Raw genomic sequence first — 72089 nt, forward strand, 5'->3', positions numbered from 1 at the left:
GAGGAGAACAGTGAGGAATCGTAGCCTTTGTGAAAATTGTGATGAAGTATGTGTAAGTGCAAAACTTTCTATGATGATGACTGACATTCCAGGGGAACTATAGGGAAAACTAGGTGTGGATGTTGTTGGCCCGTTATGGAGTGGTTGAAATCAAATGTATGTGTGGTGGTGATAGATCTACTGACTATGTGGGCAGAGGTACTCATGACATCACAAGTAAACACAGGAAGAGTAATTGCGAATGTAGACGATGTGTGTAGTTGTGAGGGTTACCGTAACACGATTTTGACAGAGAATGGAACACAGTTAAAATCATGGCAGATGGAGACATATTTTAGGGACCATGCCATTGAGCATCATACGAGTGCCAATTATCATCCCCAGACAAATGGGGCTGTTGAACATTTCAACAGAGTCATTAAAGAAACAATAAGAATGGCATGGGAAAATGGGAACGATTGGAGAGGTGCAATTAAGGAGATGGGGGAGACACACAAGTTCACGCCACATCGCACTACAGGCATTTCACCCTTTCAATTCAGTAGGGTTAGCAAAGCGAATACCAAGGTATTTCCAGCATGGCTACGGAAGCGGGGCACAGTGGATGTTAGTGTGGATGGTGTGACAGAGATAATAGAAAGAAATAATTGGAGAATAAAGTGTTATATGTTAGGACTGGCGTGAAGGATAGGGCATGTCCCCACATAGAGGGATGGGTCAGGATGAAGTTGCCGTTAACACTCAGGAGAGGAGGAGGTAAGTAGTAGTGGTCAGTGTTGGTGAAAGTGAAGTGTGTATATAAAAGGGTTGTTAGGACAGCATATAGCAGAGTGTGGAACATGCAGAGGGCGATGGTAGTAAAAAGGTGAATAGGCAGTGATGATGAGGATGAAAATGGGAGGTCTCGGGTGGAAGGTATTTCCTTGCCTTGCAATACAGATGATGGTGTGTCGAGTCCGAGAAGTGGAAGGAGGTATAGGAGACCAAGATACCTTGAAGGATATGTACAATAGTCAGAGGAAGGAGTTTCAGCAAGAATGGGGTATATGTGTTGACGTAATGGAGTTCTAAAAGGCAAAGGGAGAACGTGGACGAGAAGAAGCTTTGGAGGAGAGAAAAGCGGTGCACCATGGAGCTCCAATTATCTATGTAGCCTTTTACATTCCCGATATACCTGAGTATCAATAAATATAAATACTCTTACCTCTATGTGATCACCGAGAAGTCAATAAATTATCCTTTTATTAAACTGTATTTGAATAGCTGGTCAAATGTATATGTTGTTCATGATTTATGTTGTCAGTCTGTGCTGTGCCCAGTCTACGTTCTTAATAATATCCACCTTGGTTATTATCTACCTAATTATAACTATTAATTCTTGTGAAGCAACCATCAGTGGATCTTTCTGTTTATAGTCCTGCTGTACATTGTTCCCAATCGCAGCGCTCTGCTTCCTGTTTCATTAATGCAATAAAATACAAAGAAATCTTATTTCAATCCAGCAGGCTGACAAAATATCAAATCATATGATTAAGGACCTGCCAAAATATGAGTCATTTTCATGGAAACATGTTAGTCAAAGCAAACATGATTCATTTTGAAAGGAGAAATGAGCCCAGAAAAAATGCTTATCTTCAAAGGGCAGTGCAGCAAAGTAGGTGGATGAAGAGATTGAAATGGCGCTGCCACAGTGCAATCTCAAAGGCAAGGAAGGAAACACTTTGTAAATGAATATTTGAGAACTTGCAAACGCGATGAAATAAACCATACTTACAGATATCAGTAGAGGTGATGAGTTGCTATATTTGACAAAAAAACTGTGAGAGCACTCATGCAAAAAGCCTGCTCTCAAGTTATGTGACTTCAGACGCCTGTAGGCAGTTTCAGCTTCACTCCACTGAAAAGGACCCAGAGTTTTATGACCAATGAGGTGTGAATGGCTAATGAGAAATAAATGGCTCACCATGTGGGCCTAACTGGGGCAGCAGGGGAGGCATCCCCTCCTGAAATGATCAGAAAATGAACGGAAGCCGGCAGGGAGCAATGTTGGGCGACTTCAGGGACCCCCGAGGATGCTGGCCGGGCATGTGGCTGACTCCCAGCTAGACCATGCAGTCATAAGGCTATAACATAACATTAACTGACATCATCATCATTCACTAATTTCATATAATCAAGTCGCATACATGTAAGTTGCATGTACTTCCAAAAATAGAAGCCTCAGACTATCCATGCGTGGCACAATCAGTAATGACTCACACAGAGGGATCTCTAAATAGCACATGGTTTCATTAACAACCTATGCGAGAATGCACAATTATTGACTGTATACTTCCTGCCTCCATAACACGTGCTATGAGAGGGCTGACAGCAACTCAGATGACCCTCAGCATCATGCATCAACCCGCACCCCCACCATCATTGCTGCTGCCATTGTCAGCACATGAGCTGCACCAACCTCTACTGCTGCCACCACCCATACTGCAGCCAACACCAATACTAGCACAACTACTCCCACCACGATTGCTGCCACCATCCAGCTGGACAGCTGTGAGTGGTTTGGCAGTAACTAAACTAGTGGGGGCTCCTCCATAATGGGTGATTGGTTGCCGACCCGCCATCCATTCTGGATGATCCAAGCCAGCCCAGAGTACACACTTAGTACTCACTCTTGCTGCCGCTGAGGGGGTCGCCCTTGGGCCAGCTTTAACTGTCAAAGAGAAACGTGGTTTCCCTTTCACAGTTCAAGTGCCCCAGCGTGCATGCCTAAAGAGCCTTTCAAGGCTGGGAGCGTTTTGCTTCCCCAGCCCTGCGTGACGCTCCGGAGAGGCAGGCTCAGGAGAGGCAGGCTCGGGAGCTGCATGTCTGAATGTACACCTGCACCTGTCCGCACATTTGTACTGTTAGGGGCATTGTGGACAGGGTTCTCTGGCTGAATGTAAGAAAATGATAAAAGTATGCATGTCTATGTCATGGGGAGACATAGGCCAGGAAATGAGCACAAAATCACACAGTGAGAAATGCGTATCAAACAACATGCACTTCGGAACCAAGAAACATGAATGCTAACACTGGATGTTCAAGTGTAACATGATACAAATATATGAAAGGGATTGTGAGGTAAGCACTTGGAAGCTCCTTATAATTACAAAGAAAGTCAGAAAGCTCCTCTCCCACAATTACTGTTACAGGTACTGTCTATGATAAGCCTACACGCAGGACAGGCAATGACAGGATCTGTGAGCTAGCATCCTTGATGGTATTGTATAAGGTAACTTAAAGACAATATTCGTGAGGACAAGAAACACCACGTGGAATTTCAGCGAAGTCCAAAAACCTTGCTGATCGAACAGGGCACAGTTTGTGGTGATGAAATGAAATTGGATAGTGAATGAAGACAGAATGAATGGAATGTGATTGAGTGAGTTGTGTTTTTATGAGGTATGGCCCAGTGCAACTAATAGAACGACACAAGACACTTTGATGGACAAGTATCTACACTAATATACTTACCTGTTGAAGGGCGCCAACACATAGAATAAGATAGATGTATTCTACACTGTGTTGGTAGAAGAAGGTTTATGCACTTTAGCCTTGTGAATTTTTTTAAAAGGTAAAAAAATCTTTTTTGTAAATGATAAATAAAGTATGTGTATTTTTCTATACAAGTGCTGTCATGCAATGTTTTTAGGAGGACCATAAATGAATGTGGTGGAGTAAGAGAATCCACCGCTATTAGGTTGCAACCTTAGATCACAAACTTTGTGTTTTGAATTATTAAGGGTTGACCCCTTCGGTTTAAGGGGATGCTTGTGGTCGAGACCCCTTAATCTCTTTTTGTTGGATTATGATCGAACAGGGACCCAGAAAGGCTATACTAACAAATGTAGCATAACTTAATATATAAGACTCCTGTCAAAGGACAAGTAGGAATAGTGCTTACAGAATAGTGAGGAGACCATAGGCATTCACACAGGTGCTGGATACAACAGCACACTACACCTAACAATCAATAGGGATCAAAGAGAGACATGCAAGAGAAAACCAGGAGCAGACTTCAAGAGAAAGTAAAGGAACAGGAGCAGGGAAAACGAAATGACACGTGCAAATCTCCCCCGTCCCCACCCATGGAAGGAAAGAAAAAGGGGTACAAAATAGGAAATCTCTCAATGAGGGGTGTTTAAAGGTTCAATGTTATATTGCAGAACAGGGCAAAGTCAAAGGAATAAAGAACAGAGAAAACGGGGCTGCACAGGAAAAGGAAAGCACTGGAAAGTGCTGACAGCAAAACAGAGGAAGACAGAAAGAGAATCCAGGAAGCAGAAAATACTAATAAGTACACTAAATTCGAAATCCAGGGATCAAGCAACAAGAAATAAGAAACTAGAAACTAGACACTAAGCATAAGAACCAGGAACAAGGCACCGGTTACAAACAAGAACACTGCAGCCCAGCGCTCGACTGAAGCAAACGGAGGCTTCTAAAGCTGGCTAATGAGCACACGCCTCAGGTTCTCCTTATCCTCCACCCAACCTTGAGCTGAAAGGGTGGTGATAAAGCAGTGGGCCAGGCATTCTGGGAAGCAAAGTCTTTTAAAACAGCACACCAGTTGCCAAAAACATGGAATTAATCCGGAAGGGAAGTGATTTGGAAAATATGGACGGAGAGCTCCCAAATCACCACAGCAGTGTCTTGTAAGGATCGCAAGCAAATCCCAATGGGGAATAAAGCCCCAATCAGTCCCCCAAGTGGCAGGAAAGAAAGAGACCAAATGATGACATTATACCCCCACCCACGCCTGTCTCCTGATGTCCGCCACCAGCAGGCCTCTTGTTTCCATGATAGAAGTTATTTTTCTTCTGAGGTGACACTGATGAAAATGGAGGCCTCTGGGCAAAAACAGATAGACTGGCCTGCTTATAATCAGGCCATAGTATGGAAGAATCAGAGGAAGGCCTGCGGTGAGGAAGATACTCATCAGATAAAGAAAGTCATGAAGGACTTGAAGGATTTGAAGCAGAGTTTGAAAGCACATGACACTCAGTCCCTGGGAAGGGACACTTGTAATTACTTAAGGGCGATGGCAGGAGAGTGTGAGATTCAGTAGACAATGGCAGAGTTTCGACTGAGAGTCGGCAAATGGGAGACGTAAAAACTGTAGACAGGCTGGTAAAAGTCTCATTATCTAATGCTGAATACCCTGGAGGCTCTAGTGCTGAAGTCAAGCAGTTGGGAGAGTAGTCTTGTGCAGAAGACTGGCATTCTGGTGGTCTCCTTTAAGCATAAGAAGGGCAGGCTGGAGGTTCTTCGGGAGTAGATGGTTAAGACTCAGGACGAATCTCTGCAAATGAAGGGCATGCAGCAAGTTCTGACACCTTAGACAGGTTTGCCTGTGTCATTTGCACCGAGGATAAGCATGGCACAGGTATCTCATGAGCTGAAAGCAGATATGGAGCATGCTCTGGGACTGAAGACATGCATTTAGGAATGTCTGCAGGGGGCTCTATGGCTGAAGAGAGATGTGCTGGAGGTGCTGCTATGGCGGAAGAGCATGGATATTTAACCTCCATGCACACCCCAATATTAAATGGTAAATATCTTTCAGCTCCATTGAATGCATTGTTACTCCCTGCAGCATAGTGAAATGTAAGGAGCACGACCCTTCACAGTCCTTTACGGCTCATGGAAATGCTTTAGCTGATGGTGCCGCTAGCTCAGCTACCATGAAAGGGCCACTGGCACCTAATTAATGTCTTGGTAGTGCTGCAATTCAACGGTCACATATCCCTTCGATTTTCTGTCTGGCGGTTCGCCAAGATCAAGCTCCATTGGCTAAGAATGTGACGTGTAGTCAACGTAGGTGTAGCCTGGGGTAGACTCTATGTGGCGTTCCCAGATGGCATCCTGTTGGCACCCCAGATACTCCTCCCATATCTGGGCCATTAAGTAAAAATGCCATGATTGCCTTATTGCATCGATATTGAATGGCTCCTGGTTAGCTTCTATAGCACAGAGCTATTGTGAATATTGTGTGACATGTTTAATGTATAACACCAGGAGCGCCGTGAATATGAAGCTGTCTGCACATCCTGTACCAGAAGGAGAAAGACTTCATACAGCCCCCCAAGTGGCCCCCCAAGTGTATGACTTATCTGTATTGCTTAGTCTTGGTAGATGTGTTGTCTGGGTGGGTGGAGGCATATGCCTGAAGAATAGCAGATGTGGTCACTGTGGTCAAAAAGCTGTTAGCTGAGTTTATACCTCAGTTTGGATTGCCCCTAAGTATAGATAGTGACCGAGGTACACATTAATACTGGTCAGGTTATTAGACATGTCTGCAAAGCTCTAGGAATAGCTCAACAGTTCCAATGTGCCTATCATCTACACTATATCGCACATGTAGATTGCCGGTATGGCAACCTCAAGTTGAGGCTGTCTAAAGTGGGTAGAGAGAAGGGGTTGAAGTGGCTGAGAGCCATGCCTCTGGTTTTGGTTGCCATGAGAAATAATCCACAGTTTAAGCACAGATTGCTCATGAAATCCTCGCTGGTCGCCCTATGATGATGTGGACTGCATCCTCAGCAGCTCCCCATATTCAAAGTTTATCTTTAGAGGATGACACCTTCATCAAGAACTGTAGCATGCTGATTAAAAATGTTCAATCTCTACATGCCCAGGTCTGTGAAGCCCTGCCTGAACCAACCACTGGTCCTTTCCACCCCTTGCAGTCAGGAAACTGAGTCCTGGTGAAGGTCCATGAGCACAAGTCTGCCTTTCAGCCAAGTTGCCGTGTACCATTTCAAGTTCTGCTTACTATAAATGCTGCTGTTAAATGTGACAGGATCCCAGCCTGGATCCAAATGTCACATTGTTGCAAAGTCACAGCCCCAGTCGATGACAACCCCACTGCATCCACCGATCTTCCCCAGGCTAGCTGCAGTTCCACTGGGACCGCCGATCCCACAACCACCCTCAATATTGCCACCGACTGTTTACCAATGTCAGACTCTTCCAGGATTTCTGGAGCAGAGCAAACTGCATCAGAGGGTGAGGGCACAACCCTGGATCAGTCAATACATTCATGTGTTGAAACAGAATCTGCAACTTCTCAGTCTTTTCAGCATAGTGAGGACCCGGCAGGAGCTAATGCTGAAACTACTTCATCAGGGGGTCGAAGTCCGAGAAGGGACAACCCCGATTCAGGCTCCTATGTTGGCATATCATCTTCAGTGTCTGACCGCTCTGGGTCTCACAATATAAACAGCCAGAGGTAAGCTCTGTGACCCCATGGAAGAGTACCAGAAAGTCAGTCGTTTTGAACAAATTGGCAACTGGTCAAGTTACTTGCCTTTGGATCAGACCTCTCATCGACAATAAATCCTCCTGAGGTGATGGTGCTGGAGCAAAGAATAGATGCCAATGCTGCTAATTCACAGGTTATGGTCACTGGTGTACTTCTGATTTGTTGGTCATGCTTTAAATCACCATGATCCTTCAATTCGTCTTGCTCTGGTACTTCAGATGAGTCTTGGCAGTACTTTGGAACATTGCTTCATATCTTGTTGCTTCTTCACAGTGGCTGGTAACTTTGAATTGAAGGTTTTATGTAGCAGACTCCTTTCACCTGTTCCCTGTATCCCACCAGCCTGGATGAGCTGAGGTGAATTTTGCCAGCAGGCCATGAACTGTGGTCCCGAAACTACCCCATGATACCAGGACTCGAATCTGCAAGGATTGGACCTGGTATGCACAGTGTTGGGCTATAACTCTGTTATTGTTGTGATTATTACATTATTTATGTATTTATTTATTTATTTATTTATTTATTGGGTATTTATAATGCACCTATATACAATGTGTTTACGGCTCAACAAGACAAGAGGGGGGAACAGGGATGACAAAAACAAAACGACCCTAAAAGGCCTTGTGACATTCAGATCATGCAAGTGTAGATATACTCTTGTTTCCCTGTGACAGACACTTTCCGCAACACTTGCCATGAGAGTGACGATCCCTCTGCGCACACCCCTGGGTTCACAGTTAAAATACTTATTTTCACCTCCCCTGGCAGAATGCCTTCATATTTAATCTGACCGACTGTTGGGTTTGAGCCCATATGCCACATGATATATCCTCCCTCCAGGTTTCCCATCACATCCATCCCCTTGCACTCGTGGATGTCTATTTGGATCTGAAGTTGCTGACCCAGTCTCTGGGCCCAGGACCTTGCAGGGATGCACATTGCCACTTGGGTTGTACTGTTCCTCTGAATTTCCCCTCCCCAGACCAAGTTCTCACTAAACCAGCCGCACTTCCCGTTCCCTCCCCAGCAGTTGGTCTTCTATGTTATACCAAGGACATGGGAACCAGCAAGTGTCAGTATTATCTGTGCCCCAATTGTAGTGCGCTCATTAATAATGTCACCTTCGTCTTTGAACAGAATTTCTCATTCTCACAGTCTGTGTACCCTACATATTCGTGAATTTACTTCATCTGTGGGGACAAGTCTTACCCCTGGTTGCCCATCGATTGGGGAGGGAGCTGTTACATGGGATATGTTCTGCATGCAGTGCATCACACTCTTCTGTTTCCCACTCAACCCCCCCCTAGGAGAAGTGCTAATTGTGAAACCTTTGCTGCGGGAGTGAAATATGTGATACCAGCCTTTGGGGGTTAAAATAAATGACTCGACTGTCACGGTTAGTGGAGGATTTTGCAAATGCTACTGCAGTCTCCTTGTCCTTGTTGTCTGGTAAACAAGTAGTCATCCCGACTATGTTTCTCCAGAACCATATGGCTCTACATATTGTGCTAGCTTTGCAAGGATGTGTCTGTGCAGTCGTTAAAAGATGTGCTGCACTTTTACACCAGATTATACAAGTAACACCACAGAAATCATCACCCACATTCATCATACTGTCAGTTTCCTGCACACTAGCACATAGGCTTCCTGGTCCTTTGCGTCTTGAATTGTAGGTTTATTGAGACCCTTAGCTGTGTCTACTAGTCAGATCTTTCTCGGAGCAGTAGTTATAAGTCTAAATCTGTTCTGTCTGTCAATGGTCTGTAAGGGTCTCTGTTATCGATTATGCAATACCTGTTATGAAGTTTCCCAAACTGCCCAATTGCTTTACTGTCATATTGCTGAAGGCACAATGTGTTACAACATGCCAGGATTTTATATTTGTTACCTTAGAGATGTTTGTAATGAGACTAGAGTGAAGGTCTCATAGGAGGGGATGGAGGAAAAGTTGTGGAACTTAAAATGTTATGTACTCCCCTTGCATATTACAACACTATAACGTTGACCACGCACTGAAAACTGGCATGTTTAAACCACTGCTTCTTGATTGTTTGAGGAGAGACGGTAGATTGCATTGCGCATGTCTTTGCCATGAAAGCTCTTTGTCTAGTGTATAGGGATGCTCGCATTCACAGTTCTAGTTTCTGACGTCTTTCGCTTTTGGCATATGCAACTGAATTTTTGGCTCTCACTTTCTTAGAAAAGTGGCAATAGTAAACAAAAGTCATATTGCAAGCTCTCTCACCTGCCTCAGAGCATTGGTGAATCATTACAGAGTTTATTCACCTTGGCCAAATATATCACGCTATGCAGTCCTCCCTGATAACACTAACTACCACGACAGAGTGCAGCTGGCATCAAAGGCTGGTATAATGAGGGTGTGTTCTCTGTCAGAAGTAATGTTACAAGGCCTATTAGAACCACCTCCTCCATTTAAATGGATGTGTTTCTTTGGGTGTAAGAGTGCGGTTCACAGAAGAGGGTTTCACTTGCACTGGAGTCTCATGCTATGGTCGGTTCTGTTTTGTTATTGCTTTTGCTAATACATTGTTCACCAATCCACCTGTAACATGAGTGGTCATTTCTCCCCAAAACTGCCCTTTTGAAACTTGTCACCCAAGGCACTGAACATGACTTTATGACCACTCATTCTCCATATCCTGTGGCAGAAATGCCTCTGAGCCCCCTCCTCTGCCAGTGGGATTTCCCAAAGGTTCTGTCCTTATCCCACTACGTTTTACCTGATAAACCTCCTCCTGTGGCATACTCATCTCCTCCTTTGGGTTCTCCCATCACCCATTTGCAGACAACACCTAAACATTATTTCTTTCTCACCTTTACCCTGATTTTGCCTCTCGTATCGATCTCTATTCGCCAACCGACTTCATTGTTTTATGCCAAACTCCTCCAAGCCATCTTCTTCCTGGAACCTCCCTCCTATCTCCTTTTCCTTTCCTCTGAACCTTCTTTCACCTTCACCCACGGCCTATATCCTGGACATTCTCCTTGACAGTGATCTCAAACCACATCAATGTATCACCTCCACTGCCACCTGTGCAAGGAGAAACCAACTTAAAATCTGAAAAGTCCACCACTCCACACCTACCTCTCCTCTACAATTCTCATCTCCTTAGACTCAGCTCACTTAACTACTACTCCAGCCTTCTCCTGAGCTCGCTTTCTCCTCTCTTGCCCCCTTAACAAAATTCACAACTTTGCAACATGCATGCTGCATGTCATTCCCACTCCTTCCCCACTTCCGGCAACTTCCACCATGCCACGTGACTCACTATTTATTACTGTTCCCTTTTTAAATTCATTTGACTCACCTGCAAATCAGTGCAAGGCCTTACACCCTTTTTTTGATAACCTTTTCTCCCTTCAATCCCACCTCGTACCCTACCCTCACAATCCCTGCTTTCAAATCTGCATTAAAACCTTAGACAGTCATCAACCCTTGCCCAGGGATCTGATTGTGTGGAATTTAGTTATTTCCAATGGCAATTAGGAGGTACAGATAAACATCCACTGGAAAAACAGGACCTTTTTGTTTGGGATGTACACTTCCTAAGGGCAGTCAAAGAGTTTAACTCGATCTCTTCTCCCTAGAAGGGTTCCCTGCCCAAACTCCGCTCAATGACAACCCCCATTTGTCACCTCTTCTTCTATGTTGTCTACACTGTGTATGTGTGGTGATGTGATGAAGTTCTAGAAAGAGAAGGGAGAACATGGATGACAAGACGTTTGGAGAAGAGAGAGATGAGCAGTGCACAGCGGAGCTCAAATTATCTACATAGCCTCTTACATTACCGATGTATCTGAGTATCAATAAACATAAATGCTCTTACCCCTCTTGGTCCCCTGAGCAGTCAATACATATTGGCGATGAGGAGGTCTCGGAGCCACACAGCAGGAGTTACGCTGAGAAGTGAGGATGCTAGACGTGCATCAGGCGTGGAGTGTGCTGTCCCCTTCATCTGAAGTTACATGCCATTTGGGAGTAGATGGCACCAAACAAAGGTCCCATGCCGGCCACCGTTAAATCTCTGGGCGGGTGAGCCTGTGTGCTTGCCCTAATGAGCGTGCAACACACAGCGCTTCCTGGGCTGAATCTGGCCACTCTGCACAGCGTTGCTTGGAGACAGCACTAAAGAATAAACAGTGAAGTGGACAGGGAAAATTGAAAGCAGCTCTGTGTGTGTTTGGCCTCCATTTTACAGATGGTACCAGCATTCTAGGAACAAATAACCTGCATTGCCTGCATAATAGTAAAATTAATAAAGACAGGAAGGGAAATGTGCACTCACAAAGGCAGGAATTATATTATTGATTAAGATATTACAAGTGGAGATGTACCTAATTCTAGTACTAAAAAAAGGACACTCTGACCTGAATAACCTGTAACCGCGAGTCACCACAGGGCAGTTGGGGATCACATCAACATGCAAAGTGTGCCACCCACAATGATGTTCCTCCCAGAGGTGGAGGCACCTCTCACACCATGGAAACGCTGGCTCAAATCCTTTGAGCACTAGACAAACATATTGTGTGAACCAATTTTAGTGTAGACAGGAAAAGGTCCCTGTTGCCGCATTGCCTAGGGACAGTTGGACAGGAGAAATGTGAGGATCTCTCTGAACTCTCAGAATAAGACTCCCTAAATGTAAATGAATATGAGAAGAGTGTAAAGAAAATGAACAATCATTATGAAAAGAAAACTAGCTTATAAGCGGGAAGCATATGGTGGGGCACAGATAGAGCTGATTGGTTGGTTTCAAGCGACCTTAATTTTCAAAGGAAGAGCGGCTGATGGTAAAGTACATATATCAAAAAAGGGGTCAATGCCTCTGCTAGCTGTGCTCATCAAAATAGGTCCGAAGTAAAATTGCACCCAAATGCAGAGGATATTGTGTTATCTGTGGAAAGCAGTGAATCACAAGTAATGCAGTAAATTAGAGAACAGGTTTTTCAGGATCAAATAGGATTTATAAAAGGGTTTGTATACCAGATAAAGTTGAAAGAGGTTTTAAACCTGTTGCACAGAAACTGTGTAGTATATCAATAGCGATGAGAGATGAAGCAAAGAGTGAACTGAAAAGATGAGAAGGGGAAGGTATAATAGAGAGGATAGATGTGTCAGAGTGGGCGTCAACTAGTAGCAGTGATGAAACTTTCTGGGAAGATAAGAATATGTGTTGACATGAGGGAAGTCAATGAATGTGACATACCCGAGAGACATCCACTGTCAAATATACAAGAGCTGATATCAACCATGAGGCCAGCAAAAGTATTCTAAACACTTGATCTTACTTCTGAGACGTCACAAGGAATCTCAACAATTAACAGCTTTTTTAACACCAGAGGTTTTATATCAATATGTGAGGACGCCTTTTGGTCTCATATCAGCAGCCTCAGTCTTGCAGAAAATAATGTATAGAATGTTGACAATGATGCTGGCATTATATTTTTTCAGGGTCACATTTTAATAGGTGCAGAAAATCTAGTGCAACATGGAGTGTTGAAGAAATTGCAGGCTGTAGGAATGACCCAAGCCAAGAAAAGTGCAAAATCAATAGACAGGAGATTGAGCACCTAGGACATGTCATTTCTGAGAGAGATATCTCACCTAAAAAAAGAATTAGTAAACACCATTGAAAAAATGTCTACTCCCGTGAGAAGGAAACAAGTAAGTACGTTCCTCGGGATGGCAGAGTACTATGCAAAAGGTGTGCCACGTTTTGCAAACCATATGGCAGCAATGAAAAATCTGGTAAGAATGGAAGTAAAGTTGACCTGACCTGGTATAAGCACTGTGATGAGGAATTCACATACATAAAAAACGCACTGGTGGATGCGCCAGCATTAGACAACTACAAGAGAGGAAGGAGGACAGGGATCACGACTGATGCGAGTAATGTAGGTTTGGGTGCTGTTCTGATACAAACAGAAGGAGATGGAGAATATGTGATAGCTTTATCATCCAGACTGCTAAAGGGACTGAAGAAATGTACACCACAATTGAGAAGGAGGCCATGGCAATTAAGGAGAGAAGTTTAGAACGTTTGTATGGGGAACTAACCAGGGAAGTCATAGTAGTGCTGAATAGAACTGATTATGTCGCAGAATGTCTCAAACTATTATCAGATACTAACCATTACCAAAAAATTGAGAGGGATCCTAGTGATGAATTATCAACTATTATCAATGACAAAGTCACCAAAGCTATGGACATGAAATTTATTAGTAAACAAGAAGGGGAATACCTTACGAGAGGGAATGGCAGAGTACCTATCTTTTATACTCTGCCGAAGATTCATAAAAGTCTGGAAAATCCCCCGGGAAGACCCATTGTTTCGGGAATTAACTCCCTTTTGGAGGCCCTATCTAAATATGTTGATTTGTATCTTAGACCGTTCATACCCACTATGAGGAGTTACGTCAAAGATGCTACTGATGCCATTAATAGGATTGAGGGAAATGGGTTTGATCCTGATGCAAACCTATTATTGTGCCTAGACATACAAGCCCTATACACCAATATACCCCAACAAGCCACCTTGGAGGTGGTTGAAGAAACACTTTTGCAAAGGGAAGATGATCATCCTGTCCCCAATTCGTTCATCAAATGGTGCACTGAGATGGCACTCACGAACAATTTTTTTCAGTTTATGGGCCAATTCTATATACAAGTGGAAGGTACAGCCATGAGAGCCGCTATGGCTCCCAATTTAGCTAACCTTTATGTTAACATGTTTGAAGAGACTGTCATCTATCGCAACTTAAATCCGTACCAAGACAACATTTTATGTTGGTTAAGATATATAGATGATATCTTCGTTATTTGGAAGGGAAGCAGGGATGAAGCTAACCAATTTAACATCTGGCTAAATGAACAAAATAGGTATCTTAAATTCACTATGAATATAAGTAACACCCTAGTGAATTTTTTAGATATATCTATATATCACCATCAAGGCATTTTGCTCATCAAACCCTATACCAAGGACACAGATAGAAATGCTCTCCTCCATTTTAACAGTCACCATGCTCAACATGTTAAGACCAATTTACCATTTGGTCAGTTTCTACGTATTAAGAAAAACAGCAGTAGGAATGAATCTTATGAGGATGGGGCCAATAAACTAATTGAGAAACTGACCAAGTGAGGTTATCCCAAACGCCTAGTGAAGGATGTAGCAAAAAGGGTGTTCAATAATAACAGAGAGGCTCTTTTAGATCAACAACTTCACAGAAATTGAGATAACAAGGCAACTCCGCTGGTATTTGTGAATACCGTCAGTAACTTATCCTACAAGATCAAGGGTATTATAAACAGGAACTGGACCAAAGTCATGACAAAAGAATGTGAGAAACCCCTTATAGCATTCAAAAAAAGTACAACGATACGCAATTTAGTGATGAGAAATGACATTGGGAGCACCAAAGAAAAGGAATCCTGGCAGACAAGATTATGGGGTTTACCACCAGTGTCAGAGCACCATCCGTGTGGAAATTGCATTATGTGCGCACAAACCAGAAAAACCACAACAGTAGATTTAGGTCTAGAAAGGGAATGGACCATCACAGAACACACAAATTGCAATACAGAAAATGTAGTATATGTAATTAGATGTCCATGTCAATATATTTACATTGGCAAAACTATTAGAAAATGTAAAACGAGAATGATGGAGCACAAAAGTTGCATCAAAAACAAGGTGGAACAAGCACCATTAGTTAAACACTTTTTGGAAAGAAATCATAAATATAGTGATTTCGATTGGACCATCTTAAAACATGTGAAAGGTAAAACACAAGAACAAATAAACAAGAAATTATTAAGCCTTGAACAGAAACTTATTTTCTTGACCCAGAGCCACATTCGTGGACTTAATGAAAATATTGAATGGCATAATGCCTAGCAGAGATGCACTCTTTTGTTGCTAAATCTACCCGTTAATGACATTTTTTGTAACAGAGAACGAAGTTGGCATAATCAAGATATTGTATGACAGAATGCCTAGAAAGGAAAAAAGAGATCAACCGCCTTTGTTTTTCAGGTATGACCAAATATAGCATGCTATGAATTTGACATATAACATAGGTATCCCTATTGAAAGACATATGGAGGATGTGTATCTTTATTCCCTCTAATTACCCATGGTGGGCGACATGTATAAAATGACTTTGAGATGTGTTGGACTAAGAGTATTGGTTTAAATACACTATACTGCACATGTCATAGCTATTTCCTGATGCTGAGATAGCCACCCACATTAGACTTGGTACGGGGTGGGGATTCCTGAATGACAGGGAAATATGCCATCTACAGAATATATTTGTATGAAGTGTCCCTTTTTTGCTGTTTTGAAACATGTCCACATGAATGGGTTACCTCCGACTGTACTGTTTTGATTAAGTCTGGGGGGCAGTGGTAGCATATGGATCCACATGTTTTTCCAACATATATGGTATATATCAGTCTTTCTAAATATATTGGAAGATTGTACAGGCCTAATGCCTGGTATCTTGCTTACCACCATTCCTGTGTTTGGAAAACGTTTTTTTCCTTTTTTGTGCCTATTTTTCAGGCTACCATTTTTTTCCCTTCTGGACACTCGAATTTAAGCTAATACATTATCTACACCACTACGCGGCGTTAAAGTGCGCCATGACGTCATGACGTTGCCGCATTATTGCGTGATGACGGCTTCACGTTATTTATGCGATGACGTCATCGCGTACACGCAAATATGTGCATGCAGATTTTAAGAGCGGCCATTTTGTGTGTTTGAGCGGCCAGTACGTGAGCAATAGTCTCAGAATACTACAACCTGCCAATTTTGGGTGAGTTGAGAACTTAAATAAGCCTGACTCCCTAGTTTTTTAGGGTTGTATGACCCCAGTGGTGTTATGGTACTGTACAGCTCCAGTTGAGAGTTTGTTTTAAATGAAATATTGCTCTATTTTTATAGATTGATACCAGGACAGATACTTTTCTGCATCCTATGCAAGGCTTCAGAACTATCGAAGACTGAGTACAGAGTACAGAGACTTGAATCAATGAGCAGTTTCACTAGTAAGTAGTGGTGCCTTTATTCCTACATTTTCATATGTACAATATATGCTACGTGGTTTGGCAATGAAACCATATACTGAGTTAGATTTTTGTCTTTTTTGTCTTCATTTTCGATTTCACTGTAGCTGCCCTCTGACCTGTCTCTGACTATTTTACTGCACTATCGGTGTAAGCTTTACATTGAAGGGAACTCACCTGTGGCCTCTATTCCTTACAGGTAAGAGGACCCCCTTTGTTTAAAGAAGTCTCAGTATGCAATAGTTATATACGATTCTAAGACAGTATCCTTTGTACTACCTTTCTAGAATAGAAGACATTTGGAGAGATATTCCATAAGAAAAGGAAATCTTTCTCCCCTTTTTACCATTTGGTGGTACACCTCCGACTGTGGAATACTTCTACCACAGTTTTTAAGGTATGTAAGAGTAACATAGTTTTTTGCCCCCTACGTGGATCGGGGGCACCACTACCTAAGTCTAATTATAAGTCTTTAGTGATAGTAAACATGTAGGAGTAAAAGTTCTAATAGAGTGTTTTTAACCCACAGGGTTCGTAAATTACTGAACATACTTGACAAAGAGAAAAGTGATAGGAAAGAAGACTGTATCACCACTATACAACACAAGCAATGAAATACCCCTGATGAATGTCCAACATTTATCCGTGTTTTAGGGACAGAAACTTGTGCAAGTTGAGTTTAGAAAAGAATAACAAGATTACTGCAAAAAAGGAAAAACAACTCCAATGTGTAATATCACATGGCGTTGATTTAGTGATCAAGAGATCTAACCCACATTATGTGTACTTTCTTGTGTTTCTGTGTAATATTTGTTTTACATGTTTTTTATGGAGTTTTATGTAATGTGATCATTTTATGAGTACTAACGTTTATATGTTTAATAAAAAAACATTTTAACGTTCATGAGTGAATTTTGTGGTAGCAGATATACCCTTTGTCATAGTAATTTGTCGGGTTGCAGACACATGTTAGCATACCTTCTTTTTGTAGAATATATAGCTTATCCGTGTGGTAAGAAGAGTATGATCCCCCAAAACATGTTTTTTGCCGTTTGAGAAAAGTGCTGTTCTGATCCAAACAGGAGGCGATAGAGAATATGTGATAGCTTTAACATCCAGACTGCTAAAGGGACTGAACAAAAATGTACACCACAATTGAAAAGGAGGCCCTGGCAATTAAACAGAGGAGATTAGAACTTTGATTTAGTCTGATTTAATCTGTTCTTAAACAGCTCAAATTCATAATGTAGACAAAAACTATACATATTTTGCTTTTCGCAAGTTGCAGTTATAGCCTGTTTTTTTTCTGCCGTTCTCTCTGTTGCGATCAACACAAGACATTCCATCTCTGTGTACTCGGTCACTTGACAAAATCCTTGTGCCTAAAAGCTTGTGTACAGTGTAGAAATGTTTGACCATAGCACATCAAGTGGCCCTTGATTTAATTGTGCCACAATTAATGCTTTGTTGAAATGTGTCTATCTTTCCTATCTCCATGGCATGCTGTTCGGATGTTTGTGTGCATGTATGAGGTAATGAGTGCCCAGAGTAAGGGATGCTGTGTGAGTGTGCTGCTTTCCCACCGCTACTCTAACATATTTAATACACAGTTATGAACCCTCCCAATGGTATGTATTTTGCCAACCTCTGACGCCTGAAAAGTTGATCCACGCAGGCTTGAAATGTGGCCAACTTTGCACCAGACCTGCAGATGAACAGGCCTGCTGTTAAATCTCTGTTACAAGTTTATTGGTATCCACTATAGAGTGTAATTTGCTTTCTGACATTGAGAACAGTCAGACATGTAATTTCTCATTTTTCTATGCCGGTAAAATAGGTGAAGCTGGTAAGATAGCTTAGTGGGTTGAGCGCTCGCTGCTGCTATATCTGTGTGATCTGCAGGTTCGAATTCTGGCAGGGCCAGCTCATCCTTTCATCCTTCTGAGGTCTATAAATAGCTTCCATGTCATTTCATCCTGGGACATTTTTTTGCAGGGTTTTTTATTGCAGATTTGTTTTACGAAAAAACTCATAGAATTTTTCTTTTTGTCTTTTTGGGGGGCTCCCCCCAAACCCACATTCGCCTTTAAATGTTTTATATATTCCCGAACACCCACACTCCAAATTTATATTTTTCTAACCACCCTAAACATTTTGATGAGTTTTTTACATTAAAAAATCTACAGTAAAAAAAACTGCAAAAAAAATCCCACGATGAAAGGACGTCGTACCCTATAAATGAGTACCAACACAGGTTGGATGATATTGCATGTATATTTGTTTTATATAAAGCGCTTACGTGTAAGTGCTGCATAATAACACATCATTATTATTTGGCCTTGGACGTCTGCTTGCATTCACAGTAATTTGGTAATATGGGCTTATACACACTGATATTAACGATACGTATGGTGATTCATTCTTGTATGAAATGTATATCACATTACAGTGATATTGTAACCATATTTATCGAAGTGTACTTAGGAACAATGCTATGTGATCTAACTTCCTCTTTTGTCACGGGGTGACAGGTTGTGTTTGATTGCTTCCTGTGATGTCACTTTGAGGTGGGGCAAATTACATCACTATCTGTGATGCCAACAGAGGTCAAGGGTTGTGTGATGTCACTTCCGCTACCCAAAGCATTTTGGTGACATGACGTCCCTGGAACTAACTTTGAAATAAACTCAGATCACAAGCTCCTTGTAGCAATAATATCATCAAAAGGGTTGGACAAGATGTCTGCAAGGATAAGGAGATGGGTGACTAATCTACAGGTACAATTTTGAAATGACATACATACCTGGTGTAAAAAACTATGCAGCTGACTGTTTGTCGAGAATGACAATCAATGAAGAGGAAAGCAAAAATGAAGAGGAGCAAGAAACATTTTGTAAATAGGAGTAGCAGCAATCCCAGAAGAGGAATGTGACGTAGCATTGAGAGGTGATAATCCAATGCTTAAGGCTGTGACTGGCTTGACTGAAAACACATTGAGTAAAACAATGCTCAATGAAGTAAGTAAGGAAACACTATGGAACATAAAGTATGAACTGTATGTGCAAAATAAGATTCTGTAGAGATGTGACAAGGTTATACCACCCAAAGTAGTGAGACAACTTATAATTGATCTAGGACATTAGGGCCATCAAGGAATAGTGAAGATGAAAGAAAAAATCAGAAATGATTTCTGGTGACCTGGAAGTGATATACTGATAGAGAGGAGAACAGTGAGGAATCGTAGCCTTTGTGAAAATTGTGATGAAGTATGTGTAAGTGCAAAACTTTCTATAATGATGACTGACATTCCAGGGGAACCATAGGGAAAACTAGGTGTGGATATGGTTGGCCTGTTATGGAGTGGTTGAAATCAAATGTATTGTGTGATGGTGATAGATCTACTGACTATGTGGGCAGAGGTACTCATGACACCACAAGTAAACACAAGAAGAGTAATTGTGAATGTAGATGATGTGTGTAGTTGTGAGGGTTATCTTGACATGATTTTGATAGATAATGGAACACAGTTCAAATCATGGCAGATGGAGACATATTTTAGGGACCTTGCCATTGAGCATCATACGAGTGCCAATTATCTTCCCCAGACAAATGGGGCTGTTGAACATTTCAACAGAGTCATTAAAGAAACAACAAGAATGGCATGGGAAAATGGGAAAGATTGGACAGGTGCAATTAAGGAGATGGGGGAGACACACAAGTTCACGCCACATCGCACTACAGACATTTCACCCTTTCAATTCAGTAGGGTTAGCAAAGCGAATACCAAGGTATTTCCAGCATGGCTACGGAAGCGGGGCACAGTGGATGTTAGTGTGGATGGTGTGACAGAGATAATAGAAAGAAATAATTGGAGAATAAAGTGTTATATGATAGGACTGGCGTGAAGGATAGGGCATGTCCCCACATAGAGGGATGGGTCAGGATTAAGTTACCGGTAACACTCAGGAGAGAGCAGAGTGTGGAACATGCAGAGGGCGATGGTAGTAAAAAGGTGAATAGGCAGTGATGATGAGGATGAAAATGGGAGGTCTAGGGTGGAAGGTATTTCCTTGCCTTGCAGTACCGATGATGGTGTGTCGAGTACGAGAAGTGGAAGGAGGTATAGGAGACCAAGATACCTTGAAGAATATGTACAATAGTCAGTGGAAGGAGTTTCAGGAAGAAAGGGGTATATGTGGTGATGTAATGGAGTTCTAGAAGGCAAAGGGAGAACGTGGACAACAAGACATTTTGGTGGAGAGAAAAGCGGTGCATCGCGGCGCTCCAATTATCTATGTAGCCTTTTACATTTCCGATATACCTGAGTATCAATAAATATAAATACTCTTACCTCTATGTGATCACCGAGGAGTCACTAAATGATCCTTCTATTAAACTGTATTTGAGTAGCTGGTCAAGTGTATATGTTGTTCATGATTTATGTTGTCAGTCTGTGCTGTACCCAGTCTACGTTCTTAATAATATCCACCTTGGTTATTATCTACCTAATTATAACTATTAATTCTTGTGAAGCAACCATCAGTGGATCTTTCTGTTTATAGTCCTGCTGTACATTGTTCCCAATCGCAGCGCTCTGCTTCCTGTTTCATTAATGCAATAAAATACAAAGAAAATCTTTTTTCAACCCAGCAGGCTGACAAAGTATCAAATCATATGATGAAGGACCTGCCAAAATATGAGACATTTTCATTGAAACATGTTAGTCAAAGCAAACATGATTTATTTTGAAAGTAGAGATGATCCCAGAAAAGAAGGCTTATATTCAAAGGGCAGTGCAGCAAAGCAGGTGGATGAAGAGATTAAAATGGCACTTCCATAGTACAATGTCAAAGGCAAGGAAGGAAACAGTTTGTAAATGAATATTTGCGAACCTGTCAAACGCGATGAAATAAACCATACTTACAGATATCAGTAGAGGTGATGAGTTGCTATATTTGACAAAAAAACTGTGAGAGCACTCATGCAAAAAGCCTGCTCTCCATTTATATGACTTCAGACGCCTGTAGGCAGTTTCAGCTTCATTCCACTGAAAAGGACCCAGAGTTTTATAACCAATGAGATGTGAATATCTAATGTGAAATAAATGTCTCTACATGTGGGCCTAACTGGGGTAGCAGGGGAGGCATCCCCTCCTGAAATTATCAGAAAATGAATGGAAGCCGGTAGGGAGCAATGTTGGGCGGCTTCAGGCACCCCCGAGGATTCTGGGCATGTGGCTGACTCCCAGCGAGACCATGCAGTCATAAGGCTATAAAGTAAAATTAACTGACATCATCAGCATTCCCTAATTTCATCCAATCATGTCGCATACATGTACGTTGCATGTACTTCCAACAATAGTAGCCTCAGACTATCCATGCGTGGCACAATCAGTAATGACTCACACAGAGGGATCTCTAAATACCACATGGTTTGATTGAAAACCTATGCAAGAATGCACAATTATTGACTGTAAACCTCCTGCCTCCTCAACCCGCACCCCCACCATCATTGCTGCTGCTATTTTCATCACATGAGCTGCACCCACCTCTACTGGTGCCACCACCCATACTGCAGCCAACACCATAACTAGCACAACTACTCCCACCATGACTGCTGCCACCATCCAGCTGTTGATTCCCTCTCTACTGCTGTCACACCTTGCGCCACCAGATACAGTCTCCTATTGCCCGGCAAGACCAGCAGGACAGCTGTGAGTGCTTTGGCAGTAACTAAACTAGTGGGGGCTCATCCATAATGGGCGATTGGTTGCTGACCCGCCATCCATTTAAGCAATAGGCCACAAGGTAGATGGGCATTACCATTTCAGGCATTGCCCCGGGCTCATAGTTAAAGGCTCGAGCAAAGTGAGGGCCTTAACCAGAGCCCCGGGGCATTACCTGAAGTGGTAATGCCCCCTGCGAGGGGCCTATTGCCATTAGTACCCCAGCCCGTAATACTGGGGTACTAAGAGCATTTCTTTTCTGTTCTGAAAAGCTCTGGTGTATCAGAACAGAAAAAAAAAAATTCAAAGAAATGGCTGCCGGGAAAGCACAAACGAAGTCTATTTTCCCTTTCCAATGGCGGCCATTGAAAATGAATGTAAAAAAGTATACAAACAAAATTGCCGCCATGGAAAGGGGGCCATTCAAAAAATAGGGAAAAATATAAACAAATAAAATGGCCGCCATGGAAACGAGAGAAGGGGCTATGGGCCTCATTACGACCCAGGCGGTAAGTTACCGCCTGGGCCGTGACTTTACCACCATGGCGTAAACTATGTTTACGCCATGGTGGTTGGCGGACTTACCGCCCCATTCCGACCTTGGCGGGGCGGTAAGTCCCCAATCCCCATTTACCCTTCCCCATTCCCATTTTTGCCCCATAGGGCATAATGGGAGTGGGGAAGGCGTTAATTACGCCACCGTAAATTACGGTGGCGTAATTAACTCCATGGTCCCTTAGCGCCATGGATTTTAACACCTGCTAAAAGCAGGTGTTAAATCCGCCATGGCGCTAAGGGACCTCGTACTCAGGCGGTAAGGGTCGGCGCTGTTTACGCCGCCGTAAAACCCTTACCGCCTGAGTCGTAATGAGGCCCTATGTGTAGTTTGAAATATGTGTTTGGCTTTTACTGTTTACAGCTGGTCTTGTGGGCGACTCCTTAGTATTCCTTTTTGATATTACACTTCTTAGTTCAGAATTTCAAATATTGTACTTTACTCATGATGTCGCAATTCCTCGGAGTTGTCGGTATAAAGCCTATGCCGTGAAATTGCATTATATCAAGAAATAACTCTGTGACTCTGCGCCAATTTCTTTCAAACAGTTATCTGATTTCTATTGAATCAAAAAATGTTTTTGTTTCGTCAAAACGCCCTCTATAGGGTCAAAAGCATAAAGTCAAAAGCGCCCTGTATGACACGCGTTTCGGCTCAATGGAGCCTTTCTCAAATCTGAGCTACTCAGGTGTATTCCTGAGGAACATGAAATATTCACTGATAGTGTTGCGCTGGTTTGAAATTATATTGGGTCTAATCCCATGCTCCTTCTCTTCTAACGGCTAATTCACCCGCGTTGGCGTTGTTGAGAATGTGTATGCTAGTACCTTCTTGCTTTCCACGACGGCCTGTTGTGGATCGGGAGCGAACGTGCTGGGAACAAAACTGTTCCCAGTGCGTCTGCTCCCAAAATGGAGAAAAAAGAAGGTAAGTGGGGTTGGGAGAGCGGGGAGGGGATTCTTTGGATTGGTGGGTCGTGGGGACCAACACTTACCTCGATCCCTGGCGGGGTAGAATGCAGCCCCAGCCGTGTGGTGGCTCAGAGCAGGGAATGCCCCATTCATAGCCTCCTCATTGGCTGAGTGGCTGCCCCCCCGCGGGGGACAGAAAGGAAGGAACGTTGTAAGGAGAGGGATTCCCGGTCAGGTAACCCCCTGCGAGAGCCAATGAGATTGTATGTCGCTCCTGGGCTGGCTTTAACTATGGAACGTGGTTTCTCTTTGACAGTTCAAGTTCTCTAGCATGCATGCCTAATGAGCCTTTCAAGGCTGGGAGCATTTTGCTTCCCCAGCCTTGCGTGGCCCAGTGGAGATGCAGGCTCGGAAACTGCAGGTCTGAATGTGCGTAGGGGGTGCTCTTGCACCACCCTGCACATTTGTACTGTTAGGGGCATTGTGGACAGGGTTCTCTGCCTGAATGTAACTAAATAAAAGTTTGAATGTCTATGTCATGGGGAGACATAGGCCAAGGAAATGAGCACAAGATCACACAGTGAGTAATATGTATCAAACAACATGCACTTTGGAACCAAGAAACATGAACGCTAACGCCAGGATGTTCAAGTGTAACATGAAACAAATATATGAAAGGGATTGTGAGCTAAGCACTTTTAAGCTCCTTCGGAAAGCTCCTCACCCACAGTTACTGTTACAGGTACTGCCTACGATAAGCCTACACGCAGGACAGGCAATGACTGGATCTGTGAGCTAGCATCCTTGATGGTATTGTTTAAGGTAACTTAAAGACAATACTCGCGAGGACAAGAAACACCACATGGAATGTCAGCGAAGACCGCAAACCTTGCTGATTGAACAGGGACCCAGAAAGGCTATACTAACAAATGTAGGATAACTTAATACATAAGACTCCTGACAAAGGACAAGTAGGAATAGTGCTTACAGAATAGTGAGGAAACCATAGGCATTCACACAGGTGCTGGATACAACAGCACACTACACTTAACAATCAATAGGAATCAAACAGAGAAATGTAAGAAAAAACCAGGAACAGACTTCAAGAGAAAGTAAAGGAGCATGTGCAGGGAAAATGAAGTTAGACGTGTAAACCTCCCTCGTCCCCACCGAGGGAAGGAAAGGAAAAGGCTACAAAATAGGTATTTTCTCAATGAGGGGTGTTTAAAGGATCAATGTTACATTGCAGAACAGGGCAAAGTCAAAGGAATAAAGACCACAGAAAACGGGGCTGCACAGGAAAAGGAAAGCACTGGAAAGTGCTGTTAGCAAAATAGAGGAAGACAGAAAGGGAATCCAGGAAGCCGAAAATACTAATAACTACACTCAATTCGAAATCCAGGGATCAAGGATCAAGAAATAAGAAACTAGGAACTAGACACTAAGCATAAGAACCAGGAACATGGGACAAGTCACAAACAAGAACACTGCAACCCAGCGCTGGAACGAAGCAAACTGAGGCTTCTAAAGCTGGTTAATGAGCCTCAGGTGTGCTGTTTGCTAGCACCTGCCAGCCAAATGTTCTCCTTATCCTCCACCTAACCCTGAGCTGCAAGAGTGGAGATAAAGCAGTGGGCCAGGCATTCTGGGAACCAAAGTCTTTTAAAACAGCATTCCAGTTGCCAAAAACTTGGAATTAATCCGGAAGGTTCTATGGCACAGAGCTATTATGAAAATTGTGTGAATACAAAGCTGTTTGCATATCCTGTACCAGAAGGAGACAGACTTCATACAGCTCCCCACGTGTATGACTTATCTGTATTGCTTAGTCTTGGTGAATGTGTTGTCTGGGTGGGTGGAGGCCTACGCCTGAAGAAAAGCACATGCGGTCACTTTGGCCAAGAAGCTGTTAGCTGAGTTTATACCTCGGTTTGTATTGCCCCTCAGTATAGATGGTGACAGAGGTACACATTATTACTGGTCAGGTTATTAGACAGGTCTGCAAATCTCTAGGTATATCTCAACAGTTCCACAGTGCCTATCATCTGCACTCAATCGCACATGTAGATTGCCGGTATGGCAACCTCAAGTTGAGGCTGTCCAAAGTGTGTAGAGAGAAGGGCTTGAAGTGGCTCAGAGCCTTGCCTCTGGTTTTGGTTGCCATGAGAAATAACCCACAGTATAAACACAGGTTGTCTGCTCATGAAATCCTCGCTGGCCGCCCCCTATGAGGATGGGAACTGCACCCTCTGCAGCTCCCCACGTTCAGAGTTTATCTTTAGAGCATGACACCTTGATCAAGTACTGTAGCATGCTGATTAAAAATGTTCAATCTCTACATGCCCAGGTTTGTGAAGCCCTGCCTGAACCAACAACTGGACATTGCCACCCCTTGAAGTCAGGACACTGGGTCCTGGTGAAGGTCCATGAGCACAAGTCTGCCTTTCAGCCAAGTTGCCGTGTACCATTTCAAGTTCTGCTTACTATAAATGCTGCTGTTAAATGTGACAGGATCCCAGCCTGGATCCAAATGTCACATTGTTGCAAAGTCACAGCCCCAGTCCATGACAACCCCACTGCATCCACCGATCTTCCCCAGGCTAGCTGCAGTTCCACTGGGACCGCCGATCCCACCACCACCCGCAGTTTGCCCCCGACTGTTTGCTAATGTCAGACTCTTCCAGGATTTCTGGAGCAGAGAAACCTGCATCAGAGGGTGAGGGCCTAACCCTCGATCAATCAATACATTCACGTGTTGAATCAGAATCTGCAACTTCTGTGTCTTTTCAACATAGTCAGGACCCGGCGGAAGCTATTGCTGAAGCTCCTTCATCAGGAGATCGAAGTCCTGGAAGGGACAACCCTGATTTAGGCTCCTCTGTTGGCACATCTTCTTCAGTGTCTGTCCCCTCTGGATCTCCCAATGTAACCAGCCAGAGGTAAGCTCTGTGACCCCATGAAAGAATAGCAGGAAGTCAGTAGTTTTGAACAGATTGGCAACTGGTCAAGTTACTTGCCTTTGGATCAGACCTCTCATCGACAATAAATCCTCCTGAGGTGATGGTGTGTGAGCAAAGAATAGAGGCCAATGCTGCTAATTCACAGGTTATGGCCACTGCTGTACTTCTGATTTGTTGGTCATGCTTTAAGTCACCACGATCCTTAAATTCGTCTCGCTCTGGTACTTCAGATGAGTCTTGGCAGTACTTTGGAACATTGCTTCATATCTCGTTACTTCACCATGGCTGGTAACTTTGAACTGAAGGTTTGATATAGCGGACTCCATTAACATGTGCCCTCTATCCCACCAGCCTGGATGAGCTGAGGTGAACTTTGCCAGCAGGCCATGAAATGTTATCCGGAAGCTACCACTTGATTCCAGGACTCGAATGTGCGAGGAGAGGACCTGGTGTGCACAGTGTTGGGCTATAACTCTGTTATTGTTGTGATTATTATATTATTTATGTACTTTTTTAATTATTGGGTATTTGTAATGCACCTATACACAATGAACCTCATTACGAGTGTAGCGGTAAGGGGTTAATGGCACTGGTAAGGATGCCGGTGACATTAACTCCCTACCACCACATTCCGAGCTCCCTTAGCAGGTCCCACTAAGGCCGGCTGGTTTTCCCAGCCACCCTTGGCAGGAGCCGCTAAGGAACCAGGGAGCTAATAATGGGCCCGCTATTTGCAGGCCGGTTATTAGATCCTCCCCATTCCCATTGAGCCCTATGGGGGCTCGAATGAGAATGGGGAATGGTGTTCAGAATGGGGATTTACCGGGTCCTCCAAGGTTGGAATGACCCGGTAAGTCCCTATTCCGACAACCCAGACACGAGTTTGGAGGACGCCATGGAGCTAATAGTGCCATGGCTGCCTCCAAACTTGTAATGAGGCCCAATGTGATTACGGCTCAACAAGACAAGGGGGGGGGGCAGGGATGTCAAAAACAAAACGATCCTACTAGGTCTTGCAACATTCAGATCATGCAGGTGCAGATATACTCTTGTTTCCCTGTGACAGACACCTTCCGCAACACTTGCCATGAGAGTGGCGGTCCCACTGCGCACACCCCTGGGTTCACAGTGAAAGTATGTATTTTCACCTCCCCTGGCAGTATGCCTTCATATTTAATCTGACCGACTGTTGGGTTTGTGCCCATATGCCACATGATATATTCTCCAGGTTTCCCATAAAACCCATCCCCTTCCATGGGGATGTCTATTTGGATCTGAAGTTGGTGACCCAGTCTCTGGGCCCAGGACCTTGCAGGGATGCACATTGCCACTTGGGTTGTACTGGACCTCTGAATTTCCCCTCCCCAGACCTAGTTCTCACTAAACCAGCCGCACTTCCCCTTCCCTCCCCAGCAGTTGATCTTCTATGTTATACCAAGGAAGGATCTCTGTAAATGGGAACCAGCGTCTGTCAGTATTATCTGTGCACCAATTGTAGTGTGCTCATTAATAATGTCACCTTCAACTTTGAACAGAATTTCTCATTCTCACAGTCTGTGTACCCTACATATTCTGGAATTTACTTCAACTGTGGGGACAAGATTTACCCCTGGTTGCCCATCGATTGGGGAGGGAGTGGTTACATGGGATATGTTCTGCATGCAGTGTATCACACTCTTCTGTTTACCACTCAACCCTGCCCTAGGAGAAGTACTGATTTTGAAACCTTTGGACAGGAGTGGAATATTTGATACTAGCCGTTGGGGTAAAAAAAAATAGAAACGGGTTGACTCAACTGTCACAGTTAGTGGAGGATTTTGCAAATGCTACAGCAGTCTCCTTGTCCTTGTTCTCCCGTGAACAAATAGCCATCCGGACTATGTTGCTCCAGAACCATAAGGCTCTAGATATTGTGCTAGCTTTGCAAGGATGTGTCTGTCGTTAAAAGTGATTGCTGCACTTTTACACCAGATTACGCAAGTAACACCACTGAAATCATCACCCACATTCATCATACTGTAAGTCTCCTGCACACTAGTACACAGGCTTCCTGGTCCTTTGGAACTTGGAGTGTAGGTTTATTGAGACCCTTAGCTGTATCTATTAGTCAGATCTTGCTCGGAGCAGTAGTTATAAGTCTAAATCTGTTCTGTCTGTCAATGGTCTGTAAGAGCCTCTGCCATCGATTATGCAATACCTGTTCTGAGGTTTCCCAAACTGCCCAAGTGCTTTACTGTCATATTACTGAAGACACAATTTGTTACAACATGCCAGGATTTGATATTTGTTCCCTTAAAGATGTTTGTAATGTGATTGGAGTGAAGGTCTCATAGGAGGGGACTGGAGGAAAAGCTGTGGAACTTAAAATGTTATGTACTCCCCTTGCATATTACAACAGTATAACGTTGAGCACACACTGAAAGCTGACATGTTTAAACCACTGCTTCTTGCTTGTATGAGGAGAGACGGTAGATTGCATTGCGCGTGTTTTTGCCATGAAAGCTCTTTGCCTAGCGTGTAGGGATGCTCCCCTTTACAGTTCTAGTTTCCGACATGTTTCTCATTTGGCATATGCAATAATGTTTTAGGCTCTCGCATTCTTAGAAAAGTGGCAATAGTAGACGGAAGTCATATTGCAAGCTCTCTCACCTGCCTCAGAGCGTGGGTGAATCATTAAGGAGTGTATTCACCTTGGCCAAATATATCACACTATGCTGTCCTCCCTGATAACACTAACTACTACAACAAAGTGCAGCTGGCATCAAAGGCTGGTATAATGAGTGTGTGTTCTCTTTCAGAAATAATGTTTCAAGGCCTTTTGGGACCACCTCCTCCACTGAAATACATGTGTTTCTTTGTATGGAACCTCCATCATCTCTCCTTTTCCTTTCCACCCAACCTTCTTTCACCTTCACCCACGGCCTTAAACCTGGGCATTCTCTTTGACAGTGATCTCAAACCACATCAATGTATCACCTCCACTGCCACCTGTGTAAGGTGAAACCAACTTAAAATCAGAACAATCTGCCACTCCACACCTACCTCTCCTGTACAATTCTCATCTGCTAGGGCTCAGCTGACTTAACTACTACTCTAGCCTTCTCCCGGGCTTGCTTTCTGTCTCTTGCCCCTGTAACAAAATTCTCAACTTTGCAACATTCATGCTGCATGTCCTTCCCACTCCTTTCCCACTTCCGACAACTTCCTCCATGACACGTGACTCACTGTTTATTACTGTTCCCTTTTCAAATTCCTTTGACTCACCTGTAAATCAGTGCATGGCCTTGCCCGCTTTTTTTGCTAACCTTTTCTCCCTTCACTCCCACCTTGTACCCTACCCTCACAATCTCTGCTTTCAAATCTGACGAAACCCTTAGATGGTCACCGACCCTTACCCAGGGGTCTAACTGCATGGAATATAATGATTTCCAATGGCAATTAGGAGGTACATATAAACATCCACTGGAAAAACAGGACCATTTACTTAGAGATGTACACGTACTAAGGGCAGTCAAAGAGTTTCACTCTATGTCTTCTCCCCAGAAGGGTTCCCTGCCTACACCTCGCTCAACGACCACCCCCATTTGTCACCTCCTCCTCTCCTTTTGTCTACACTGTGTATGTGTGGTGATGTGATGAAGTTCTAGAAAGCGAAGGGAGAACATGGATGACAAGGCGTTTGGAGAAAAGAGAGAAGCAGTGCACAGCGGAGCTCAAATTATCTACATAGCCTCTTACATTACCGATGTATCTGAGTATCAATAAAAATAAATGCTCTTACCCCCTTGTGTCCACAGAGCAGTCACTAAATATTGGATACAAGGGTCTCAGAGATGCACAGTAGAAGTTACGCTGAGACGTAAGGATGCCAGATGTGAATCAGGCATGGAGTGTGCTGACCCCTTCATCTGACGTTACATGCCACTTGGGAGTGGAGGGCACCAAACAGAGGTCCCAGGCCTGCCACCGTTAAATCCTTGAGTGCGCAAGCCTGTGTGCTTGCCCTAACAAGCGTGCGACACACAACGCTTCCTGAGCCGAATGTGGCCATGCTGCACAGCATTGCTTGGAGACAGCGCTACAGAATAAACAGTGAAGTGGACAGAGAACACCAAAAGCAGCGCTGCATGTATTTGGCCTCCATTGTACAGATGGTACCTGCATTGTAGGAATAAATAACCTGCATTGCCTGCATAATAGTAAAATTAATAAAGACAAGAAGGGAAATGTGCACTCGCAGTGGCAGGAATTATATTATTGAGTAAGAGAGGTAGCTAATCCTAGTGCTTAAGAAGGAAACTCTGACCTGAATAATCTGTACCCACGAGTCACCCCAGGGCAGTTGGGGATCACATCAACATGCAAAGTGTCGCTCCCACCACGATGTGACTCCCAGAAATGGGGGCACCTGTCACTCCATGGAAACTCTGGCTCAAATCATTTGAGCACTAGACAAACGTATTGTGCGGCACCAATTATAGTGTAGACATTAAAAAGTCCCTGTTGCTGCATTGCCTAGGGACAGTAGGACAGGAGAAATGTAAGGATTTCACTGAACTCTCAGCAGAAGGCTCTCTAAATCTAAATTAATATGAGGAGAGTGTAAAGAAGATTAACAAGCATTATGAAAAGAAAATGAGCATATTAGACAAAAGCATATGGTGGGGCACAGATAGAGCTGATTGGAGGATTCAAGCGACCTTACTTTTCAAAGGAAGAGCGGCTGATGGAAAAGTGCATATATCAAAAAAGGGGTCAATGCCTCTGCTAGCTGGGCTCATCAAAAAAGGTTGGAATTACAATAGCACCCAAATGCAGAGGATGCTGTGTTGTCTATGGAAAGCAGTGAATCACAAGTAATGCAGCAAATAAGAGAACAGGTTTTTCAGGATCAAATGGGATGTATGAACACTACAGATAAAGTTGAAAGAAGTTTCAAACCTGTTGCACAGAAACTGCATAGAATATCTATAGCGATGAGAGATGAAGCAAAGAGTGAACTGAAAAAATGAGAAGACCAAGGAAGAATAGAGAGGATAGATGTGTCGGGGTGGGCGTCAACTAGTAGCAGTGATGAAGCTTTCTGGGAAGATAAGAATATGTGTTGACATGAGGAAACTCAATGAATGTGTCATACCCGAGAGATATCAACCATGAGGCCAGCGAAAGTATTCTAAACGCTTGATCTTACTTCTGCTTATCATCAAGTGAGACGTCACTAGGAATCCCTACAATGAACAGCTTTTTTAACACCAGAGGTTTTATATCAATATGTAAGGATGACCTTTGGTCTCATATCAGCAGCCTCAGTCTTGCAGAAAATAATGTATACAATATTGAAAATGATGCTGGCAATATATTTTTTCAGGGTGACCTTTTAATATATGCAGAAAATGTAGTGGAACATAGAGTGTTGAAGAAATTGCAGGCTGTAGGAATGACCCTAAGCCAAGAAAAGTGCAAAATCAATAGACAGGCGATTGAGTACCTAGGACATGTCATTTGTGAGAGAGATATGTCACCTGAAAAAATACTTAGTAAACACCATTGAAAAAATGTCTACTCTACTCCCGTGAGAAGGGAACAAGTAAGTACGTTCTTCAGGGTGGCAGAGTACTATGCAAACCATATGGCAGCAATGAGAAATCTGGTAAGAATCGAAGTAAAGTTTAACCTGGATACGCACTGTGATGAGGAATCGATGTACATAAAAAACGCACTGGTGGATGCACCAGCATTAAACAACTACAAGAGACGAAGGAGGACAGTGATCACGCCTGATGCGAGTAATGTAGGTTTAGGTGCTGTTCTGATGCAAACAGAAGGAGATAGAGAATATGTGATAGCTTTATCATCCAGACTGCTAAAGGGACTGAAAAAATGTACACCACAATTGAAAAGGAGGCCATGGCAATTAAAAAGATAAGTTTAGAACTTTTGTATGGGGAACTAACCAGGGACATCATTTGGGGGTCGCCAGGGGTCACAACTGCCACTCCTGAGTCTCCCTTGCCACCCCTGTGGACTCACTTGCTAAGCCTAAAAAATACACACAGAAAAATAAAAAAAAATAAAAATATATATATATATATATATTTTTTTTTTAATGGAAGCTCCTGAGTTGTGCACAGCGCCATGTGGCTCTTTGTTTCTGGAGTGACTGGCTTGCTTGGTCAGGCCTCTTAAAAAACAGGGTTCCAGAAGTGTAACACTTTGAGCATTGACACTAAAAAAGAAAGAATAGGAATAACAAATAGTCTTTCTGGAATTCTATACACTAATTGCTAGACACATTGAAGGTTTATTTTAGGCACACTTCAGGGGGTGAGTCACTGATTTAGTCTGATTTAATCTGTTCTTAAACAGCTCAAATTCACAATGTAGACACAAACTATATGTATTTTGCTTTTTGCAAGTTGCAGTTACAGCATGTTTATTTTTCTTCCGGTGTCTCTGTTGCGATCATCACAAGACACTCCATCTCAGTGTACTCGGTCACTTGACAAAACCATTGTGCCTAAAAGCTTTTGTACAGTGTAGAAAAGTTTGACCATAGCACATCAAGTGGCCCTTGATTTCATTGTTCCACAATTAATGCGTTGTTGTAATGTGTCTATCTTTCCTATCTCCATGCCATGCTGTTCAGGATGTTTGTTGGCATGTATGTATGTATGAAGTAACGAGTGCCCAGAGTAAGGGATGCTGTGTGAGTGCGCTGCTTTCCCTGCGCTACTTCAAATTCTTTACCACCCAGTTATGAACCTGTAGAGAAGGAGCTAAGTACCCCCACCTCAACCATCTCACCCACAGCACCTGTATGTTGGATGCCGGAGTGTGAAACATGTGTGGTACCAGTGAAAATACTGATACCTAGGTGAATTGGGAGGCAAGGTTCCCATTGAAGAAACCATACTTGCATACAAGACAATACGATGGTCATCTGAATGAAATTCCGGAAGAAACAGGACGATTGAATGAAGAAGATGAATGGTGATGTCATCACTGTCAACGTCATACAGAGCAAGGTTGACGTATAAGGGAAGAGATGCAGAGACTAGAGAATGCAGACAATTGTATAAGGCATCAAGAAAGTATCGAGATAAATGACATCTTGGGATCAAGATGAAGGATCTTATGCTGCAGACATAATGAAGAGATCAAGCCATTTCATACGTATATACATGCAAAGAAACGAAAGCAGATGAAGTATTCGTAAAGGCTAGCTAAAATAGTGAATAGATTGCGGTATGCGCAAACATGAACATATATATTGGAGTCAGTAGAAGATGGATGTTTCCACTACATATCATAGCAGTGCTGAGCAAAAGAAAGAAGGCCACTTTTTCCAGTTTCCAAGTGTGGCGCAGTTAGAAAACAAGGCAATTAAAAAGGGTGAATCTCAGAAAGGCGAGGTTGGATGAGCCAAGAAGCCAAGGCCATATTAGACAGGGGTGAGCTGACATTGAATACAAAATCATGTGAAAGAACAAAGCTCCTGTTCAGAAGGCATGGACAAAAACAAGAAGATGTCAGAGGTCTCCTAAAGAATAGTGTTTTAATACACTGAAAGCTGAATTTCGTGGTCTCTAGTCACGTGGGGAGGAGAAGTTGGACGAGAATGATGGCCACACCTACGCATGAGGGCAGAGCGTTCCTACACTCCCCTGAATTCCCCGGAGCAAGCAACATGTCCAAGGCCGAATTCAAAGACCTAATTGACAGTGGACCACTGAGGTGATTGATGGCAAGCTAGGGTTAAGACGAGCTCATCTGCACCTGGACGTTCAGCCTGTGTGCTGCTAACATAGGTTGGGAGGGTACTGACAGAGGTTGGAAAGGAACCAATGGTAGAGGACTGCATGATCAAGGGTCCTATAGTTGTGTAGCCAATTAGACGTTGTATATTTAGTGACGTTCATAGTGACATATTTTAAGGGAAGGGCTTAGTTGCTAGATGTTAAGAAACAAATCCTTTTCTTACACTGCCCTAAATAAGTATGGATCGTACACCTAGATGATCCTTGTAGAACCTATCACACTCACCATTAGGTTTCTATAGTTTGCCACGTAGGTTGACGTTTGTAATACGCAGGTTAAATGTCACCTATGATGATTTTTTACTATAAAAATGTAATTTTTTATGAAATGATTTGAGAAGTCTCGTTGTACTCCCTGTTTAAGATAATTTATATTAAAACAGTATCTTTTGCCAACTATCTGAGTTGTTTCTATTATTGATGTTTGAGTAAACTCTGCATCCACCTACCATCTCTAAGGTATTGCTAACCCATCTTAAAGGGCTGAGAAGGAACCTCAGTTCAAACCCTCCCAATAGTACGTATTTTGCCAACCTCTGAAGCCTTGAAAGTTGATCCACACAGGCTTGACATGTGGCCAACTTTGTACCGGACCTGCAGATGAACTGGCCTGCTGTTAAATCTCTGTTAACAGTTTATTGGTATCCACTACAGGGTCGAATTTACATTCTGACTTTGAGAACAGTCAGAGATGTAATTTCTCATTTTTCTATGGCCGGTAAGATAGCTGTAGCTGGTAAGATAGCTCAGTGGGTTGAGCGTTCACTGCTGCGATGTGTGTGTGATCTGCACGTTCGAATTCCAGCAAGGCAAACAAAGCCTTTTATCCTTCTGAGGTCTATAAATGAGTACCAACACAGGTTGGGTGATATTGCATGTATGTTTCTTCTATACAAAGCGCTTAAGCATACGTGCTATATAATAACACATCATTATCATTTGAACTTGGACGTCTGCTTAGTGCCGTGATGGCTCTGGGCTAAGTGCGCGTTACAAATGCCAAATAAATAAATAAATAAATTCACAGTAATTTGGTTATATGGGCCTATACACACTGATATTAACGATAAATATGGTGATTCCTTCTTGTGTGAAATGTATATCACATTACAGTGATATTGTAACCATATTTATCGTAGTGTACTTAGGAACAATGCAATGTGATGCCACTTCCTGTTTGTCAAAGGGTGAAAGGTTGTGCTCCATCGCGTCCCGCAATGTCACTTCGTGGTGGGGGCAAATTACATCACTATCTGTGATGTCATCAGAAGTCAAGGTCGTGTGACGTTGCTTCCACTACCCCTGGCATTTTGGTGAAATGACGTCCCTGGAACTAACTTTGAAATAAAAACAGATCACAAGCTCCTAGTAGCAATAATCTTATCAAAAGGGTTAGACAAGATGTCAGCAAGGATAAGGAGCTGGGTGACTAATCTACAGGTCCAATTTTGAAATGACATACATACCTGGTGGTAAAAAATATGCAGCTGACTGTCGAGAAGGAAAAACAACGGAGAAGAAAACAACAATGAAGAGAAGCAAGAAACAATTTTGTAAAGCAGCAATCCCAGAAGAGGAATGTGACATGGCATTGCAAGGTGATAATCCAATGATTAAGGCTGTGACTGCCTTGTCTGAAAACACATTGAGTAAAACAATGCTCAATGAAGTAAGTAAGGAAACACTATGGAACATAAAGTATGAACTGTATGTGCAAAATAAGGTTCTGAAGAGAGGTGACAAGGTTATACCACCCAAAGTAGTGAGACAACTTATAATTGATCTAGGACATTAGGGCCATCAAGGAATAGTGAAGATGAAATAAAGAATCAGAAATGATTACTGCTGACCTGGAAGTGATATACTGATAGAGAGGAGAACAGTGAGGAATCGTAGCCTTTGTGAAAATTTTGATGAAGTATGTGTAAGTGCAAAACTTCCTATGACGATGACTGACATTCCAGGGGAACCATAGGGAAAACTAGGTGTGGATGTTGTTGGCCCGTTATGGAGTGGTTGAAATCAAATGTATTGTGTGGTGGTGATAGATCTACTGACTATGTGGGCAGAGGTACTCATGACACCACAAGTAAACACAAGGAGAGGAATTGCGAATGTGGAAGATTTGTGTAGCTATGAGGGTTATCTTAACACGATTTTGACAGAGAATCGAACACAGTTCAAATCATGGCAGATGGAGAGATATTTTAGGGACCATGCCATTGAGCATCATACGAGTGCCAATTATCATCCCCAGACAAATGGGGCTGTTGAACATTTCAACAGAGTCATTAAAGAAACAACAAGAATGGCATGGGAAAATGGGAAAGATTGGACGGGTGCAATTAAGGAGATGGTGGTGACACACAGGTTCACACCACATCACACTACAGGCATTTCACCCTTAGAATTCAATAGGGGTAGGAAAGTGAATACCAAGGTATTTCCAGCATGGCTGAGGAAGAGGAGCACAGTGGATGTTAGTGTGGATGGTGTGACAGAGATAATAAGAAATAAATAATTGGAGAATAAAGTGTTATATGATCGGACTGGCGTCAGGGACAGTGCATGTCCCCATATTTATTTTTTAATTTATGTTAGCATTTATATAGCGCTACGAGCCCTCAGGCATCCGAGCGCTGCTTATTTCCCACTGTGTTTGGTGCTCATTTATCGATCTCTGAAGGGTGAAAGGCTGAGTTTGACCCTGCCGGGATTCGAACCTGGGTCAGCAGGCTTTGCACAGATGTCAAAGCAAGTGCTCTACTCGCTGTGCTATCTGACTGGCTAGAGGAAAGGCTCAGGATTAAGTTGTGGGTACCACTCAAGAGAGTAGGAAGTAAGTGGTAGTGGTCAGTGTTGGTGAAAGTGAAGTGTGTATATAAAAGGGTTGTTAGGACAGCATATAGCAGAGTGTGGAACATGCAGAGGGTGATGGTAGTAAAAGGGTGAATAGGCAGTGATGATGAGGATGAAAATGGGAGGTCTCGAGTGTAAGATATTTCCTTGCCTTGCAATACAGATGATGGTGTGTCGAGTCCGAGAAGTGGAAGGAGGTATAGGAGACCAAAATACCTTGAAGAATATAATAGTCAGAGGAAGGAGTTTCAGGAAGAAAGGAGTATATGTGGTGACGTAATGGAGTTCTAGATGGCAAAGGGAGAACGTGGATGAGAAGAAGCTTTGGAGGAGTGAAGAGCGGTGCACCGTGGAGCTCCAGTTATTTATGTAGCCTTCTACATTCCCAATATACCTGAGTATCAATAAATATAAATACTCTTACCTCTATGTGATCACCGAGCAGTCACTAAATGATCCTTCTATTAAACTGTATTTGAGTAGCTGGTCAAGTGTATATGTTGTTCATGATTTATGTTGTCAGTCTGTACTGTCCCCAGACAGTTTTAATACCTCCTATCACCACCTTGGTTATTATCTACCTAATTATCAACTATTACCTCTTGTGAAGCAACCATCAGTGGAACTTTCTGTTTATAGTCCTACTGTACAGTGTTCCTGGTCGCAGCGCTCTGATTCCTGTTTAATTAATGCAATAAAATACAAAGAATATCTTTTTTCAATCCAGCAGGCTGACAAAGTATCAAATCATATGATTAAGGACCTGACAAAATATGAGTCATTTTCATTGAAACATGTTAGTCAAAGCAAACATGATTCATTTTGAAAGGAGAAATTAGCCCAGAAAAGAAGGTTTATCTTCAAAGGGCAATGCACTAAAGTAGGTGGATGAAGAGATTTCAATGGCACTGCCACAGTGCAATCTCAAAGGCAAGGAAGACAACACTATGGGGGTCATTACGAGGTTGGAGGTAGCCATGGTGCTATTAGCACCATGGCTACCCCCTTACCGCATTCCGGGTGCGGGTTCCCGAAATAGGGATTTACCGGGTCATTCCAACCTTGGAGGACCCGGTAAATCCCCATTCCGGGAACCATTCCCCATTCCCATTCGAGCCCACATAGGGCTCAATGGGAATGGGGATGGAGCTAATATCGGTACCGCAATTTGCGGTACCGTTATTAGCTCTGAAGTCCCTTAACGGGTCTCTTCCATAACGCCTGGTAAAACCAGGTGTTAAGGCAGGTACCCGCTAAGGGACCTCGGAATAGGGTGGTAAGGGATTACCGGCACCGGTGTCCTTACCGATGCCGGTAATCCCTTACCACCTACATCGTAATGACCCCTATGTAAATGAATTTTTGAGAACGTGGCATGCTTCCTGTTTCATTAATGCAATAAAATACAAAGAAAATCTTTTTTCAACCCAGCAGGCTGACAAAGTATCAAATCATATGATGAAGGACCTGCCAAAATATGAGACATTTTCATTGAAACATGTTAGTCAAAGCAAACATGATTTATTTTGAAAGTAGAGATGATCCCAGAAAAGAAGGCTTATATTCAAAGGGCAGTGCAGCAAAGCAGGTGGATGAAGAGATTAAAATGGCACTTCCATAGTACAATGTCAAAGGCAAGGAAGGAAACAGTTTGTAAATGAATATTTGCGAACCTGTCAAACGCGATGAAATAAACCATACTTACAGATATCAGTAGAGGTGATGAGTTGCTATATTTGACAAAAAAACTGTGAGAGCACTCATGCAAAAAGCCTGCTCTCCATTTATATGACTTCAGACGCCTGTAGGCAGTTTCAGCTTCATTCCACTGAAAAGGACCCAGAGTTTTATAACCAATGAGATGTGAATATCTAATGTGAAATAAATGTCTCTACATGTGGGCCTAACTGGGGTAGCAGGGGAGGCATCCCCTCCTGAAATTATCAGAAAATGAATGGAAGCCGGTAGGGAGCAATGTTGGGCGGCTTCAGGCACCCCCGAGGATTCTGGGCATGTGGCTGACTCCCAGCGAGACCATGCAGTCATAAGGCTATAAAGTAAAATTAACTGACATCATCAGCATTCCCTAATTTCATCCAATCATGTCGCATACATGTACGTTGCATGTACTTCCAACAATAGTAGCCTCAGACTATCCATGCGTGGCACAATCAGTAATGACTCACACAGAGGGATCTCTAAATACCACATGGTTTGATTGAAAACCTATGCAAGAATGCACAATTATTGACTGTAAACCTCCTGCCTCCTCAACCCGCACCCCCACCATCATTGCTGCTGCTATTTTCATCACATGAGCTGCACCCACCTCTACTGGTGCCACCACCCATACTGCAGCCAACACCATAACTAGCACAACTACTCCCACCATGACTGCTGCCACCATCCAGCTGTTGATTCCCTCTCTACTGCTGTCACACCTTGCGCCACCAGATACAGTCTCCTATTGCCCGGCAAGACCAGCAGGACAGCTGTGAGTGCTTTGGCAGTAACTAAACTAGTGGGGGCTCATCCATAATGGGCGATTGGTTGCTGACCCGCCATCCATTTAAGCAATAGGCCACAAGGTAGATGGGCATTACCATTTCAGGCATTGCCCCGGGCTCATAGTTAAAGGCTCGAGCAAAGTGAGGGCCTTAACCAGAGCCCCGGGGCATTACCTGAAGTGGTAATGCCCCCTGCGAGGGGCCTATTGCCATTAGTACCCCAGCCCGTAATACTGGGGTACTAAGAGCATTTCTTTTCTGTTCTGAAAAGCTCTGGTGTATCAGAACAGAAAAAAAAAATTCAAAGAAATGGCTGCCGGGAAAGCACAAACGAAGTCTATTTTCCCTTTCCAATGGCGGCCATTGAAAATGAATGTAAAAAAGTATACAAACAAAATTGCCGCCATGGAAAGGGGGCCATTCAAAAAATAGGGAAAAATATAAACAAATAAAATGGCCGCCATGGAAACGAGAGAAGGGGCTATGGGCCTCATTACGACCCAGGCGGTAAGTTACCGCCTGGGCCGTGACTTTACCACCATGGCGTAAACTATGTTTACGCCATGGTGGTTGGCGGACTTACCGCCCCATTCCGACCTTGGCGGGGCGGTAAGTCCCCAATCCCCATTTACCCTTCCCCATTCCCATTTTTGCCCCATAGGGCATAATGGGAGTGGGGAAGGCGTTAATTACGCCACCGTAAATTACGGTGGCGTAATTAACTCCATGGTCCCTTAGCGCCATGGATTTTAACACCTGCTAAAAGCAGGTGTTAAATCCGCCATGGCGCTAAGGGACCTCGTACTCAGGCGGTAAGGGTCGGCGCTGTTTACGCCGCCGTAAAACCCTTACCGCCTGAGTCGTAATGAGGCCCTATGTGTAGTTTGAAATATGTGTTTGGCTTTTACTGTTTACAGCTGGTCTTGTGGGCGACTCCTTAGTATTCCTTTTTGATATTACACTTCTTAGTTCAGAATTTCAAATATTGTACTTTACTCATGATGTCGCAATTCCTCGGAGTTGTCGGTATAAAGCCTATGCCGTGAAATTGCATTATATCAAGAAATAACTCTGTGACTCTGCGCCAATTTCTTTCAAACAGTTATCTGATTTCTATTGAATCAAAAAATGTTTTTGTTTCGTCAAAACGCCCTCTATAGGGTCAAAAGCATAAAGTCAAAAGCGCCCTGTATGACACGCGTTTCGGCTCAATGGAGCCTTTCTCAAATCTGAGCTACTCAGGTGTATTCCTGAGGAACATGAAATATTCACTGATAGTGTTGCGCTGGTTTGAAATTATATTGGGTCTAATCCCATGCTCCTTCTCTTCTAACGGCTAATTCACCCGCGTTGGCGTTGTTGAGAATGTGTATGCTAGTACCTTCTTGCTTTCCACGACGGCCTGTTGTGGATCGGGAGCGAACGTGCTGGGAACAAAACTGTTCCCAGTGCGTCTGCTCCCAAAATGGAGAAAAAAGAAGGTAAGTGGGGTTGGGAGAGCGGGGAGGGGATTCTTTGGATTGGTGGGTCGTGGGGACCAACACTTACCTCGATCCCTGGCGGGGTAGAATGCAGCCCCAGCCGTGTGGTGGCTCAGAGCAGGGAATGCCCCATTCATAGCCTCCTCATTGGCTGAGTGGCTGCCCCCCCGCGGGGGACAGAAAGGAAGGAACGTTGTAAGGAGAGGGATTCCCGGTCAGGTAACCCCCTGCGAGAGCCAATGAGATTGTATGTCGCTCCTGGGCTGGCTTTAACTATGGAACGTGGTTTCTCTTTGACAGTTCAAGTTCTCTAGCATGCATGCCTAATGAGCCTTTCAAGGCTGGGAGCATTTTGCTTCCCCAGCCTTGCGTGGCCCAGTGGAGATGCAGGCTCGGAAACTGCAGGTCTGAATGTGCGTAGGGGGTGCTCTTGCACCACCCTGCACATTTGTACTGTTAGGGGCATTGTGGACAGGGTTCTCTGCCTGAATGTAACTAAATAAAAGTTTGAATGTCTATGTCATGGGGAGACATAGGCCAAGGAAATGAGCACAAGATCACACAGTGAGTAATATGTATCAAACAACATGCACTTTGGAACCAAGAAACATGAACGCTAACGCCAGGATGTTCAAGTGTAACATGAAACAAATATATGAAAGGGATTGTGAGCTAAGCACTTTTAAGCTCCTTCGGAAAGCTCCTCACCCACAGTTACTGTTACAGGTACTGCCTACGATAAGCCTACACGCAGGACAGGCAATGACTGGATCTGTGAGCTAGCATCCTTGATGGTATTGTTTAAGGTAACTTAAAGACAATACTCGCGAGGACAAGAAACACCACATGGAATGTCAGCGAAGACCGCAAACCTTGCTGATTGAACAGGGACCCAGAAAGGCTATACTAACAAATGTAGGATAACTTAATACATAAGACTCCTGACAAAGGACAAGTAGGAATAGTGCTTACAGAATAGTGAGGAAACCATAGGCATTCACACAGGTGCTGGATACAACAGCACACTACACTTAACAATCAATAGGAATCAAACAGAGAAATGTAAGAAAAAACCAGGAACAGACTTCAAGAGAAAGTAAAGGAGCATGTGCAGGGAAAATGAAGTTAGACGTGTAAACCTCCCTCGTCCCCACCGAGGGAAGGAAAGGAAAAGGCTACAAAATAGGTATTTTCTCAATGAGGGGTGTTTAAAGGATCAATGTTACATTGCAGAACAGGGCAAAGTCAAAGGAATAAAGACCACAGAAAACGGGGCTGCACAGGAAAAGGAAAGCACTGGAAAGTGCTGTTAGCAAAATAGAGGAAGACAGAAAGGGAATCCAGGAAGCCGAAAATACTAATAACTACACTCAATTCGAAATCCAGGGATCAAGGATCAAGAAATAAGAAACTAGGAACTAGACACTAAGCATAAGAACCAGGAACATGGGAAAAGTCACAAACAAGAACACTGCAACCCAGCGCTGGAACGAAGCAAACTGAGGCTTCTAAAGCTGGTTAATGAGCCTCAGGTGTGCTGTTTGCTAGCACCTGCCAGCCAAATGTTCTCCTTATCCTCCACCTAACCCTGAGCTGCAAGAGTGGAGATAAAGCAGTGGGCCAGGCATTCTGGGAACCAAAGTCTTTTAAAACAGCATTCCAGTTGCCAAAAACTTGGAATTAATCCGGAAGGTTCTATGGCACAGAGCTATTATGAAAATTGTGTGAATACAAAGCTGTTTGCATATCCTGTACCAGAAGGAGACAGACTTCATACAGCTCCCCACGTGTATGACTTATCTGTATTGCTTAGTCTTGGTGAATGTGTTGTCTGGGTGGGTGGAGGCCTACGCCTGAAGAAAAGCACATGCGGTCACTTTGGCCAAGAAGCTGTTAGCTGAGTTTATACCTCGGTTTGTATTGCCCCTCAGTATAGATGGTGACAGAGGTACACATTATTACTGGTCAGGTTATTAGACAGGTCTGCAAATCTCTAGGTATATCTCAACAGTTCCACAGTGCCTATCATCTGCACTCAATCGCACATGTAGATTGCCGGTATGGCAACCTCAAGTTGAGGCTGTCCAAAGTGTGTAGAGAGAAGGGCTTGAAGTGGCTCAGAGCCTTGCCTCTGGTTTTGGTTGCCATGAGAAATAACCCACAGTATAAACACAGGTTGTCTGCTCATGAAATCCTCGCTGGCCGCCCCCTATGAGGATGGGAACTGCACCCTCTGCAGCTCCCCACGTTCAGAGTTTATCTTTAGAGCATGACACCTTGATCAAGTACTGTAGCATGCTGATTAAAAATGTTCAATCTCTACATGCCCAGGTTTGTGAAGCCCTGCCTGAACCAACAACTGGACATTGCCACCCCTTGAAGTCAGGACACTGGGTCCTGGTGAAGGTCCATGAGCACAAGTCTGCCTTTCAGCCAAGTTGCCGTGTACCATTTCAAGTTCTGCTTACTATAAATGCTGCTGTTAAATGTGACAGGATCCCAGCCTGGATCCAAATGTCACATTGTTGCAAAGTCACAGCCCCAGTCCATGACAACCCCACTGCATCCACCGATCTTCCCCAGGCTAGCTGCAGTTCCACTGGGACCGCCGATCCCACCACCACCCGCAGTTTGCCCCCGACTGTTTGCTAATGTCAGACTCTTCCAGGATTTCTGGAGCAGAGAAACCTGCATCAGAGGGTGAGGGCCTAACCCTCGATCAATCAATACATTCACGTGTTGAATCAGAATCTGCAACTTCTGTGTCTTTTCAACATAGTCAGGACCCGGCGGAAGCTATTGCTGAAGCTCCTTCATCAGGAGATCGAAGTCCTGGAAGGGACAACCCTGATTTAGGCTCCTCTGTTGGCACATCTTCTTCAGTGTCTGTCCCCTCTGGATCTCCCAATGTAACCAGCCAGAGGTAAGCTCTGTGACCCCATGAAAGAATAGCAGGAAGTCAGTAGTTTTGAACAGATTGGCAACTGGTCAAGTTACTTGCCTTTGGATCAGACCTCTCATCGACAATAAATCCTCCTGAGGTGATGGTGTGTGAGCAAAGAATAGAGGCCAATGCTGCTAATTCACAGGTTATGGCCACTGCTGTACTTCTGATTTGTTGGTCATGCTTTAAGTCACCACGATCCTTAAATTCGTCTCGCTCTGGTACTTCAGATGAGTCTTGGCAGTACTTTGGAACATTGCTTCATATCTCGTTACTTCACCATGGCTGGTAACTTTGAACTGAAGGTTTGATATAGCGGACTCCATTAACATGTGCCCTCTATCCCACCAGCCTGGATGAGCTGAGGTGAACTTTGCCAGCAGGCCATGAAATGTTATCCGGAAGCTACCACTTGATTCCAGGACTCGAATGTGCGAGGAGAGGACCTGGTGTGCACAGTGTTGGGCTATAACTCTGTTATTGTTGTGATTATTATATTATTTATGTACTTTTTTAATTATTGGGTATTTGTAATGCACCTATACACAATGAACCTCATTACGAGTGTAGCGGTAAGGGGTTAATGGCACTGGTAAGGATGCCGGTGACATTAACTCCCTACCACCACATTCCGAGCTCCCTTAGCAGGTCCCACTAAGGCCGGCTGGTTTTCCCAGCCACCCTTGGCAGGAGCCGCTAAGGAACCAGGGAGCTAATAATGGGCCCGCTATTTGCAGGCCGGTTATTAGATCCTCCCCATTCCCATTGAGCCCTATGGGGGCTCGAATGAGAATGGGGAATGGTGTTCAGAATGGGGATTTACCGGGTCCTCCAAGGTTGGAATGACCCGGTAAGTCCCTATTCCGACAACCCAGACACGAGTTTGGAGGACGCCATGGAGCTAATAGTGCCATGGCTGCCTCCAAACTTGTAATGAGGCCCAATGTGATTACGGCTCAACAAGACAAGGGGGGGGGGCAGGGATGTCAAAAACAAAACGATCCTACTAGGTCTTGCAACATTCAGATCATGCAGGTGCAGATATACTCTTGTTTCCCTGTGACAGACACCTTCCGCAACACTTGCCATGAGAGTGGCGGTCCCACTGCGCACACCCCTGGGTTCACAGTGAAAGTATGTATTTTCACCTCCCCTGGCAGTATGCCTTCATATTTAATCTGACCGACTGTTGGGTTTGTGCCCATATGCCACATGATATATTCTCCAGGTTTCCCATAAAACCCATCCCCTTCCATGGGGATGTCTATTTGGATCTGAAGTTGGTGACCCAGTCTCTGGGCCCAGGACCTTGCAGGGATGCACATTGCCACTTGGGTTGTACTGGACCTCTGAATTTCCCCTCCCCAGACCTAGTTCTCACTAAACCAGCCGCACTTCCCCTTCCCTCCCCAGCAGTTGATCTTCTATGTTATACCAAGGAAGGATCTCTGTAAATGGGAACCAGCGTCTGTCAGTATTATCTGTGCACCAATTGTAGTGTGCTCATTAATAATGTCACCTTCAACTTTGAACAGAATTTCTCATTCTCACAGTCTGTGTACCCTACATATTCTGGAATTTACTTCAACTGTGGGGACAAGATTTACCCCTGGTTGCCCATCGATTGGGGAGGGAGTGGTTACATGGGATATGTTCTGCATGCAGTGTATCACACTCTTCTGTTTACCACTCAACCCTGCCCTAGGAGAAGTACTGATTTTGAAACCTTTGGACAGGAGTGGAATATTTGATACTAGCCGTTGGGGTAAAAAAAAATAGAAACGGGTTGACTCAACTGTCACAGTTAGTGGAGGATTTTGCAAATGCTACAGCAGTCTCCTTGTCCTTGTTCTCCCGTGAACAAATAGCCATCCGGACTATGTTGCTCCAGAACCATAAGGCTCTAGATATTGTGCTAGCTTTGCAAGGATGTGTCTGTCGTTAAAAGTGATTGCTGCACTTTTACACCAGATTACGCAAGTAACACCACTGAAATCATCACCCACATTCATCATACTGTAAGTCTCCTGCACACTAGTACACAGGCTTCCTGGTCCTTTGGAACTTGGAGTGTAGGTTTATTGAGACCCTTAGCTGTATCTATTAGTCAGATCTTGCTCGGAGCAGTAGTTATAAGTCTAAATCTGTTCTGTCTGTCAATGGTCTGTAAGAGCCTCTGCCATCGATTATGCAATACCTGTTCTGAGGTTTCCCAAACTGCCCAAGTGCTTTACTGTCATATTACTGAAGACACAATTTGTTACAACATGCCAGGATTTGATATTTGTTCCCTTAAAGATGTTTGTAATGTGATTGGAGTGAAGGTCTCATAGGAGGGGACTGGAGGAAAAGCTGTGGAACTTAAAATGTTATGTACTCCCCTTGCATATTACAACAGTATAACGTTGAGCACACACTGAAAGCTGACATGTTTAAACCACTGCTTCTTGCTTGTATGAGGAGAGACGGTAGATTGCATTGCGCGTGTTTTTGCCATGAAAGCTCTTTGCCTAGCGTGTAGGGATGCTCCCCTTTACAGTTCTAGTTTCCGACATGTTTCTCATTTGGCATATGCAATAATGTTTTAGGCTCTCGCATTCTTAGAAAAGTGGCAATAGTAGACGGAAGTCATATTGCAAGCTCTCTCACCTGCCTCAGAGCGTGGGTGAATCATTAAGGAGTGTATTCACCTTGGCCAAATATATCACACTATGCTGTCCTCCCTGATAACACTAACTACTACAACAAAGTGCAGCTGGCATCAAAGGCTGGTATAATGAGTGTGTGTTCTCTTTCAGAAATAATGTTTCAAGGCCTTTTGGGACCACCTCCTCCACTGAAATACATGTGTTTCTTTGTATGGAACCTCCATCATCTCTCCTTTTCCTTTCCACCCAACCTTCTTTCACCTTCACCCACGGCCTTAAACCTGGGCATTCTCTTTGACAGTGATCTCAAACCACATCAATGTATCACCTCCACTGCCACCTGTGTAAGGTGAAACCAACTTAAAATCAGAACAATCTGCCACTCCACACCTACCTCTCCTGTACAATTCTCATCTGCTAGGGCTCAGCTGACTTAACTACTACTCTAGCCTTCTCCCGGGCTTGCTTTCTGTCTCTTGCCCCTGTAACAAAATTCTCAACTTTGCAACATTCATGCTGCATGTCCTTCCCACTCCTTTCCCACTTCCGACAACTTCCTCCATGACACGTGACTCACTGTTTATTACTGTTCCCTTTTCAAATTCCTTTGACTCACCTGTAAATCAGTGCATGGCCTTGCCCGCTTTTTTTGCTAACCTTTTCTCCCTTCACTCCCACCTTGTACCCTACCCTCACAATCTCTGCTTTCAAATCTGACGAAACCCTTAGATGGTCACCGACCCTTACCCAGGGGTCTAACTGCATGGAATATAATGATTTCCAATGGCAATTAGGAGGTACATATAAACATCCACTGGAAAAACAGGACCATTTACTTAGAGATGTACACGTACTAAGGGCAGTCAAAGAGTTTCACTCTATGTCTTCTCCCCAGAAGGGTTCCCTGCCTACACCTCGCTCAACGACCACCCCCATTTGTCACCTCCTCCTCTCCTTTTGTCTACACTGTGTATGTGTGGTGATGTGATGAAGTTCTAGAAAGCGAAGGGAGAACATGGATGACAAGGCGTTTGGAGAAAAGAGAGAAGCAGTGCACAGCGGAGCTCAAATTATCTACATAGCCTCTTACATTACCGATGTATCTGAGTATCAATAAAAATAAATGCTCTTACCCCCTTGTGTCCACAGAGCAGTCACTAAATATTGGATACAAGGGTCTCAGAGATGCACAGTAGAAGTTACGCTGAGACGTAAGGATGCCAGATGTGAATCAGGCATGGAGTGTGCTGACCCCTTCATCTGACGTTACATGCCACTTGGGAGTGGAGGGCACCAAACAGAGGTCCCAGGCCTGCCACCGTTAAATCCTTGAGTGCGCAAGCCTGTGTGCTTGCCCTAACAAGCGTGCGACACACAACGCTTCCTGAGCCGAATGTGGCCATGCTGCACAGCATTGCTTGGAGACAGCGCTACAGAATAAACAGTGAAGTGGACAGAGAACACCAAAAGCAGCGCTGCATGTATTTGGCCTCCATTGTACAGATGGTACCTGCATTGTAGGAATAAATAACCTGCATTGCCTGCATAATAGTAAAATTAATAAAGACAAGAAGGGAAATGTGCACTCGCAGTGGCAGGAATTATATTATTGAGTAAGAGAGGTAGCTAATCCTAGTGCTTAAGAAGGAAACTCTGACCTGAATAATCTGTACCCACGAGTCACCCCAGGGCAGTTGGGGATCACATCAACATGCAAAGTGTCGCTCCCACCACGATGTGACTCCCAGAAATGGGGGCACCTGTCACTCCATGGAAACTCTGGCTCAAATCATTTGAGCACTAGACAAACGTATTGTGCGGCACCAATTATAGTGTAGACATTAAAAAGTCCCTGTTGCTGCATTGCCTAGGGACAGTAGGACAGGAGAAATGTAAGGATTTCACTGAACTCTCAGCAGAAGGCTCTCTAAATCTAAATTAATATGAGGAGAGTGTAAAGAAGATTAACAAGCATTATGAAAAGAAAATGAGCATATTAGACAAAAGCATATGGTGGGGCACAGATAGAGCTGATTGGAGGATTCAAGCGACCTTACTTTTCAAAGGAAGAGCGGCTGATGGAAAAGTGCATATATCAAAAAAGGGGTCAATGCCTCTGCTAGCTGGGCTCATCAAAAAAGGTTGGAATTACAATAGCACCCAAATGCAGAGGATGCTGTGTTGTCTATGGAAAGCAGTGAATCACAAGTAATGCAGCAAATAAGAGAACAGGTTTTTCAGGATCAAATGGGATGTATGAACACTACAGATAAAGTTGAAAGAAGTTTCAAACCTGTTGCACAGAAACTGCATAGAATATCTATAGCGATGAGAGATGAAGCAAAGAGTGAACTGAAAAAATGAGAAGACCAAGGAAGAATAGAGAGGATAGATGTGTCGGGGTGGGCGTCAACTAGTAGCAGTGATGAAGCTTTCTGGGAAGATAAGAATATGTGTTGACATGAGGAAACTCAATGAATGTGTCATACCCGAGAGATATCAACCATGAGGCCAGCGAAAGTATTCTAAACGCTTGATCTTACTTCTGCTTATCATCAAGTGAGACGTCACTAGGAATCCCTACAATGAACAGCTTTTTTAACACCAGAGGTTTTATATCAATATGTAAGGATGACCTTTGGTCTCATATCAGCAGCCTCAGTCTTGCAGAAAATAATGTATACAATATTGAAAATGATGCTGGCAATATATTTTTTCAGGGTGACCTTTTAATATATGCAGAAAATGTAGTGGAACATAGAGTGTTGAAGAAATTGCAGGCTGTAGGAATGACCCTAAGCCAAGAAAAGTGCAAAATCAATAGACAGGCGATTGAGTACCTAGGACATGTCATTTGTGAGAGAGATATGTCACCTGAAAAAATACTTAGTAAACACCATTGAAAAAATGTCTACTCTACTCCCGTGAGAAGGGAACAAGTAAGTACGTTCTTCAGGGTGGCAGAGTACTATGCAAACCATATGGCAGCAATGAGAAATCTGGTAAGAATCGAAGTAAAGTTTAACCTGGATACGCACTGTGATGAGGAATCGATGTACATAAAAAACGCACTGGTGGATGCACCAGCATTAAACAACTACAAGAGACGAAGGAGGACAGTGATCACGCCTGATGCGAGTAATGTAGGTTTAGGTGCTGTTCTGATGCAAACAGAAGGAGATAGAGAATATGTGATAGCTTTATCATCCAGACTGCTAAAGGGACTGAAAAAATGTACACCACAATTGAAAAGGAGGCCATGGCAATTAAAAAGATAAGTTTAGAACTTTTGTATGGGGAACTAACCAGGGACATCATTTGGGGGTCGCCAGGGGTCACAACTGCCACTCCTGAGTCTCCCTTGCCACCCCTGTGGACTCACTTGCTAAGCCTAAAAAATACACACAGAAAAATAAAAAAAAATAAAAATATATATATATATATATATTTTTTTTTTAATGGAAGCTCCTGAGTTGTGCACAGCGCCATGTGGCTCTTTGTTTCTGGAGTGACTGGCTTGCTTGGTCAGGCCTCTTAAAAAACAGGGTTCCAGAAGTGTAACACTTTGAGCATTGACACTAAAAAAGAAAGAATAGGAATAACAAATAGTCTTTCTGGAATTCTATACACTAATTGCTAGACACATTGAAGGTTTATTTTAGGCACACTTCAGGGGGTGAGTCACTGATTTAGTCTGATTTAATCTGTTCTTAAACAGCTCAAATTCACAATGTAGACACAAACTATATGTATTTTGCTTTTTGCAAGTTGCAGTTACAGCATGTTTATTTTTCTTCCGGTGTCTCTGTTGCGATCATCACAAGACACTCCATCTCAGTGTACTCGGTCACTTGACAAAACCATTGTGCCTAAAAGCTTTTGTACAGTGTAGAAAAGTTTGACCATAGCACATCAAGTGGCCCTTGATTTCATTGTTCCACAATTAATGCGTTGTTGTAATGTGTCTATCTTTCCTATCTCCATGCCATGCTGTTCAGGATGTTTGTTGGCATGTATGTATGTATGAAGTAACGAGTGCCCAGAGTAAGGGATGCTGTGTGAGTGCGCTGCTTTCCCTGCGCTACTTCAAATTCTTTACCACCCAGTTATGAACCTGTAGAGAAGGAGCTAAGTACCCCCACCTCAACCATCTCACCCACAGCACCTGTATGTTGGATGCCGGAGTGTGAAACATGTGTGGTACCAGTGAAAATACTGATACCTAGGTGAATTGGGAGGCAAGGTTCCCATTGAAGAAACCATACTTGCATACAAGACAATACGATGGTCATCTGAATGAAATTCCGGAAGAAACAGGACGATTGAATGAAGAAGATGAATGGTGATGTCATCACTGTCAACGTCATACAGAGCAAGGTTGACGTATAAGGGAAGAGATGCAGAGACTAGAGAATGCAGACAATTGTATAAGGCATCAAGAAAGTATCGAGATAAATGACATCTTGGGATCAAGATGAAGGATCTTATGCTGCAGACATAATGAAGAGATCAAGCCATTTCATACGTATATACATGCAAAGAAACGAAAGCAGATGAAGTATTCGTAAAGGCTAGCTAAAATAGTGAATAGATTGCGGTATGCGCAAACATGAACATATATATTGGAGTCAGTAGAAGATGGATGTTTCCACTACATATCATAGCAGTGCTGAGCAAAAGAAAGAAGGCCACTTTTTCCAGTTTCCAAGTGTGGCGCAGTTAGAAAACAAGGCAATTAAAAAGGGTGAATCTCAGAAAGGCGAGGTTGGATGAGCCAAGAAGCCAAGGCCATATTAGACAGGGGTGAGCTGACATTGAATACAAAATCATGTGAAAGAACAAAGCTCCTGTTCAGAAGGCATGGACAAAAACAAGAAGATGTCAGAGGTCTCCTAAAGAATAGTGTTTTAATACACTGAAAGCTGAATTTCGTGGTCTCTAGTCACGTGGGGAGGAGAAGTTGGACGAGAATGATGGCCACACCTACGCATGAGGGCAGAGCGTTCCTACACTCCCCTGAATTCCCCGGAGCAAGCAACATGTCCAAGGCCGAATTCAAAGACCTAATTGACAGTGGACCACTGAGGTGATTGATGGCAAGCTAGGGTTAAGACGAGCTCATCTGCACCTGGACGTTCAGCCTGTGTGCTGCTAACATAGGTTGGGAGGGTACTGACAGAGGTTGGAAAGGAACCAATGGTAGAGGACTGCATGATCAAGGGTCCTATAGTTGTGTAGCCAATTAGACGTTGTATATTTAGTGACGTTCATAGTGACATATTTTAAGGGAAGGGCTTAGTTGCTAGATGTTAAGAAACAAATCCTTTTCTTACACTGCCCTAAATAAGTATGGATCGTACACCTAGATGATCCTTGTAGAACCTATCACACTCACCATTAGGTTTCTATAGTTTGCCACGTAGGTTGACGTTTGTAATACGCAGGTTAAATGTCACCTATGATGATTTTTTACTATAAAAATGTAATTTTTTATGAAATGATTTGAGAAGTCTCGTTGTACTCCCTGTTTAAGATAATTTATATTAAAACAGTATCTTTTGCCAACTATCTGAGTTGTTTCTATTATTGATGTTTGAGTAAACTCTGCATCCACCTACCATCTCTAAGGTATTGCTAACCCATCTTAAAGGGCTGAGAAGGAACCTCAGTTCAAACCCTCCCAATAGTACGTATTTTGCCAACCTCTGAAGCCTTGAAAGTTGATCCACACAGGCTTGACATGTGGCCAACTTTGTACCGGACCTGCAGATGAACTGGCCTGCTGTTAAATCTCTGTTAACAGTTTATTGGTATCCACTACAGGGTCGAATTTACATTCTGACTTTGAGAACAGTCAGAGATGTAATTTCTCATTTTTCTATGGCCGGTAAGATAGCTGTAGCTGGTAAGATAGCTCAGTGGGTTGAGCGTTCACTGCTGCGATGTGTGTGTGATCTGCACGTTCGAATTCCAGCAAGGCAAACAAAGCCTTTTATCCTTCTGAGGTCTATAAATGAGTACCAACACAGGTTGGGTGATATTGCATGTATGTTTCTTCTATACAAAGCGCTTAAGCATACGTGCTATATAATAACACATCATTATCATTTGAACTTGGACGTCTGCTTAGTGCCGTGATGGCTCTGGGCTAAGTGCGCGTTACAAATGCCAAATAAATAAATAAATAAATTCACAGTAATTTGGTTATATGGGCCTATACACACTGATATTAACGATAAATATGGTGATTCCTTCTTGTGTGAAATGTATATCACATTACAGTGATATTGTAACCATATTTATCGTAGTGTACTTAGGAACAATGCAATGTGATGCCACTTCCTGTTTGTCAAAGGGTGAAAGGTTGTGCTCCATCGCGTCCCGCAATGTCACTTCGTGGTGGGGGCAAATTACATCACTATCTGTGATGTCATCAGAAGTCAAGGTCGTGTGACGTTGCTTCCACTACCCCTGGCATTTTGGTGAAATGACGTCCCTGGAACTAACTTTGAAATAAAAACAGATCACAAGCTCCTAGTAGCAATAATCTTATCAAAAGGGTTAGACAAGATGTCAGCAAGGATAAGGAGCTGGGTGACTAATCTACAGGTCCAATTTTGAAATGACATACATACCTGGTGGTAAAAAATATGCAGCTGACTGTCGAGAAGGAAAAACAACGGAGAAGAAAACAACAATGAAGAGAAGCAAGAAACAATTTTGTAAAGCAGCAATCCCAGAAGAGGAATGTGACATGGCATTGCAAGGTGATAATCCAATGATTAAGGCTGTGACTGCCTTGTCTGAAAACACATTGAGTAAAACAATGCTCAATGAAGTAAGTAAGGAAACACTATGGAACATAAAGTATGAACTGTATGTGCAAAATAAGGTTCTGAAGAGAGGTGACAAGGTTATACCACCCAAAGTAGTGAGACAACTTATAATTGATCTAGGACATTAGGGCCATCAAGGAATAGTGAAGATGAAATAAAGAATCAGAAATGATTACTGCTGACCTGGAAGTGATATACTGATAGAGAGGAGAACAGTGAGGAATCGTAGCCTTTGTGAAAATTTTGATGAAGTATGTGTAAGTGCAAAACTTCCTATGACGATGACTGACATTCCAGGGGAACCATAGGGAAAACTAGGTGTGGATGTTGTTGGCCCGTTATGGAGTGGTTGAAATCAAATGTATTGTGTGGTGGTGATAGATCTACTGACTATGTGGGCAGAGGTACTCATGACACCACAAGTAAACACAAGGAGAGGAATTGCGAATGTGGAAGATTTGTGTAGCTATGAGGGTTATCTTAACACGATTTTGACAGAGAATCGAACACAGTTCAAATCATGGCAGATGGAGAGATATTTTAGGGACCATGCCATTGAGCATCATACGAGTGCCAATTATCATCCCCAGACAAATGGGGCTGTTGAACATTTCAACAGAGTCATTAAAGAAACAACAAGAATGGCATGGGAAAATGGGAAAGATTGGACGGGTGCAATTAAGGAGATGGTGGTGACACACAGGTTCACACCACATCACACTACAGGCATTTCACCCTTAGAATTCAATAGGGGTAGGAAAGTGAATACCAAGGTATTTCCAGCATGGCTGAGGAAGAGGAGCACAGTGGATGTTAGTGTGGATGGTGTGACAGAGATAATAAGAAATAAATAATTGGAGAATAAAGTGTTATATGATCGGACTGGCGTCAGGGACAGTGCATGTCCCCATATTTATTTTTTAATTTATGTTAGCATTTATATAGCGCTACGAGCCCTCAGGCATCCGAGCGCTGCTTATTTCCCACTGTGTTTGGTGCTCATTTATCGATCTCTGAAGGGTGAAAGGCTGAGTTTGACCCTGCCGGGATTCGAACCTGGGTCAGCAGGCTTTGCACAGATGTCAAAGCAAGTGCTCTACTCGCTGTGCTATCTGACTGGCTAGAGGAAAGGCTCAGGATTAAGTTGTGGGTACCACTCAAGAGAGTAGGAAGTAAGTGGTAGTGGTCAGTGTTGGTGAAAGTGAAGTGTGTATATAAAAGGGTTGTTAGGACAGCATATAGCAGAGTGTGGAACATGCAGAGGGTGATGGTAGTAAAAGGGTGAATAGGCAGTGATGATGAGGATGAAAATGGGAGGTCTCGAGTGTAAGATATTTCCTTGCCTTGCAATACAGATGATGGTGTGTCGAGTCCGAGAAGTGGAAGGAGGTATAGGAGACCAAAATACCTTGAAGAATATAATAGTCAGAGGAAGGAGTTTCAGGAAGAAAGGAGTATATGTGGTGACGTAATGGAGTTCTAGATGGCAAAGGGAGAACGTGGATGAGAAGAAGCTTTGGAGGAGTGAAGAGCGGTGCACCGTGGAGCTCCAGTTATTTATGTAGCCTTCTACATTCCCAATATACCTGAGTATCAATAAATATAAATACTCTTACCTCTATGTGATCACCGAGCAGTCACTAAATGATCCTTCTATTAAACTGTATTTGAGTAGCTGGTCAAGTGTATATGTTGTTCATGATTTATGTTGTCAGTCTGTACTGTCCCCAGACAGTTTTAATACCTCCTATCACCACCTTGGTTATTATCTACCTAATTATCAACTATTACCTCTTGTGAAGCAACCATCAGTGGAACTTTCTGTTTATAGTCCTACTGTACAGTGTTCCTGGTCGCAGCGCTCTGATTCCTGTTTAATTAATGCAATAAAATACAAAGAATATCTTTTTTCAATCCAGCAGGCTGACAAAGTATCAAATCATATGATTAAGGACCTGACAAAATATGAGTCATTTTCATTGAAACATGTTAGTCAAAGCAAACATGATTCATTTTGAAAGGAGAAATTAGCCCAGAAAAGAAGGTTTATCTTCAAAGGGCAATGCACTAAAGTAGGTGGATGAAGAGATTTCAATGGCACTGCCACAGTGCAATCTCAAAGGCAAGGAAGACAACACTATGGGGGTCATTACGAGGTTGGAGGTAGCCATGGTGCTATTAGCACCATGGCTACCCCCTTACCGCATTCCGGGTGCGGGTTCCCGAAATAGGGATTTACCGGGTCATTCCAACCTTGGAGGACCCGGTAAATCCCCATTCCGGGAACCATTCCCCATTCCCATTCGAGCCCACATAGGGCTCAATGGGAATGGGGATGGAGCTAATATCGGTACCGCAATTTGCGGTACCGTTATTAGCTCTGAAGTCCCTTAACGGGTCTCTTCCATAACGCCTGGTAAAACCAGGTGTTAAGGCAGGTACCCGCTAAGGGACCTCGGAATAGGGTGGTAAGGGATTACCGGCACCGGTGTCCTTACCGATGCCGGTAATCCCTTACCACCTACATCGTAATGACCCCTATGTAAATGAATTTTTGAGAACGTGGCATGCTTCCTGTTTCATTAATGCAATAAAATACAAAGAAAATCTTTTTTCAACCCAGCAGGCTGACAAAGTATCAAATCATATGATGAAGGACCTGCCAAAATATGAGACATTTTCATTGAAACATGTTAGTCAAAGCAAACATGATTTATTTTGAAAGTAGAGATGATCCCAGAAAAGAAGGCTTATATTCAAAGGGCAGTGCAGCAAAGCAGGTGGATGAAGAGATTAAAATGGCACTTCCATAGTACAATGTCAAAGGCAAGGAAGGAAACAGTTTGTAAATGAATATTTGCGAACCTGTCAAACGCGATGAAATAAACCATACTTACAGATATCAGTAGAGGTGATGAGTTGCTATATTTGACAAAAAAACTGTGAGAGCACTCATGCAAAAAGCCTGCTCTCCATTTATATGACTTCAGACGCCTGTAGGCAGTTTCAGCTTCATTCCACTGAAAAGGACCCAGAGTTTTATAACCAATGAGATGTGAATATCTAATGTGAAATAAATGTCTCTACATGTGGGCCTAACTGGGGTAGCAGGGGAGGCATCCCCTCCTGAAATTATCAGAAAATGAATGGAAGCCGGTAGGGAGCAATGTTGGGCGGCTTCAGGCACCCCCGAGGATTCTGGGCATGTGGCTGACTCCCAGCGAGACCATGCAGTCATAAGGCTATAAAGTAAAATTAACTGACATCATCAGCATTCCCTAATTTCATCCAATCATGTCGCATACATGTACGTTGCATGTACTTCCAACAATAGTAGCCTCAGACTATCCATGCGTGGCACAATCAGTAATGACTCACACAGAGGGATCTCTAAATACCACATGGTTTGATTGAAAACCTATGCAAGAATGCACAATTATTGACTGTAAACCTCCTGCCTCCTCAACCCGCACCCCCACCATCATTGCTGCTGCTATTTTCATCACATGAGCTGCACCCACCTCTACTGGTGCCACCACCCATACTGCAGCCAACACCATAACTAGCACAACTACTCCCACCATGACTGCTGCCACCATCCAGCTGTTGATTCCCTCTCTACTGCTGTCACACCTTGCGCCACCAGATACAGTCTCCTATTGCCCGGCAAGACCAGCAGGACAGCTGTGAGTGCTTTGGCAGTAACTAAACTAGTGGGGGCTCATCCATAATGGGCGATTGGTTGCTGACCCGCCATCCATTTAAGCAATAGGCCACAAGGTAGATGGGCATTACCATTTCAGGCATTGCCCCGGGCTCATAGTTAAAGGCTCGAGCAAAGTGAGGGCCTTAACCAGAGCCCCGGGGCATTACCTGAAGTGGTAATGCCCCCTGCGAGGGGCCTATTGCCATTAGTACCCCAGCCCGTAATACTGGGGTACTAAGAGCATTTCTTTTCTGTTCTGAAAAGCTCTGGTGTATCAGAACAGAAAAAAAAAATTCAAAGAAATGGCTGCCGGGAAAGCACAAACGAAGTCTATTTTCCCTTTCCAATGGCGGCCATTGAAAATGAATGTAAAAAAGTATACAAACAAAATTGCCGCCATGGAAAGGGGGCCATTCAAAAAATAGGGAAAAATATAAACAAATAAAATGGCCGCCATGGAAACGAGAGAAGGGGCTATGGGCCTCATTACGACCCAGGCGGTAAGTTACCGCCTGGGCCGTGACTTTACCACCATGGCGTAAACTATGTTTACGCCATGGTGGTTGGCGGACTTACCGCCCCATTCCGACCTTGGCGGGGCGGTAAGTCCCCAATCCCCATTTACCCTTCCCCATTCCCATTTTTGCCCCATAGGGCATAATGGGAGTGGGGAAGGCGTTAATTACGCCACCGTAAATTACGGTGGCGTAATTAACTCCATGGTCCCTTAGCGCCATGGATTTTAACACCTGCTAAAAGCAGGTGTTAAATCCGCCATGGCGCTAAGGGACCTCGTACTCAGGCGGTAAGGGTCGGCGCTGTTTACGCCGCCGTAAAACCCTTACCGCCTGAGTCGTAATGAGGCCCTATGTGTAGTTTGAAATATGTGTTTGGCTTTTACTGTTTACAGCTGGTCTTGTGGGCGACTCCTTAGTATTCCTTTTTGATATTACACTTCTTAGTTCAGAATTTCAAATATTGTACTTTACTCATGATGTCGCAATTCCTCGGAGTTGTCGGTATAAAGCCTATGCCGTGAAATTGCATTATATCAAGAAATAACTCTGTGACTCTGCGCCAATTTCTTTCAAACAGTTATCTGATTTCTATTGAATCAAAAAATGTTTTTGTTTCGTCAAAACGCCCTCTATAGGGTCAAAAGCATAAAGTCAAAAGCGCCCTGTATGACACGCGTTTCGGCTCAATGGAGCCTTTCTCAAATCTGAGCTACTCAGGTGTATTCCTGAGGAACATGAAATATTCACTGATAGTGTTGCGCTGGTTTGAAATTATATTGGGTCTAATCCCATGCTCCTTCTCTTCTAACGGCTAATTCACCCGCGTTGGCGTTGTTGAGAATGTGTATGCTAGTACCTTCTTGCTTTCCACGACGGCCTGTTGTGGATCGGGAGCGAACGTGCTGGGAACAAAACTGTTCCCAGTGCGTCTGCTCCCAAAATGGAGAAAAAAGAAGGTAAGTGGGGTTGGGAGAGCGGGGAGGGGATTCTTTGGATTGGTGGGTCGTGGGGACCAACACTTACCTCGATCCCTGGCGGGGTAGAATGCAGCCCCAGCCGTGTGGTGGCTCAGAGCAGGGAATGCCCCATTCATAGCCTCCTCATTGGCTGAGTGGCTGCCCCCCCGCGGGGGACAGAAAGGAAGGAACGTTGTAAGGAGAGGGATTCCCGGTCAGGTAACCCCCTGCGAGAGCCAATGAGATTGTATGTCGCTCCTGGGCTGGCTTTAACTATGGAACGTGGTTTCTCTTTGACAGTTCAAGTTCTCTAGCATGCATGCCTAATGAGCCTTTCAAGGCTGGGAGCATTTTGCTTCCCCAGCCTTGCGTGGCCCAGTGGAGATGCAGGCTCGGAAACTGCAGGTCTGAATGTGCGTAGGGGGTGCTCTTGCACCACCCTGCACATTTGTACTGTTAGGGGCATTGTGGACAGGGTTCTCTGCCTGAATGTAACTAAATAAAAGTTTGAATGTCTATGTCATGGGGAGACATAGGCCAAGGAAATGAGCACAAGATCACACAGTGAGTAATATGTATCAAACAACATGCACTTTGGAACCAAGAAACATGAACGCTAACGCCAGGATGTTCAAGTGTAACATGAAACAAATATATGAAAGGGATTGTGAGCTAAGCACTTTTAAGCTCCTTCGGAAAGCTCCTCACCCACAGTTACTGTTACAGGTACTGCCTACGATAAGCCTACACGCAGGACAGGCAATGACTGGATCTGTGAGCTAGCATCCTTGATGGTATTGTTTAAGGTAACTTAAAGACAATACTCGCGAGGACAAGAAACACCACATGGAATGTCAGCGAAGACCGCAAACCTTGCTGATTGAACAGGGACCCAGAAAGGCTATACTAACAAATGTAGGATAACTTAATACATAAGACTCCTGACAAAGGACAAGTAGGAATAGTGCTTACAGAATAGTGAGGAAACCATAGGCATTCACACAGGTGCTGGATACAACAGCACACTACACTTAACAATCAATAGGAATCAAACAGAGAAATGTAAGAAAAAACCAGGAACAGACTTCAAGAGAAAGTAAAGGAGCATGTGCAGGGAAAATGAAGTTAGACGTGTAAACCTCCCTCGTCCCCACCGAGGGAAGGAAAGGAAAAGGCTACAAAATAGGTATTTTCTCAATGAGGGGTGTTTAAAGGATCAATGTTACATTGCAGAACAGGGCAAAGTCAAAGGAATAAAGACCACAGAAAACGGGGCTGCACAGGAAAAGGAAAGCACTGGAAAGTGCTGTTAGCAAAATAGAGGAAGACAGAAAGGGAATCCAGGAAGCCGAAAATACTAATAACTACACTCAATTCGAAATCCAGGGATCAAGGATCAAGAAATAAGAAACTAGGAACTAGACACTAAGCATAAGAACCAGGAACATGGGAAAAGTCACAAACAAGAACACTGCAACCCAGCGCTGGAACGAAGCAAACTGAGGCTTCTAAAGCTGGTTAATGAGCCTCAGGTGTGCTGTTTGCTAGCACCTGCCAGCCAAATGTTCTCCTTATCCTCCACCTAACCCTGAGCTGCAAGAGTGGAGATAAAGCAGTGGGCCAGGCATTCTGGGAACCAAAGTCTTTTAAAACAGCATTCCAGTTGCCAAAAACTTGGAATTAATCCGGAAGGTTCTATGGCACAGAGCTATTATGAAAATTGTGTGAATACAAAGCTGTTTGCATATCCTGTACCAGAAGGAGACAGACTTCATACAGCTCCCCACGTGTATGACTTATCTGTATTGCTTAGTCTTGGTGAATGTGTTGTCTGGGTGGGTGGAGGCCTACGCCTGAAGAAAAGCACATGCGGTCACTTTGGCCAAGAAGCTGTTAGCTGAGTTTATACCTCGGTTTGTATTGCCCCTCAGTATAGATGGTGACAGAGGTACACATTATTACTGGTCAGGTTATTAGACAGGTCTGCAAATCTCTAGGTATATCTCAACAGTTCCACAGTGCCTATCATCTGCACTCAATCGCACATGTAGATTGCCGGTATGGCAACCTCAAGTTGAGGCTGTCCAAAGTGTGTAGAGAGAAGGGCTTGAAGTGGCTCAGAGCCTTGCCTCTGGTTTTGGTTGCCATGAGAAATAACCCACAGTATAAACACAGGTTGTCTGCTCATGAAATCCTCGCTGGCCGCCCCCTATGAGGATGGGAACTGCACCCTCTGCAGCTCCCCACGTTCAGAGTTTATCTTTAGAGCATGACACCTTGATCAAGTACTGTAGCATGCTGATTAAAAATGTTCAATCTCTACATGCCCAGGTTTGTGAAGCCCTGCCTGAACCAACAACTGGACATTGCCACCCCTTGAAGTCAGGACACTGGGTCCTGGTGAAGGTCCATGAGCACAAGTCTGCCTTTCAGCCAAGTTGCCGTGTACCATTTCAAGTTCTGCTTACTATAAATGCTGCTGTTAAATGTGACAGGATCCCAGCCTGGATCCAAATGTCACATTGTTGCAAAGTCACAGCCCCAGTCCATGACAACCCCACTGCATCCACCGATCTTCCCCAGGCTAGCTGCAGTTCCACTGGGACCGCCGATCCCACCACCACCCGCAGTTTGCCCCCGACTGTTTGCTAATGTCAGACTCTTCCAGGATTTCTGGAGCAGAGAAACCTGCATCAGAGGGTGAGGGCCTAACCCTCGATCAATCAATACATTCACGTGTTGAATCAGAATCTGCAACTTCTGTGTCTTTTCAACATAGTCAGGACCCGGCGGAAGCTATTGCTGAAGCTCCTTCATCAGGAGATCGAAGTCCTGGAAGGGACAACCCTGATTTAGGCTCCTCTGTTGGCACATCTTCTTCAGTGTCTGTCCCCTCTGGATCTCCCAATGTAACCAGCCAGAGGTAAGCTCTGTGACCCCATGAAAGAATAGCAGGAAGTCAGTAGTTTTGAACAGATTGGCAACTGGTCAAGTTACTTGCCTTTGGATCAGACCTCTCATCGACAATAAATCCTCCTGAGGTGATGGTGTGTGAGCAAAGAATAGAGGCCAATGCTGCTAATTCACAGGTTATGGCCACTGCTGTACTTCTGATTTGTTGGTCATGCTTTAAGTCACCACGATCCTTAAATTCGTCTCGCTCTGGTACTTCAGATGAGTCTTGGCAGTACTTTGGAACATTGCTTCATATCTCGTTACTTCACCATGGCTGGTAACTTTGAACTGAAGGTTTGATATAGCGGACTCCATTAACATTTGCCCTCTATCCCACCAGCCTGGATGAGCTGAGGTGAACTTTGCCAGCAGGCCATGAAATGTTATCCGGAAGCTACCACTTGATTCCAGGACTCGAATGTGCGAGGAGAGGACCTGGTGTGCACAGTGTTGGGCTATAACTCTGTTATTGTTGTGATTATTATATTATTTATGTACTTTTTTAATTATTGGGTATTTGTAATGCACCTATACACAATGAACCTCATTACGAGTGTAGCGGTAAGGGGTTAATGGCACTGGTAAGGATGCCGGTGACATTAACTCCCTACCACCACATTCCGAGCTCCCTTAGCAGGTCCCACTAAGGCCGGCTGGTTTTCCCAGCCACCCTTGGCAGGAGCCGCTAAGGAACCAGGGAGCTAATAATGGGCCCGCTATTTGCAGGCCGGTTATTAGATCCTCCCCATTCCCATTGAGCCCTATGGGGGCTCGAATGAGAATGGGGAATGGTGTTCAGAATGGGGATTTACCGGGTCCTCCAAGGTTGGAATGACCCGGTAAGTCCCTATTCCGACAACCCAGACACGAGTTTGGAGGACGCCATGGAGCTAATAGTGCCATGGCTGCCTCCAAACTTGTAATGAGGCCCAATGTGATTACGGCTCAACAAGACAAGGGGGGGGGCAGGGATGTCAAAAACAAAACGATCCTACTAGGTCTTGCAACATTCAGATCATGCAGGTGCAGATATACTCTTGTTTCCCTGTGACAGACACCTTCCGCAACACTTGCCATGAGAGTGGCGGTCCCACTGCGCACACCCCTGGGTTCACAGTGAAAGTATGTATTTTCACCTCCCCTGGCAGTATGCCTTCATATTTAATCTGACCGACTGTTGGGTTTGTGCCCATATGCCACATGATATATTCTCCAGGTTTCCCATAAAACCCATCCCCTTCCATGGGGATGTCTATTTGGATCTGAAGTTGGTGACCCAGTCTCTGGGCCCAGGACCTTGCAGGGATGCACATTGCCACTTGGGTTGTACTGGACCTCTGAATTTCCCCTCCCCAGACCTAGTTCTCACTAAACCAGCCGCACTTCCCCTTCCCTCCCCAGCAGTTGATCTTCTATGTTATACCAAGGAAGGATCTCTGTAAATGGGAACCAGCGTCTGTCAGTATTATCTGTGCACCAATTGTAGTGTGCTCATTAATAATGTCACCTTCAACTTTGAACAGAATTTCTCATTCTCACAGTCTGTGTACCCTACATATTCTGGAATTTACTTCAACTGTGGGGACAAGATTTACCCCTGGTTGCCCATCGATTGGGGAGGGAGTGGTTACATGGGATATGTTCTGCATGCAGTGTATCACACTCTTCTGTTTACCACTCAACCCTGCCCTAGGAGAAGTACTGATTTTGAAACCTTTGGACAGGAGTGGAATATTTGATACTAGCCGTTGGGGTAAAAAAAAATAGAAACGGGTTGACTCAACTGTCACAGTTAGTGGAGGATTTTGCAAATGCTACAGCAGTCTCCTTGTCCTTGTTCTCCCGTGAACAAATAGCCATCCGGACTATGTTGCTCCAGAACCATAAGGCTCTAGATATTGTGCTAGCTTTGCAAGGATGTGTCTGTCGTTAAAAGTGATTGCTGCACTTTTACACCAGATTACGCAAGTAACACCACTGAAATCATCACCCACATTCATCATACTGTAAGTCTCCTGCACACTAGTACACAGGCTTCCTGGTCCTTTGGAACTTGGAGTGTAGGTTTATTGAGACCCTTAGCTGTATCTATTAGTCAGATCTTGCTCGGAGCAGTAGTTATAAGTCTAAATCTGTTCTGTCTGTCAATGGTCTGTAAGAGCCTCTGCCATCGATTATGCAATACCTGTTCTGAGGTTTCCCAAACTGCCCAAGTGCTTTACTGTCATATTACTGAAGACACAATTTGTTACAACATGCCAGGATTTGATATTTGTTCCCTTAAAGATGTTTGTAATGTGATTGGAGTGAAGGTCTCATAGGAGGGGACTGGAGGAAAAGCTGTGGAACTTAAAATGTTATGTACTCCCCTTGCATATTACAACAGTATAACGTTGAGCACACACTGAAAGCTGACATGTTTAAACCACTGCTTCTTGCTTGTATGAGGAGAGACGGTAGATTGCATTGCGCGTGTTTTTGCCATGAAAGCTCTTTGCCTAGCGTGTAGGGATGCTCCCCTTTACAGTTCTAGTTTCCGACATGTTTCTCATTTGGCATATGCAATAATGTTTTAGGCTCTCGCATTCTTAGAAAAGTGGCAATAGTAGACGGAAGTCATATTGCAAGCTCTCTCACCTGCCTCAGAGCGTGGGTGAATCATTAAGGAGTGTATTCACCTTGGCCAAATATATCACACTATGCTGTCCTCCCTGATAACACTAACTACTACAACAAAGTGCAGCTGGCATCAAAGGCTGGTATAATGAGTGTGTGTTCTCTTTCAGAAATAATGTTTCAAGGCCTTTTGGGACCACCTCCTCCACTGAAATACATGTGTTTCTTTGTATGGAACCTCCATCATCTCTCCTTTTCCTTTCCACCCAACCTTCTTTCACCTTCACCCACGGCCTTAAACCTGGGCATTCTCTTTGACAGTGATCTCAAACCACATCAATGTATCACCTCCACTGCCACCTGTGTAAGGTGAAACCAACTTAAAATCAGAACAATCTGCCACTCCACACCTACCTCTCCTGTACAATTCTCATCTGCTAGGGCTCAGCTGACTTAACTACTACTCTAGCCTTCTCCCGGGCTTGCTTTCTGTCTCTTGCCCCTGTAACAAAATTCTCAACTTTGCAACATTCATGCTGCATGTCCTTCCCACTCCTTTCCCACTTCCGACAACTTCCTCCATGACACGTGACTCACTGTTTATTACTGTTCCCTTTTCAAATTCCTTTGACTCACCTGTAAATCAGTGCATGGCCTTGCCCGCTTTTTTTGCTAACCTTTTCTCCCTTCACTCCCACCTTGTACCCTACCCTCACAATCTCTGCTTTCAAATCTGACGAAACCCTTAGATGGTCACCGACCCTTACCCAGGGGTCTAACTGCATGGAATATAATGATTTCCAATGGCAATTAGGAGGTACATATAAACATCCACTGGAAAAACAGGACCATTTACTTAGAGATGTACACGTACTAAGGGCAGTCAAAGAGTTTCACTCTATGTCTTCTCCCCAGAAGGGTTCCCTGCCTACACCTCGCTCAACGACCACCCCCATTTGTCACCTCCTCCTCTCCTTTTGTCTACACTGTGTATGTGTGGTGATGTGATGAAGTTCTAGAAAGCGAAGGGAGAACATGGATGACAAGGCGTTTGGAGAAAAGAGAGAAGCAGTGCACAGCGGAGCTCAAATTATCTACATAGCCTCTTACATTACCGATGTATCTGAGTATCAATAAAAATAAATGCTCTTACCCCCTTGTGTCCACAGAGCAGTCACTAAATATTGGATACAAGGGTCTCAGAGATGCACAGTAGAAGTTACGCTGAGACGTAAGGATGCCAGATGTGAATCAGGCATGGAGTGTGCTGACCCCTTCATCTGACGTTACATGCCACTTGGGAGTGGAGGGCACCAAACAGAGGTCCCAGGCCTGCCACCGTTAAATCCTTGAGTGCGCAAGCCTGTGTGCTTGCCCTAACAAGCGTGCGACACACAACGCTTCCTGAGCCGAATGTGGCCATGCTGCACAGCATTGCTTGGAGACAGCGCTACAGAATAAACAGTGAAGTGGACAGAGAACACCAAAAGCAGCGCTGCATGTATTTGGCCTCCATTGTACAGATGGTACCTGCATTGTAGGAATAAATAACCTGCATTGCCTGCATAATAGTAAAATTAATAAAGACAAGAAGGGAAATGTGCACTCGCAGTGGCAGGAATTATATTATTGAGTAAGAGAGGTAGCTAATCCTAGTGCTTAAGAAGGAAACTCTGACCTGAATAATCTGTACCCACGAGTCACCCCAGGGCAGTTGGGGATCACATCAACATGCAAAGTGTCGCTCCCACCACGATGTGACTCCCAGAAATGGGGGCACCTGTCACTCCATGGAAACTCTGGCTCAAATCATTTGAGCACTAGACAAACGTATTGTGCGGCACCAATTATAGTGTAGACATTAAAAAGTCCCTGTTGCTGCATTGCCTAGGGACAGTAGGACAGGAGAAATGTAAGGATTTCACTGAACTCTCAGCAGAAGGCTCTCTAAATCTAAATTAATATGAGGAGAGTGTAAAGAAGATTAACAAGCATTATGAAAAGAAAATGAGCATATTAGACAAAAGCATATGGTGGGGCACAGATAGAGCTGATTGGAGGATTCAAGCGACCTTACTTTTCAAAGGAAGAGCGGCTGATGGAAAAGTGCATATATCAAAAAAGGGGTCAATGCCTCTGCTAGCTGGGCTCATCAAAAAAGGTTGGAATTACAATAGCACCCAAATGCAGAGGATGCTGTGTTGTCTATGGAAAGCAGTGAATCACAAGTAATGCAGCAAATAAGAGAACAGGTTTTTCAGGATCAAATGGGATGTATGAACACTACAGATAAAGTTGAAAGAAGTTTCAAACCTGTTGCACAGAAACTGCATAGAATATCTATAGCGATGAGAGATGAAGCAAAGAGTGAACTGAAAAAATGAGAAGACCAAGGAAGAATAGAGAGGATAGATGTGTCGGGGTGGGCGTCAACTAGTAGCAGTGATGAAGCTTTCTGGGAAGATAAGAATATGTGTTGACATGAGGAAACTCAATGAATGTGTCATACCCGAGAGATATCAACCATGAGGCCAGCGAAAGTATTCTAAACGCTTGATCTTACTTCTGCTTATCATCAAGTGAGACGTCACTAGGAATCCCTACAATGAACAGCTTTTTTAACACCAGAGGTTTTATATCAATATGTAAGGATGACCTTTGGTCTCATATCAGCAGCCTCAGTCTTGCAGAAAATAATGTATACAATATTGAAAATGATGCTGGCAATATATTTTTTCAGGGTGACCTTTTAATATATGCAGAAAATGTAGTGGAACATAGAGTGTTGAAGAAATTGCAGGCTGTAGGAATGACCCTAAGCCAAGAAAAGTGCAAAATCAATAGACAGGCGATTGAGTACCTAGGACATGTCATTTGTGAGAGAGATATGTCACCTGAAAAAATACTTAGTAAACACCATTGAAAAAATGTCTACTCTACTCCCGTGAGAAGGGAACAAGTAAGTACGTTCTTCAGGGTGGCAGAGTACTATGCAAACCATATGGCAGCAATGAGAAATCTGGTAAGAATCGAAGTAAAGTTTAACCTGGATACGCACTGTGATGAGGAATCGATGTACATAAAAAACGCACTGGTGGATGCACCAGCATTAAACAACTACAAGAGACGAAGGAGGACAGTGATCACGCCTGATGCGAGTAATGTAGGTTTAGGTGCTGTTCTGATGCAAACAGAAGGAGATAGAGAATATGTGATAGCTTTATCATCCAGACTGCTAAAGGGACTGAAAAAATGTACACCACAATTGAAAAGGAGGCCATGGCAATTAAAAAGATAAGTTTAGAACTTTTGTATGGGGAACTAACCAGGGACATCATTTGGGGGTCGCCAGGGGTCACAACTGCCACTCCTGAGTCTCCCTTGCCACCCCTGTGGACTCACTTGCTAAGCCTAAAAAATACACACAGAAAAATAAAAAAAAATAAAAATATATATATATATATATATTTTTTTTTTAATGGAAGCTCCTGAGTTGTGCACAGCGCCATGTGGCTCTTTGTTTCTGGAGTGACTGGCTTGCTTGGTCAGGCCTCTTAAAAAACAGGGTTCCAGAAGTGTAACACTTTGAGCATTGACACTAAAAAAGAAAGAATAGGAATAACAAATAGTCTTTCTGGAATTCTATACACTAATTGCTAGACACATTGAAGGTTTATTTTAGGCACACTTCAGGGGGTGAGTCACTGATTTAGTCTGATTTAATCTGTTCTTAAACAGCTCAAATTCACAATGTAGACACAAACTATATGTATTTTGCTTTTTGCAAGTTGCAGTTACAGCATGTTTATTTTTCTTCCGGTGTCTCTGTTGCGATCATCACAAGACACTCCATCTCAGTGTACTCGGTCACTTGACAAAACCATTGTGCCTAAAAGCTTTTGTACAGTGTAGAAAAGTTTGACCATAGCACATCAAGTGGCCCTTGATTTCATTGTTCCACAATTAATGCGTTGTTGTAATGTGTCTATCTTTCCTATCTCCATGCCATGCTGTTCAGGATGTTTGTTGGCATGTATGTATGTATGAAGTAACGAGTGCCCAGAGTAAGGGATGCTGTGTGAGTGCGCTGCTTTCCCTGCGCTACTTCAAATTCTTTACCACCCAGTTATGAACCTGTAGAGAAGGAGCTAAGTACCCCCACCTCAACCATCTCACCCACAGCACCTGTATGTTGGATGCCGGAGTGTGAAACATGTGTGGTACCAGTGAAAATACTGATACCTAGGTGAATTGGGAGGCAAGGTTCCCATTGAAGAAACCATACTTGCATACAAGACAATACGATGGTCATCTGAATGAAATTCCGGAAGAAACAGGACGATTGAATGAAGAAGATGAATGGTGATGTCATCACTGTCAACGTCATACAGAGCAAGGTTGACGTATAAGGGAAGAGATGCAGAGACTAGAGAATGCAGACAATTGTATAAGGCATCAAGAAAGTATCGAGATAAATGACATCTTGGGATCAAGATGAAGGATCTTATGCTGCAGACATAATGAAGAGATCAAGCCATTTCATACGTATATACATGCAAAGAAACGAAAGCAGATGAAGTATTCGTAAAGGCTAGCTAAAATAGTGAATAGATTGCGGTATGCGCAAACATGAACATATATATTGGAGTCAGTAGAAGATGGATGTTTCCACTACATATCATAGCAGTGCTGAGCAAAAGAAAGAAGGCCACTTTTTCCAGTTTCCAAGTGTGGCGCAGTTAGAAAACAAGGCAATTAAAAAGGGTGAATCTCAGAAAGGCGAGGTTGGATGAGCCAAGAAGCCAAGGCCATATTAGACAGGGGTGAGCTGACATTGAATACAAAATCATGTGAAAGAACAAAGCTCCTGTTCAGAAGGCATGGACAAAAACAAGAAGATGTCAGAGGTCTCCTAAAGAATAGTGTTTTAATACACTGAAAGCTGAATTTCGTGGTCTCTAGTCACGTGGGGAGGAGAAGTTGGACGAGAATGATGGCCACACCTACGCATGAGGGCAGAGCGTTCCTACACTCCCCTGAATTCCCCGGAGCAAGCAACATGTCCAAGGCCGAATTCAAAGACCTAATTGACAGTGGACCACTGAGGTGATTGATGGCAAGCTAGGGTTAAGACGAGCTCATCTGCACCTGGACGTTCAGCCTGTGTGCTGCTAACATAGGTTGGGAGGGTACTGACAGAGGTTGGAAAGGAACCAATGGTAGAGGACTGCATGATCAAGGGTCCTATAGTTGTGTAGCCAATTAGACGTTGTATATTTAGTGACGTTCATAGTGACATATTTTAAGGGAAGGGCTTAGTTGCTAGATGTTAAGAAACAAATCCTTTTCTTACACTGCCCTAAATAAGTATGGATCGTACACCTAGATGATCCTTGTAGAACCTATCACACTCACCATTAGGTTTCTATAGTTTGCCACGTAGGTTGACGTTTGTAATACGCAGGTTAAATGTCACCTATGATGATTTTTTACTATAAAAATGTAATTTTTTATGAAATGATTTGAGAAGTCTCGTTGTACTCCCTGTTTAAGATAATTTATATTAAAACAGTATCTTTTGCCAACTATCTGAGTTGTTTCTATTATTGATGTTTGAGTAAACTCTGCATCCACCTACCATCTCTAAGGTATTGCTAACCCATCTTAAAGGGCTGAGAAGGAACCTCAGTTCAAACCCTCCCAATAGTACGTATTTTGCCAACCTCTGAAGCCTTGAAAGTTGATCCACACAGGCTTGACATGTGGCCAACTTTGTACCGGACCTGCAGATGAACTGGCCTGCTGTTAAATCTCTGTTAACAGTTTATTGGTATCCACTACAGGGTCGAATTTACATTCTGACTTTGAGAACAGTCAGAGATGTAATTTCTCATTTTTCTATGGCCGGTAAGATAGCTGTAGCTGGTAAGATAGCTCAGTGGGTTGAGCGTTCACTGCTGCGATGTGTGTGTGATCTGCACGTTCGAATTCCAGCAAGGCAAACAAAGCCTTTTATCCTTCTGAGGTCTATAAATGAGTACCAACACAGGTTGGGTGATATTGCATGTATGTTTCTTCTATACAAAGCGCTTAAGCATACGTGCTATATAATAACACATCATTATCATTTGAACTTGGACGTCTGCTTAGTGCCGTGATGGCTCTGGGCTAAGTGCGCGTTACAAATGCCAAATAAATAAATAAATAAATTCACAGTAATTTGGTTATATGGGCCTATACACACTGATATTAACGATAAATATGGTGATTCCTTCTTGTGTGAAATGTATATCACATTACAGTGATATTGTAACCATATTTATCGTAGTGTACTTAGGAACAATGCAATGTGATGCCACTTCCTGTTTGTCAAAGGGTGAAAGGTTGTGCTCCATCGCGTCCCGCAATGTCACTTCGTGGTGGGGGCAAATTACATCACTATCTGTGATGTCATCAGAAGTCAAGGTCGTGTGACGTTGCTTCCACTACCCCTGGCATTTTGGTGAAATGACGTCCCTGGAACTAACTTTGAAATAAAAACAGATCACAAGCTCCTAGTAGCAATAATCTTATCAAAAGGGTTAGACAAGATGTCAGCAAGGATAAGGAGCTGGGTGACTAATCTACAGGTCCAATTTTGAAATGACATACATACCTGGTGGTAAAAAATATGCAGCTGACTGTCGAGAAGGAAAAACAACGGAGAAGAAAACAACAATGAAGAGAAGCAAGAAACAATTTTGTAAAGCAGCAATCCCAGAAGAGGAATGTGACATGGCATTGCAAGGTGATAATCCAATGATTAAGGCTGTGACTGCCTTGTCTGAAAACACATTGAGTAAAACAATGCTCAATGAAGTAAGTAAGGAAACACTATGGAACATAAAGTATGAACTGTATGTGCAAAATAAGGTTCTGAAGAGAGGTGACAAGGTTATACCACCCAAAGTAGTGAGACAACTTATAATTGATCTAGGACATTAGGGCCATCAAGGAATAGTGAAGATGAAATAAAGAATCAGAAATGATTACTGCTGACCTGGAAGTGATATACTGATAGAGAGGAGAACAGTGAGGAATCGTAGCCTTTGTGAAAATTTTGATGAAGTATGTGTAAGTGCAAAACTTCCTATGACGATGACTGACATTCCAGGGGAACCATAGGGAAAACTAGGTGTGGATGTTGTTGGCCCGTTATGGAGTGGTTGAAATCAAATGTATTGTGTGGTGGTGATAGATCTACTGACTATGTGGGCAGAGGTACTCATGACACCACAAGTAAACACAAGGAGAGGAATTGCGAATGTGGAAGATTTGTGTAGCTATGAGGGTTATCTTAACACGATTTTGACAGAGAATCGAACACAGTTCAAATCATGGCAGATGGAGAGATATTTTAGGGACCATGCCATTGAGCATCATACGAGTGCCAATTATCATCCCCAGACAAATGGGGCTGTTGAACATTTCAACAGAGTCATTAAAGAAACAACAAGAATGGCATGGGAAAATGGGAAAGATTGGACGGGTGCAATTAAGGAGATGGTGGTGACACACAGGTTCACACCACATCACACTACAGGCATTTCACCCTTAGAATTCAATAGGGGTAGGAAAGTGAATACCAAGGTATTTCCAGCATGGCTGAGGAAGAGGAGCACAGTGGATGTTAGTGTGGATGGTGTGACAGAGAT

This window comes from Ambystoma mexicanum, chromosome 10, assembly GCF_040938575.1.
Source record: "Ambystoma mexicanum isolate Mex_15411 chromosome 10, UKY_AmexF1_1, whole genome shotgun sequence".
Classification (NCBI taxonomy): Eukaryota; Metazoa; Chordata; class Amphibia; order Caudata; family Ambystomatidae; genus Ambystoma; species Ambystoma mexicanum.